This window comes from Phaseolus vulgaris, chromosome 11 (genome assembly GCF_000499845.2).
Source record: "Phaseolus vulgaris cultivar G19833 chromosome 11, P. vulgaris v2.0, whole genome shotgun sequence".
Taxonomy (NCBI): domain Eukaryota; kingdom Viridiplantae; phylum Streptophyta; class Magnoliopsida; order Fabales; family Fabaceae; genus Phaseolus; species Phaseolus vulgaris.
The window spans coordinates 5,180,370-5,252,458 of record NC_023749.2 but is presented as its reverse complement, the minus strand read 5'-3'; the positions used below and the strand labels follow the sequence as shown (position 1 = coordinate 5,252,458).

The 72,089-nt window shown below is 29.2% G+C and overlaps 6 protein-coding genes and 1 long non-coding RNA gene across 13 annotated transcripts; 4 read left to right on the top strand and 3 right to left on the bottom strand.

Moving 5' to 3' along the window:
* Nucleotides 1-4,330: 4,330 nt before the first annotated feature.
* Nucleotides 4,331-8,597, bottom strand: LOC137825626 (uncharacterized). Of its 3 annotated transcripts, XM_068631353.1 has the most exons (4): nucleotides 8,206-8,597; nucleotides 7,551-7,581; nucleotides 7,332-7,440; nucleotides 4,331-7,171 (listed from the first exon to the last, which is right to left on the bottom strand). In XM_068631353.1, the coding sequence occupies exons 3-4, from the start codon at nucleotides 7,420-7,422 to the stop codon at nucleotides 6,855-6,857; spliced, it is 408 nt and encodes a 135-aa protein (XP_068487454.1). In that variant the 5' UTR covers nucleotides 7,423-7,440; nucleotides 7,551-7,581; nucleotides 8,206-8,597; the 3' UTR covers nucleotides 4,331-6,854. The 3 variants fall into 3 exon arrangements, with proteins under 3 accessions (XP_068487454.1, XP_068487463.1, XP_068487448.1); XM_068631362.1 differs by lacking the exon at nucleotides 7,551-7,581 and having other exon boundaries at nucleotides 7,332-7,428; XM_068631347.1 differs by lacking the exon at nucleotides 7,551-7,581 and having other exon boundaries at nucleotides 8,206-8,596.
* A 1,380-nt stretch (nucleotides 8,598-9,977) lies between these two features.
* LOC137833329 (zinc finger protein WIP2-like) lies at nucleotides 9,978-12,544 on the top strand. Its single transcript, XM_068641687.1, has 2 exons — nucleotides 9,978-10,731; nucleotides 11,973-12,544. Exons 1-2 carry the CDS (start codon nucleotides 10,171-10,173, stop codon nucleotides 12,405-12,407), a joined length of 996 nt encoding a protein of 331 aa, XP_068497788.1. The 5' UTR covers nucleotides 9,978-10,170; the 3' UTR covers nucleotides 12,408-12,544.
* A 7,320-nt stretch (nucleotides 12,545-19,864) lies between these two features.
* On the bottom strand, nucleotides 19,865-23,840 carry LOC137831760 (zinc transporter ZTP29-like). Its single transcript, XM_068639570.1, has 12 exons — nucleotides 23,730-23,840; nucleotides 22,870-22,928; nucleotides 22,474-22,566; nucleotides 22,287-22,379; nucleotides 22,072-22,153; nucleotides 21,933-21,988; nucleotides 21,673-21,729; nucleotides 21,515-21,555; nucleotides 21,185-21,252; nucleotides 20,961-21,017; nucleotides 20,755-20,872; nucleotides 19,865-20,252 (listed from the first exon to the last, which is right to left on the bottom strand). Exons 1-12 carry the CDS (start codon nucleotides 23,797-23,799, stop codon nucleotides 20,213-20,215), a joined length of 834 nt encoding a protein of 277 aa, XP_068495671.1. The 5' UTR covers nucleotides 23,800-23,840; the 3' UTR covers nucleotides 19,865-20,212.
* Nucleotides 23,841-30,452: 6,612 nt separating this feature from the next.
* On the top strand, nucleotides 30,453-31,638 carry LOC137827037 (cytochrome c-type biogenesis protein CcmE homolog, mitochondrial). The gene has a single exon (XM_068633238.1). It carries the CDS (start codon nucleotides 30,603-30,605, stop codon nucleotides 31,341-31,343), a length of 741 nt encoding a protein of 246 aa, XP_068489339.1. The 5' UTR covers nucleotides 30,453-30,602; the 3' UTR covers nucleotides 31,344-31,638.
* Nucleotides 31,639-34,153: 2,515 nt separating this feature from the next.
* LOC137826685 (PI-PLC X domain-containing protein At5g67130-like) lies at nucleotides 34,154-38,424 on the bottom strand. Its single transcript, XM_068632760.1, has 9 exons — nucleotides 38,252-38,424; nucleotides 38,003-38,092; nucleotides 37,795-37,917; nucleotides 37,572-37,709; nucleotides 35,548-35,646; nucleotides 35,140-35,443; nucleotides 34,813-35,036; nucleotides 34,611-34,697; nucleotides 34,154-34,440 (listed from the first exon to the last, which is right to left on the bottom strand). Exons 1-9 carry the CDS (start codon nucleotides 38,255-38,257, stop codon nucleotides 34,249-34,251), a joined length of 1,263 nt encoding a protein of 420 aa, XP_068488861.1. The 5' UTR covers nucleotides 38,258-38,424; the 3' UTR covers nucleotides 34,154-34,248.
* A 9,108-nt stretch (nucleotides 38,425-47,532) lies between these two features.
* On the top strand, nucleotides 47,533-51,984 carry LOC137824427 (uncharacterized). Of its 5 annotated transcripts, none has more exons than XR_011083257.1 (7): nucleotides 47,533-47,600; nucleotides 47,741-47,779; nucleotides 48,084-48,146; nucleotides 48,270-48,374; nucleotides 48,853-48,953; nucleotides 49,093-49,149; nucleotides 51,545-51,984. It is a non-coding gene; the product is annotated as an uncharacterized lncRNA (long non-coding RNA). The 5 variants fall into 5 exon arrangements; XR_011083259.1 differs by having other exon boundaries at nucleotides 49,071-49,149; XR_011083254.1 differs by lacking the exon at nucleotides 49,093-49,149.
* Nucleotides 51,985-66,335: 14,351 nt separating this feature from the next.
* LOC137831848 (zinc finger A20 and AN1 domain-containing stress-associated protein 8) lies at nucleotides 66,336-69,152 on the top strand. The gene is made up of 3 exons (XM_068639700.1): nucleotides 66,336-66,601; nucleotides 66,721-66,814; nucleotides 68,244-69,152. Exon 3 carries the CDS (start codon nucleotides 68,258-68,260, stop codon nucleotides 68,780-68,782), a length of 525 nt encoding a protein of 174 aa, XP_068495801.1. The 5' UTR covers nucleotides 66,336-66,601; nucleotides 66,721-66,814; nucleotides 68,244-68,257; the 3' UTR covers nucleotides 68,783-69,152.
* The last annotated feature ends 2,937 nt before the right edge of the window (nucleotides 69,153-72,089 follow it).

The window sequence follows — 72,089 nt, the reverse complement described above, 5'->3', positions numbered from 1 at the left end:
AGTAAGGGTAAGCTAGTGCAAAGAAAATCCATAACATAATTCATGGAAATATAACCAATTTAGACTAATAATTTATAAACATTTCTTTAAATGATTTCATGTAAAATTTCAATACCAATTTCATCATTCATATAGACCACACATGGATCTATTTTCAATCATAATCATTGGATTTCATTTCAATCCCACTTCGTCTTCTAAAAGACTCATTAAGTATGCCCTACCAGAGACTAACACCTGATCCAAAGATTACCAGCGAATCCAATAGAAAGGATCAGGGTAAGTTCAAACATCTAATACCGAGTGTCTACAGTGGGACCCAGTATGTATGAACTCCCTCTCAGCTTCTCACCACCTAATATTCTTAGTCTACATGACTTAGATCATTAGTGAAGCCAGAGGATCTCCGTTAAACATAGGCTTTTCATACTTAACGTACCATCAAACAACAACTCACACATTATCTCAAATGTATGACATCAATTTCATACAATTTACATCATTCGTATATAATACATATCATTCAATCACATAACATTTAAAAATTCATATCATTCCAGAAATTTTTCAACGTCAAAAACAATATTTAACTCTCAAACTATCAAAATATAATATTTATAAAGTTTAAATAATATATAAACAAACACACAATATATAAACAAATAATACCCCTGCAAGAGAAATTCAATATTGGGACCACGTCCCTTCCGCATTCAGATATTCTATCTTAGGATGCTATTAAAAATGAACTTTAGCTTCTCTTACCTTAATTGCTTGCTTTTCAAGCAACTTCTAGAATTTTATTACCCACAGTCTGGATAAGCTTCAAGATTTACGGGCCTAATGCAAGTTATCTAAACAAAACAAAAATTCAGTATATAGTAGAATAAGTTGAGAGGATTAAACTTCTCAACTGACCCCACCAAGATTGGTGACTAAATCTTAAGGAAAAATAGAGAACAAAGAAACTTTAGAACAAAAATGAACTTACTCTGTTTGAAAATCTGATCAGGTAGAAATGTTTCTTAACTCCTCATCTACACCGTGGTATGATCAGATTCTAAAATAGATGAGGTATGGAGTAAGAAATTGAGAGAGAAGGGAGAGGAGAGAAGTTGGTAGGGAGAGAAAGTGATTTGGAAGAAAGAAGAAGAAAATGATTGTGTGGAGTGGGAGGAAACGCTCTTTCTCTTTCTCTTTTTTTTTTACGACTCTTACACTAGGAGTGTTCTTGTAGTTTTTATGAGTTTTTAATCTTGTTTTTGTATGCGGGTTTGAACACCCTAAAGTGATCCTTTTTAATTCAATTAATTATTTGTTGATAAAAAAAAATTACTTAAAATAATATTATAAATTATAGAATTTTTTATAAAATTAGACAAAAGGTTTTAATTAATAAAAAATTAAAAACAATTGAATTGCCCTGTGAAACACAACCCGACTAGAAAAACAAGTATAATAATAATATGAACTGAAAGAAAGTTAAAAAGATATATAGTAAGATTTAAAAACGAGACATGCTTAAATAAGCTTAAACCTGAATTAAAATATAAAAAATATTTGTATATTAATTATTAGAATTAATAATTGTGAAAGTGATAAAATGGAGAAAGAGTGTGACGCATGTGAGGGAATCACGCAGAACATAATTGAGAAGCGAATGATACAAAAACCCGGCGTGCAGGAGAAGTGAGGAAAGAAAAAGGTATCATTATAATTTAAGCGCTTCACACCCCTTTTTCTCTGCAACACAATACTCATTACTAAACTCTAAACATTCACATTACTTCTTCCTAATGGACTTTTTTTTTTAATGCTTCTCTATCTTATATTTGTTAGCTCTACAACTAAAAACAATTTCACTAATTATTGTAATTATTGAGATTAGTGAAATTATTTTACTTTTTGTCTTCTAAGTAAGTCTAATATACACTATAATTGCACTCTTGTGAATCCAATATTTTGTGAAAGAGCCAAACATAAGATAAATATCATAGTTATATAAAAATGAATGATAAAACTCTCAAATTACATTAGTTAACTGATTTGCTAACTAAACCTATGTTAGCACTCATTAACTTAGATGAGAATTGTAAACATTTTCCTTTTCATCGTTTAGAATGAGTATTGTTGTTAGTCAATCACAATTATCATTTCAATATTTACCTAAAAAGGATATTTACAGTTACTTTTAGATAATAATAAAAACTCATAAATTTAGTCTGTTGTTTCCTTTTATTCTCATTTAGAAAAAGACAACAAAACACCTAAAAGGAGGGGAAAATACTGATATATACAGGTATTATAGGGCTCTTTGTTAAATGCGAGACGTTGTTTATATGCAGCTATTATTTTATATAAAGAAAAATAATGAATGTGGTGTTTCATTTAAGTAATGGTACCACATGTTAATTTTGAACTCATATGTGCTAGTTTAAGTGAGGTAGTCATGAGATGTGATGAGGTTTAGTTTTTTTTTCTTTTATTTATTGATGAATAATATTTAAATTTCCAATCTAAAAATTATTAAAAAGTTATATAAAATAAATAATAATAATAATAACTTGATGCAGAACCTAAAATTTGGGTTTCTTGAAATACCATTTGTATAATTTGAATCCTCCAGTATTATGCTAATAATATGTGTTAAAGTGACGTATCAATCACCATATCTGTGTCACTTATCATCATTACCATGCCGTATTAATAAAATTTATTAAAAGATTGATAACAGACAAACTAGACTAAAATACAAATAATAATAATAATAATAATATAAAAGACAAAAATTACATAATCATAGGTACCAAAAGTGAAAATCTTATTTATAATACAATATAAATATATATATATTTAATTATATGTAAATACTTTAGTATGTATACATATAAAAATACAAATTTTATGTAAATTTATATAACACAGATTATTTTTAAGTGGACTAAAAAGACACCCTTCTATTTATTTGCACGCAATCAGTATAATAATTTTATTTTAAAAGAAAATTATAAATTATAAATAAACTAAAATAAGATAAATTAGAGTATATACTTACTTGTGTGAAGTTAATTTATTGCTTTAATCAACTAAAGTTAGAAGAAACATTATTAGACTTCTGACAGGTATATTAGGGCTAATTCAATAATAGTGATAAGGAGGAATGGTGTATTAGGATGAGAATATATTATAAAATTTAGTTATTTTAGAACTTTTATACAAATCTCATACATTTATATAATAAGTTTCACAATTCAGTAATTTTGCATTAACAAAAAAAAAAGTGTAACCAAAAGATAAGTAAATATATTTTCTAATAAATATGTAAGATAATTCTTTAGATCATTTCAATTCCAAGGTTATAATGAGACTATTTAATTTATCTTCTCTGGGTCTCATTTTATCATATATCATTTTTTGTGCGCTCCAATTCTAGAGTGTTGTAAGTTTTTTACTCTAATAATAATTTTCTTTAAACATTTTTGGAGAATAGTTTATTTTAAATCAAAAAATTATTTTTTATTCACATGACCTCAAGTCTTGAGTAAGAAGATCATGAATTTAAATTTTATATAATGTTTACATACTCCAATCAAATAGTCTGATTCAAGTCTAAAATTAATAAAACTAAATATGAAATATGACCATTCAGAAGTCCTAGTCCTTCACATTCTAAAATTTTATCGATAATTTGAATCTTACTGGATGATTAACATCTTCACAATCAAATTAAAAATTTTAAACTAAACTTGTTAGAGATCAAAAATTCTAAAATTTTATTGGACGATAATTTGAATTTTATTGGATGATTAACATCTTCACAATCAAATTAAAAAATTTAAACTAAATTGGTTAAAGATAAAAAACATTTAATAATATATATGAATGCAAATATCATCTTATAATTGATTTTATAAATTTAAGTTAGATTTGTTGATTTTATAAATTTAAGTTAAACTTCAGTTTTTATTATTGATATGGTATAAGACTATTTAAAATTTATCCTAACATTTTTTTTTAAACTTATTAAATCATCGAACACTGAACACTCTATGCAACACTTATCAACATTTACAAATATAGTTTATTCTTTTGAATCTTAAACAACACTTATAATTTTGAAATGTAGCTTATTCCTCTACACCACATTTCTAATATTTGTAAACAAATTATTAATGCATTAAGTCATTAATTTATTTTAAACATTATTATTGTAACTTAAAAATTTAGTAAGCCATATAAATTATTATAAGACTATTTATTGATTTTTTACGAAATAAATACATAAATCTATTAAAGACAATTAAATCAATATTAATAAATTGTTGTAATTGAAGTTAACAACATATATGAAACTTGTAACATTAGAAATATAATTAAATGTGCAATGTATGTATATTTGAAAACGTAATTGTACAACTCAAAATATTAAAAACTATAGTTTAATGCTGCCTAGTAAACTTTAAAAATTAAAAGAAATTACAACTAATATCTAACAAAAATATGTAATCTATTTCTATATTTTGTGAATTCTCTTCTCCAAATGATCTTCAACTCCATCATGCAAAAAGATAGAGACAAAAAATATCAAGTCTCCACGTTGCCCGAGCAATGGCTCGAGTCCGCTCGGATCGACATCGGCTTGGGACCGCTCAAATCGACATCCGCTCGCTCAACATCGAACAGGGCCCGCTCAGATCGACATCAGCTCGGGACCGCTCGGATCGACATTGGCTCGAGACCGCTCGGCTCTATATGAGCCTTAGCCCGCTCAGCTCAAAATCGGCCTTGGCCCGAGCGACTCAACATTGGCCTGGGACCAGACGAATCGATATCGATCTGAGCCTGCTCGGCTCGACATCACCCCGGTCATGCTCCGCTCGACATCAACATGGGCCCACTCCTCTCAATATCAACCTTGACCCGCTCCGCTCGATACTGGCCCGGGCCTGGACGTATCGACATCGACCTAGGCCCGCTCGATTCCATATCAGACCCGAAAGACTCAGCTCGACATGGGCATGGACTGACTCGAGTAGACATTGGCCTGGGCCAACTCGGCTCGATAATAGCCCCAGCCGACTCGAGTCAACTCAATATCAACCACTCAGCTCGAACTGGACCAAACTCGACTAAACTTGGACGCAGACCACTCAACATCCTGAGCTCAAACGACTCAACATCGGTCCGGGACCGCTCGACTCGACATCGGCCCGGGCCCGGACGGCTCGACATTGGCCTGAGTCCGCTTGGATCGATATTGGCCTGGGACTGCTCGAATCAACATCGGACAGGGCCCGCTCAAATCGACATCAGCTCGAGACTGCTTGGATCAACATTGTCCCGGGCCCGCTCGGCTCGACATCATCCCAGGCTTGCTCGGCTCGACAACAGCCTAGACCCGCTTGGCTCGACATCGACCCGAGCCCGCTCGGCTCTTTATTAGCTTTAGCCCGCTCAGTTCGAAATCAGCCTTGGCCCGAACGACTCAACATTGGCTTGGGCCCGGACGAATCGACATCAACCTGGGCCCGCTCCTCTCAATATCAACCTTGGCCCGCTCCGCTCAATATTGGCCCGAGCCTGGACGGCTTGACATCGACCTGGGCGTGCTCGACTCCATATCAGACCCGAAAGACTCAGCTCGGCATGGGCATGGACCGGCTTGAGTAGACATCGACCTGGCCCAACTCGGCTCGATATCCACCCCAACCGACTCGAGTCAACTCAATATTCAGCTCGAACTGGACCTAACCCGACTCAACTTGGACGCAGACCAACTCGACTCAACATCGGCTTGGGCCCGGACCACTCAACATCCTGAGCTCAAACGACTCAACATCGGCCCGGGACCACTCGGTCTGTGACCGTTGAGCTCGACATCAGCCCGGTCCCGGGCGACTCAACATTGGCACGGGCCTGGACGACTCGACATTGGCCTAGGACCGCTCGAATCGACATCAGCCTAGGACCGCTCAACATCAGATAGGGCACGCTCAGATCGACATCGGCTCAGGACCGCCCGAATCGACATTGGCCCAAGATCGCTCGGATTGACATTGGCCCAGACCCGCTTGGCTCGACATTGACCCGATCCCGCTTGGCTCTATATCAGCCTTAGACCCACTTAGCTCGAAATTGGCCTTGGCCCGAACGACTCAACATCGACCTAGGCCCAGACGAATCGACATCGATCCGAGCTTACTCTGCTCAACATCGGCCCAAGCCTGCTCAGCTTGACATCACCCCGGGCATGCTCGGCTCGACATCAACCTAGACTCGCTCCTCTCAATATCAACCTTGGCCCACTCCGCTCGATATTAGCTCGGGCCTGGACGGCTCGACATCGACCTGAGCCTGCTCGACTACATATCGGACCCGAAAGACTCAACTCGACATGGGCATGGACCGACTCGAGTAGACATTGGCCTGGGCCAACTCGGCTCAATATTAGCCCCAACCGACTCAAGTCAACTCAATATCAGCCACTCAGCTCGAATTGGCCCAGGGTTTACTTGGCTCGACTTTGGCGTGAAACAACTTGGTCGACTTTGGCCCATACCAACTCGATTCGACTTGGGCCGGATGACTAGGCTTGACATGGGCTTGGGCCGACTTTGCTCAACCTGAGCCCGGATTGTCTTGGCTCAACTTGGATCGAGCCAAGTCAAAATCCAACCCAAAATGCAATTTGGATAATCCAAAAGTATATCGAATCTATATCTAATCCATATCCAATTAAATGGATTGGATTTAAAATCCAAAAATATGGATTTGGATTTGAGATAAATTCATTTAAATGGATTAAAACTAATATGGATTTGGATAATTATGGATTGGATTTTGTAATTTGGATTTCAATATTTCTTAAAGTATCCTATTGTATAGCCAACGTACCTAGTGTCTGAGTTTTCAATTGTAGAAACATATGTTGCACCATATGCATCCTCTAACTTACTTTTCAATGGCCTAGACGTAAATGACCCAGGTCCAGAAAGGGGGTTATCAGAGCCAAAACTTCTAAAGCTCAGATTCATGCATTCTGATGTATGGAGTTGTAGATGATTTGGAATTTGTACAAAAGGATAGTCATCATCTTGTTTTTTCCCATGATCATCTCTCTGTATATTTAACTGCTCTATGCTTGCTGGCACTGATGAAACATTATCCTCAGCTGAAAGAAGAAACCAATTATTAAGACACATGTATGTGTTTTAAGTAAAATTATGAACAGTATGCAAAGAACCCTAATTTCCATTGCCATTATCACCAAAAAGATGACTGCGAGAATGGTAGAAATTTATTTCCATGTAAACCATAAAAAACAGATGTACCTCCTATGTTATCTTCTGATGTACTTTTAGCAGATATAGAAGCATATTCTTTATTGTCTGCATTCTCAATAGAAACGTTCTTCAACTTCATATTCTCCTAATAGACACACTGCAGCACCACCAGAGACACAATACACAACTCAACAAAAAAACAGAATAGCAAATGACACACAAATGAAAAAAAGTGAGTTGAGACCTTAATCTAAGGACAAAACTTACGTACAGTTCCATTAGAGGGTTTCTTGCAGTTCTACAATCAGAATTGAAGCTTCACTTAAAAAATCTATGTTGACCTTTAAACCAAACTTTTATAATGATAATTACCAAAGTGAAACTCTAATTGATACATCCATCAAATACAAATTGATTTTGAAACTGTAAATTAATTTGGAAAGTCTAATTGATACATGCATCAGATACAAATTGATTTTGAAACTGTAAATTGATTTCGAAACTCTAATTGATATATCCATCAGATACAAATTAATAAAATTAAACATTTATAATTCACAATGGGTAAAACTTAAAGTAAATAAGATCACATTTACCGAAAAAGCATCCATAAGAAACAATTGATTTTGAAACTGTACAAGCTTGAGAAATGAAATTTGGATGCAGAGAACATATTATCAAAACAAAACCAGATTCTGAGTATCAGGGAATAGTTGAAAAACATGTTAAACTTAGTGCAGAAAAGAAAGGGTATGTGTAAAGTGCATCTTGATTATTCCAGCATGTTGAATGGAACAACGCATTCAACAAAACACCTAAACACATCTGAAAATCACCTTTCGATCGTCACCCGTTAAAACCTAAAATTGTTTTCTATCCCATTTTCATTGTGAAAACCCTCAAAATAAGTGTTGGGAGATACCTGAATTTGATGTTCCGCACTCCTTCACCTCCAATCTCGCTAAAACTTTGTTTGCCACAGCTTTCAGCTTCCGACAATGAGACGGTGATGGTAAAATTTAAGGTTGCGAATGGAGTGCTGGAAGGAATCGATTGCAAACCAGGGTGGAGTGTGACCGGGATGGAATGTTAGAGAGTGCGTTCTTGAATTTCGTCGTTTGGGAATCAGGATTCTTGCGCTCTTGATTTTCCTTGTTTCGGTTTTGGGGTTCTCGGGTTCTTGATTTTCTTGGTTTGGGAATCGGGTTTTTGAATTTCCTGGTTTGGGAATTTGAGGGAAAAAAGCTAGTTCCCAAAGCAGCAGGAAATTCAAAAAATTCATTCTAATCCCAAACAATGGGATACTGCAATGACCCCAATACGCTTATAGTTGTTTAATGGGCCGAGCCTTGAAGTCCATAAAATACCCTTGGGCCCTCCCTTGTAATAGTGGATGAAAATAATTTCAAGTATCACCACCATAGTTTATATTCCTCCTTTTAAAATAGTAATATATATTTTTCTAAGATTATTTTATAATTTAAAACTTGATTTGTTAGATTTTAAATATATAAAAAATTTCAGGGTGAAAAAGTAGGTGCTGTAGAAATACCTATATGTCATTTGAGATAGTTGTGCAATTTTAGAAAATATTAAGATATAATGCTATATGTTTTTAATGTTTGATTAGGATTAAAATTGAATTTTCACCAGTAACAGTAACGTGTCATGTCAATCACTGATGTTGTCTTTTGTTGAACAAGTTATCCAAATAAAATTCTAACCCAAACTACAACAACATCTAAAAGTGACTCTTCCCACATAATTTTCTTGTTTATGCATAAAATTCAAACTCAATTGCTTAGTTAAAGGAGTCAAATAACCTATTAAGAGAAGCTAAATATCTTTCACTTGAATAAATTATTTCTTTGAGATTACTATATAATGATACGAAATAAATTCAATCTACCTATAAGTATAGAAAAATGAAAGAAAAAACATTATTGGCCCTCTAATTAATTTTTAATATAGTGATACTAATTTGAAAAATATACAGTAGTAACTTGTTTGAGTGTTGTGAACAAGGAGACAGACATAGTAGATCCAACATTTGCATGCAAGAGTATTGGAGACACAAACAAAACCTGTGTGCTTTGAGGAGCCAAGTCGACCATAGCAAACAAGCCAAAGCACATGCTGCTTCAAATCCATTCATGTTTTTTTTTAAGACATAAAATCACAATTCTAATATGTGAAACAAGATTCCGTGTTCAGTTCAAATTATACAAATGAAGTATAATATTTAGGGTTTAACAGTGGGATTAAGTTAGACATAAATATAATTAGTAAAACAAACAAATTTCTTCCAAAATACTAATTATCAACACTTCTTTCAAATTAGTATGACAAACAAATTTCCTAGAAAATATAATTACCAACACTTTTTTCATTTGGTTAATATGGTTATATCACACACATGGTTCCATTCTCAAACTTATTTAATTATTAACGACAACACAATAACTTTTTATTGCAATTGTCCTTGATAAATTTAAAACCATGACTATTTTCAAGTAGTGTAACAAGAAGACAGTGTGGAAGGAGACTGTGTGGTCACATGGTAGCCAACAATACTTGGACTTCAACTTCTAATTCGAAAATGACAATATAATGTCAGCAAATATAATTATATTTTAAGATTATAAAGTAGAAAATAGTTTTGTATAACTTTATTGGTCTTGCTTTAGCAACATTGAATTAATTTGTTCACATCTTGAGCCCTTCACCTAACTCTTTCATTGTGACTATTTTGCTTGTTAAAATCTAAAACTATCTTCTGCAAATCTCTACCCTCCCTCCACTACCTTCTGTGCACTCAGATGTCTATAATTAATATCCCAACCCTTTCTATAGCTGATCATATACCTTTTTCTTTTCACCCCTCATCATGACAAATTCCTACAGATCCAATGACCTTAACTTTTGGTTGGACCTCAATTCACCATGTCTTCTCTCTTCTCCTTCTGCATCAACTCCTCCCATCAATCCGTCATTCTATTTTCCTTCCAATTATCATACCTACACCACTGTCATATCTTCTACTCAGTTCCAATCCTCTCCTCCTCAAACAGAAGCCCTTCCTTTCCTTCATCTCAGACATCAAGAAGAAGAAGCACAATATCTTCAATCTTCATTCAGTGCCATGGAAGTGGACAAGAAAAAGGAAGACCTAAGTACATCCAAGTGCTTGGATGAAGAGGATGCTGTCACAGTGGCTTTACACTTAGGGCTTCCAAGCACTAGTGCATCTGCTGATTCAGCTTCAAGCCTATACTCAGCAGAGGTTTCAGACAAAGAAGAAAAAATCAGTGATGCTTCGGGGCTACTGTCAGATAGAATTAACAAAGGACAATATTGGATCCCTACTTCTGCTCAGATTCTGATTGGTCCAACACAGTTCGCGTGCCCTCTTTGTTTCAAGACGTTCAACAGATACAACAACATGCAGGTTTGTCACCTTTGGTCATTTTGATGATCAATTCCCTCGATAGAGGAGAATAATAAAATAATCAAGACAGTATAATTAAGGATGAATAGAATTATAGAAAGAAAGAGAATATATTTCCTTTTCCCAGCTTTTTCCTGTCTTTCATACTCTCCTATACCCCTACTTTCACAGATCTCGTTTTCAGAAAGTTGTCCCAAAAGAATGAATTCTTCTTAAATTCTATGTATAGTATGACTTCAAGTTTTCACCTCAAATATTTGTCAAAGGAGGAAAATTTATCCCAGAGTGTGTGCATTATAATTTAGGGTTTTCCAGCTAACTTATTACATTTCTTTTCCTTTTATTTGAGCTCCAAACTACTTGATCTATCACCCTTTCTCTGTTAAGAAGATAAAAATGAGATCTCTCACTTCTTCTGGGAAGATAAGTATCCAAATATATGGTTCATGATATCCCTTTTTGCACTACCAAGTTTTTTTTCTCTCTCTCTCTCTAGCATAAGTGTTTTTTTTACGAATATATAAATTATGGGAGTACTTGTTACCCAACCCTTTTACAATCAAAATAGTTTATCAAGTGTAATTAGTTTGTACCATAAAAAACACACCGACAAGGGAGACATAAATTGAAACGACATCAATTGAGTATCACAAAAATGAATATAAATATAATTAACAGTACAAATATTCTCTTGCTGGGCTCCCGAACTTTTTCTTTAACAGGATGCCCTACACTGGCACCTATTTCTTTAATCACAGAGAGCGTGGTTGATGAACAAGTCTTAGAACTTGTTCAAAAGAAGCAGCTCCTAGTTAGCATGTTTGGGTGTTAAGATTTGTAAAGAGAGAAGAGAGTACAAAATTTTCTTTTTCGATAAATATTTCCAAATTTAATGTTTTCTAAATAAAATAAAATAAATTATAGAAATGAACGTTATAAACTTAGCATGTCATTTATTTATTTTATATAATTGTACAAACCTCCTTTCTCACTGAAAGACCTGGCCGACATATGGTAAAGTAATTCAAATTCAAATTCTAAATTTGTACTCAACTACACGAAACAAATTAAAGACCTAGTTTCAAGTTTTTTTTTCTCAATTGGTCAAAACTGGTATTTTATAGTTTATTTCTGTATGCATGAGTGTGTGTGAATAGTTTCTTTGGTCATAACATATTCTTCATTTCCTTTCAATCTAATTACCATTTACATGATAATAATATTGGTGCAAAAATATTCAGATGCATATGTGGGGGCATGGATCTCAATATAGAAAGGGACCAGAATCTCTAAGGGGAACACAACCAACAGCTATGCTAAGGCTCCCTTGCTATTGCTGTGCTCCAGGATGCAAGAACAACATCGACCATCCGAGAGCAAAACCACTCAAAGACTTTAGAACCCTTCAAACACATTACAAGAGAAAGCATGGGACAAAGCCTTTCGTGTGCAGAAAATGTTGCAAAACATTTGCTGTGAGGGGTGATTGGAGAACTCATGAGAAGAACTGTGGGAAACGCTGGTATTGCTCTTGTGGGTCTGATTTCAAGCACAAAAGATCTCTTAAAGATCATATCAAGGCATTTGGATATGAACACACGGCTCATGGAAATGACTGCATGAACCTTGACCAAGATGATGATCAAGCAGGCTCTGAAATCGAACAAGAAAATTAATGCAACTTTTCCAGTTCGCAGTTTATATGATGTCAATCTATGTAACTATTATTGACGGCTTCTCATAACTCATCACCTTTATTAATTCTCTCATTGCCTCTTGGTATTTCATATCAGATGGTAACAAATGCTCCTGTGGTGTCATTTTTTTTTTGTTTTGGCTTAAATTTCTATCTCTCTGTTAACATAAACGAGAAGTAATTTGTATTACATGATTCAATATCCATCGTCTGCCACCAGGATTGTACGTCATTGATTTACCTTATACCAGACAGAATGTTCATTTAAGACAGGCGTACGAGGAGATTTTTCCAAGTTCCAACATATATGTTCTAATCTAGTCGTTAAATAACCTTAATTATAATTGTAACTTTCAAACTCATCTTCGTGAGAGATAGATAAATGTACACTCAAAAATGGGATAGAAGATAAAAAAAACGACAAATATGAAAAACACATAACACAATAAAAAAGATGATGGAAGAAAAAGTAAGTACATTTATATATTTTCAAAAAAGTTAAGAGAAAACCTCTTCTAAATGATACCTGAAGAGGGAACGAGAGGTAGCATATAAAAATGTAAAACATAACTACTCAGATTAAACATAAAAATATAAGTACAAAAGAGATATAAGGTGTTAGTGAAGTGTTTTATAATGAAATGCCTAGTTACATTCCATTTATTTTTATTTTCTAAACATTGAGGAAAACATTGTTTTTCCCATTAGGGATGGTTGGTATTTTCATTAAATTAATATAAAAAAGGTAAAAAGGAAATGTATAAAAGAAATAAACATCTTTTGTAACAGCACACTAATAACTACCATATCATAAGGCAGTTCATAGATACATTAAGGCACATGTATGATGGGTAGGTACGAAGTTCCAGCAACAAAAGATTAGTGTGAAGTGACAGATATATATTGATGAATTTTATATAATTTATATACCCTTTCCCTTCCACTCGTACAAATTGCTGAGAGACTCCAATCATACTTACAGAACTTCTTATATATATCCACGTTATAAGCTTCATAGTTTTATACCTAAGGGCATGCAACGCTACACGAACAGCTACCTTTTACCCAGTAACATTTTATCTCATGTAACAATATATAAGGTGTTTGATTTATCCAAATAGAAACTCAAAAGAGCTGAAATTAGTGAGATGATAGGGTAATAATATATGTTGGAAGTGAAAATTTAGGTTGGGGAAAGCTTTAGAACCTGTCACGGTTCAGCTTTATGACTCGCATGATGCTGCTATCCCACTTTTGTTGTGTCCTTCATGATGGACAGATCAAATACTATGTTTAGACTGACCCTAATGATTTCTACCAAGGGTTTTTTAATCACGCAGAAGCATTAAAAAAGTGCATTAATGCAATGATAAGATTCGTAGCAGAAGGCACCAAATTCGTATCTAAAATGAAGGTTGGGGAATGCGGTGTAGCTGAAGTCCACAGAGAAAGACAACCAGAGGTGCTTGAGATGTCATTTCAAAGTACCTTACACATGCAGAGTTTGAATCATGGCGTAACTTCACTCTCTTCAGTCCATTCCCCTCAGCCAACAAAATCGGGACTCCACGTTCACTGTCCCCACTTCTTCTGCTTTATCTGTTTATTTATATATATTTTTTGTTTCGGGTAAAGTCTCTTTGAACCTTTCCCCCTGGACTTGAACGTGTTAAATAATGGCAGTGTATGACTGTTAACAGGGTTTCTTTCTAGATGGCCACTATACTTGTAGATTTAACGTAACAGTAAAACAGGTGATGAAAACGATGGCTAATTATGTGATTCTTTGCTTGGTATCAATGGAATCCAGTGTAACGTCAATCTGTCACAACATCCCCAACCTGTCAACAAGAGATGTGATGGAACATTGTAGACTTTAATAACAGGTTTCTTCTTTTTTTCTTTTCTCTTTTCTTCCAACTTTTGTATCAATTTGGATGGATATGCGCATGAATCCACACTCCTCATACCTAATGCTCATAATCACGCGTCTGCGCTTTCACATTTCGATTTCCCTCACTTTTTTTTGCCTATCGGAAATTAGAGACAGACTCAAGAAGTTTAGAAAAAAACTATTTCTTACTTATACATGGTGAAATTATCAACTCAAACCGATTTAGAATATGACACAAAGAGGATCATTAATTGCAAAAACAATACTTACTGAATGAAGTTTGATGCCTAAGATTGTCATTATGGTTGAAGAAGCCTAAACATCTAAATTAGGACAAACTTAAATATTTTTTTTACTAAGAATAAAATATTTACTATATTAAAATTAATAATAAGAATGATTTTGTAATGTTTTCCACGCTTTTAATACGCTGAATTTATTTATCTTTCCATTTAGAACTTTCTATAAAATATTAAAAATAGTATAAAAGAATATAACATTGTTTCTTAATCATTAAAAAACACTTATTAATACAAATATAGCAACGCCTATGGAGCATTAGTTCGCAACACGTGCAAATAAAATATATTTCATATGGGGATATAAGTTGTATTTCTTATTTTTTATGTCTTTGCTGTAAATGAGAATTACTCTCAACATGTAACTTGTAGTGGATTGATATACAATTAATGCTTGAGATTATTTGATAACTCATCTTATATTTAATATTTAGATATTAATGGAAAAATACTATCTCATTAAAAATAATAATTAAATAATAGAAATTATTTTTAAAAATAAATAATAATTATTATTATTATATTAATAAAATATATACTATTATAAAAAAATCTAAAAAAATAGATAATAATTAGTTAATTAGATATCAATTTAAAAACGAGTTTATAAATTTTATTGATAATAAAAATTATCTTATTTTCAAGATATAGTTTAGTTAGTATAGTAATTAATTATTTTTTGTTTTTAAAGTTAATTTTTATTCAATAATTTTTTTAGTATTAAATCAAATCCAAATCAACATATCTAATTATTCTAAGTGATATAAATAGATTTAGGACTATTAGTTGGTTAATTTCATGTTCTTAATACAAAAAATATAATTTGAATATTAATATATTGATTATTAAATTATAGGCTTTAGAAGTTTCATTATTAAGGGATTAATTTGGAGGTAATAGAAATGATCTGTAGCAAATCTAAGGTTTGTATGGGAACAAGATATAGGTAAAATTCAATCCCATTTGTTATCACTGTTATTTCAATCCTACTTTACAAAAAATTAAATCCTACTTTACATTATCTTAATATTTTATTCTGTACTTGTTATTTGAGGCAAATTGAATATTAACAACTGCAACTACTTAATGTTTATAAAGGTTAGTTAAAGGTAAGAGAAATTACATAATATATAGTAATACGTGGAAATTATAACTAAATTTAACTATTAAAATTATTACCAAAATCATGACACTTATTCATATTTAATATATTTATTTTTCTCAAAATGCTAAAAGAATATTATTATTGTCTTTTTATTTTAAATATAGTTTTGTTACACAATGATAAATAAATAAAAATAGAAAAAAGTGTAAAGAAGTGTTGTTTGAGCATTCCCACTTCACTCAAGTAACACATTACAATTGACTCACAAGGAAAAGTTTGCTCAAGATCAAATAAAGCTTTAACGATAAATGACAATTATGAAATAGACAAATGATCACTTTTTAAGTGAAGAGTCAAAAATCAGTTCAAATTATAGTATAAGACGCATGCTTTTAATTTTTCTTATTTTCAATTGATTTTTGAATCTTATTCTATGCATTAAGAGATGCATATAACACAAAGATCTAGAACTAAATTTTCTATGGTATATATAAGACTAGGGAAGGATTATGTAATGTTGTTGAGCAAGGGATTATGAAAAATTAAACTGTGTAGATGTGGTTGTTCTGTTCTGATGGTGGAGTACACAACTCATACCAATATTTTCCTTTTGTTATTTATTATTTGTGGTTTTGTTTTTTGTTTCACTTTCATAGAGCAAAAATTAAGTAGACTATTTGCTTATCTTTGTTAAGGAGAATAAAGGAAGGAAGTCTAGATAGACTGTCTTTTTTGTATAAGGGCATGAGTACCTCTTAAGTATTCATTATTTATATATTTTATTTATTCTTTGTTGACAAAAAAAAAAAAACTTTCTTTACCCAAGTTATAGTTAAGACATGAAGAAAGTTATAGAGTTAAGCAAAAAGATCACTTGAATGATCAATCAACTCAAGTGACATACACATTCTTAATGGAGAAAAAATCGTTAAAGTGACGTGTTGAACTTAACACTAAATTAAAATATATGATTAAAATCAAAACTTTATATTATTTTTAATAATGAAAATCATTGATTCATTTGACAAGACCAAATTAATTTATAAGATCTAAGTTATTTATTATAAATCTTCTATATACTTATAAAATCTTCTACGCTTTAATTGTGGTAGGCAAATTTCATGGAAAAAAACAACATCCTTGAGAAGTTTCCACATAATAACATTTTTACTCATCTCTAAACAAAAGAGAAAATTTTGAGAATTTCCTTTACATCGTGTTGCTGAAACAGGCTAATGATGAAGCCAATATTCTAATAGCGTTATTCCCCATTAATAAGGTCAACTACCAAAGCTCTATGCAGGTGAAGCAATTTGGATACAAGGGTTGGTATTACCAAGAAGCCAAGGAGTAGGTCACACATTCTCTATCTCCATCTTTTCATTTCCTCCTTCTTCTATTTTAAGATATTGTAATCATTAAAAAACATATTATTATTATTGGTGCAGAAAAGAAAAAAAGTTAAAAGATTACGGTTATTTTCACTTTAAAATGATGATTTTTAATCATAATTATATACCCATAGTTTTATCTTCAACACACAAAAACACAACACACAAAGACAACAACTATTTAGTGACATTCTTAAATGTAGATTTACAAGGGCGGTAAATAGCTGTATTTTTATTTAAACAAAAATTAAAACTCTAAACCCTAAATCTTAAATCTAAACATTAAAAAAAATAAAAAATTTAAAACACCATCAACCTTGTGCGTGAATGCAACAATGGGCAGCAGCGACGGAGCAAATACGACACAGTAAAAACCTAAACATCAGGCAATGAAGCCGTAGTGACCTTCATCAATGCAAGAAAACAAATAAATAAGATAAACAAAAAATATATATAAACCAATAATGAAGAAGAAAGAGAGCTCGAAACGAACTTACAAAGACACGAAAAAGATAATAAAAGCTCACAGATGACTAGAGAAAGCGTAAGTGACGCACTTCAGTATTAGAGTAAAAAATGTTTTTAGAATACAACTATTAGGAAAAGCCACATTCTTAAACAAAACTCTTTTATTTAAGAATGCAACTATTAGGTAAAGCGGTGTTCTTAAATAAAGCATTTTATTTAAGAATGTGACTATTTATAATAGTCACATTCTTAAATTAAAGCGCTTTATTTAAGAATGTAACTATTACACATAACCGCATTCTTAAATGAAGTAAATTTCAAAAATATCATCACATTTTGAATGATAGTGTCTAACCGTAAAAATGCATTAAATAAAATATGTTTTTTATATTTTGTCCTAATTTATACTAGCTGAGAGTGTATATATATAAAAGTTAATATTGTAAAACAAATATAACTTAAAAGAAACTTTAAATCAAAATAATATAAGAAATATAAAGAGTAATGAATTATTAAAAATAATTGTATCTTATTAATAAATACATTGGTGAAAGAAGGAAAACATATATAAAAAAGTTATTAAAAAGAGAAAATATTTACTATATAAAAAATACAAATAATTGAGATAATATATCCTTAGGAAACTTAAATGGCTCAATGACGTAGCCTGCTGCTACTGGTGTTTGGATTAAACTTAAACAGATTGATCTTATATGAATTAAATTCGAAAAACAAGTTGCTATATAAGTAGATTTATTTATTTAAGTGTTCAGTTTCAAAACTGGTGTACCTTTCTGATTTTTTAAAGTGATGCATTGGTAAAATGTGTAATTGATAATAATTATATTAATACAAAGAAATTATACTTATTTTTCTAAATTTTAAATTAAATATCATTCACATTTCCTTTAATTTTAAAATAAATATTTATTTTATATTTTTTAAGTGATGATTTGGTTAAATGTGTAATTGCATCTTTGATAATAATCATATTAACAAGGAAAAATTAGACTTATTTTTTTTCTAAATTTATGTTAAATAACATCCACATTTAATTTAATTTTAAAATAATATTATATTTTATGCTTTTAGTACAAATATATTTATATTTTTAAATAAATTTAAATAAACGTTTTTATATTTTTAATAAATGAAACTTATCTTTTGAGAGTTGATTTTCTTGTGTTATCTAAAATATCATATTAACTAGAAGTTAAATAAAAGTTTATAAAAACTAAAATCAAATTTTTTTAAATATAAAGTTAAAAATCATAAAGAAAAAAGTATTATTTTATCAAAAATATAAAAGAGAAGTGTTATTTATTAAAAATAGAAAGCGAATGTTTATTTAATAATTATAAAGAATATAAATGGAAATTAAAAGAATAACTAATTATCTATACCTCTATATATAAAGGGATTTCCCATTATAATCGCATTTTTGTGTACACAATTTTTTTCCGATTCTACCCTTATTTAATATATCTCATTTTATTAATACAATGGAGTATTTTGTCATTTCATATGAATTATTTAAAAAATAAAATTATTTTTAAATTTTTTAAATTAATATTAATGTACAATTTTTATATGACTCTCTCACTCTTCCCTTAGTTTCTTATTTTAAGACAACAAAAAGAGCATATTCTCATACATTTCCACATCAAATCTCACATATAAAATAAAATAACTTTCACTTCTAATCCCTCTCTGCACTTTATTTTTTGTTTTTCAATTTCGACTCATGCAAAATTATTTTTATATGTATATTACATTTCTATCATCGCAAAAATGAAGTAAAAGAGGAAAATGTAGTATAATATCATTAGAGGTAAATGTAACTTCTATGGTTAATTATGCTTTTAATTGTCCAACAAAACTACTAATAAAAAATATCACTGCTTTCCTTATTCTTAGGTTTTTTCTTTTAATATCAATAAAACCTGCTTTGGATTGTAACATGTTTGTCAAACTCCCCTTAGAGTTATAAATGTTGGTCACTGTAAGTAATGTATTTGCCATTTTTATTTTAATCTAGTACCTAATTTCGGGTTTGGATGAAGGAATAGAGATTTTTTTTTCTGCATGACATGAAATAGGAAAGATTTTTCTTTTTTTTTTCCTCTTTCAAACAAACTTGTTGGAAACACCTTATGCATACTACATAGGAATATCTCTCTTAATAAGAATTCGAACTTTGGTGCATAACGTTGTGGATTTTTCTATCATAATCGTTGCAGCTAAATTGAAATGTAGTCAAGAGACAGATTCATGTGAAAGTAGAGGATGCAAAGTGACTTTTTTTCCAACGAAATTGCGTGGTGTGTTGTACAAGTCCAAGAACTAGTAGTAAATAAAGAACACAAATCATGAAATTTAAGATAACAGAAGAACATTAATTGCAAGTTGCTTTTGTTTGTACTTATGTATACAGGGGAACCATGATTGCAGATGAATGGATCTTATCTGCTTCATGTTCAACTGCTATCTTCCTGCTGTACATTAATGTTATTGGAAATTTTCGAGTTTCACCTCTGAAGACATCTTGCAGATGACAGCAGCAAGAAGACAGTGCATAATGGTACTTTGAAATGCATCTCATTCAGAAAAGAAAGAGACTGTTCCCAGCTACATGTCCTCTGGTAAGCTCCTACGTAGAAAATACAAGCTGCACAGCCAGCAATACTATATGCTATCAACTCTTTTTTACATAAAATGTGATAAAATGGTGTGGTACTATAACACTATTATGCAGAACGCTTATAATATGTTAGAACTGTAGATTAGAACCAAAAATACTCTACCTAGTTGTAACTGTTTAACTAGTTCTTTAATGTTGGAGAATCTTCCTAAGTAGGTTGTCCACTAAATCAGAAAAGAGGTGTTGTGAAATTGAAACTCAGATAAAGGTAAGAATTGTTACCAGGTTTTTAACCATCTATGTCAGTCCACACTTACTTTTGTCACCTTAGTGTGCATTAAAAAAGCTACCAAAGTAATAACAAAAACTAAAGAAATTTTTGTACTTTAACGTATACACAGTGAAAACACCAGTTTATAATTTTTCAAAATTTCTTTATCTTTTCACATTAGTCCACATTGCAAGAGTTGTACTATGAAACAATTTACTAAACTAAATGTAGAATGGTTTTGAGATGTTTTTTAAGTACCTTGCAGACATGAAAGCCATCCCACAAAAAACGGCCTTAACAGATTGTTTTTGTCCTGCATACTCAAAAGCCAGTGGTAGCATTTCGTGAAGGGTTAGAAACGCCATAACTCCACCAACTGTCAATCAAAATGAACCATCAGAAAATATACATAACAAAGTGCCCACAATCAAATTGTGACTTTTACAATTTGTATTTGTGCTGACCTGATCCAAGGATACCTTCAAGAATCTCAGGATTTAGACTGGTAGGGAATAAACAGGCTACAGAAAAGGAAGAAAAATCATCTCAATAAGTTCACACATATCCATAACTCGAGAGTGTTAAAAATATATCTATGTGCATGAAAACTACTAAACAACTCTGGAATTGAGAGAGAAAGGGATCCAATTTGCAAGGTTGTATTATCATGGGAAAGCAGATCATTTACCTACAATTATAACACCCAGGGGCTCAGCAAAGCCGGAAAGTGATGCCAATTTGAATGCCTCCCATTTACTACGACACATTCACAATTGAAAAAGGAAAGTTATAACTCAAATTTCCAGTTATTGGTGAAATATAAACATAGCAAACAACATCCTCATAGATCTTATGATCAATAAATTGTTCCAGATGTAATTGTGTAACAAAAGAAAGAATAACATTATGTTAACTTCGCCATATACGCTTCATCCATATGGAACGTCTTAAGCCTCTGTTCTTACAAATCAACAAAAACTGTTACGCTAGAGTATAAAGAATCCACGAAGGTTCTTACCTTTCTGTCGCAAAATAGACAGGAAGTGCAACAGCAACACCCTGTAAAGCACACGACTGTTATAATTGTTTATGTGAAACGCAAATGATACTACAAAAACAAACTATAACATTGAGAGAAAAGGCAAAATAAACTATAATATTGACAAAAGTTCATACCTCTGGGATGTTGTGCAGTGCAATGGCCAGGGCAAGGTTAAGACCAACACGAACTCCCTATTAAAAGAAGTGTGACTCAATCATCAAAATCGAAGTGAAATTAACAAACATATCAGATACTAGTGTACAAGTAAAACTTCACCAATTAACCATGAAAGCCCTGGATTCATATGCATGTCATTGTCGATATCGATATTAATGAATTCCCAACAAAAATTTCAGACATTTTTACCACCTAAATTTTTTTACAGAAGGGTTACCTTCATGGATCCAAGGTACACTGCCATTCCTTCTGGAAAATTATGCAGACTTATACCTGTGTGATAAAATCAAAATGAAAAGTTAGAAATCAAATTTTCTCTACTCTCTATTGGAAAGTGATCATGCAATTAACTATACCTATGGCTGTGATAACACCACTGAGTAAAACTTGACGGCGACGCCTTTTCATAATGTCTTTGTTTCCTTCATTCCCAACTTTCTGTTTTCAAGAGTGTTACACATTATTAGTGTTTTTTTTATCTGTAGAAAATAACTAAGCATCTGCAATGCCATTTTGAAAATGCAGAAAAATAGAGAAAGCAGTGATTAGGCGGGTAAAAGTTCATTCAAACCTTCCTACTCTTCTCATTTGAAATGGGAGGAACAGGTGTTGGCTCTGGTATGAATTTGGCAACAACAGCAAAGAATATGACACCAGCAAAGAACTAGAGAAAAAGAGGTCAAAATTTATGGTGAGAACAAGTTTGAAGGAACATGGTAGATTAATTGAATTGTGATAAAGAGAAGAGCACATCATACCCAAAGGTTGCCCTTAAGGAAGCCAAGTGAGTTCAAGGCATTATGAGTGAGATCAAAGAATGATATACTCAGCATCAAACCAGCAGCAAAACCCTTCATGGAATGAAAAGCTTTTAGTTATGTGCTTAAGCATGCAAATCAAGGAATTGAGTTATAGACTTGATGATGCATTTTATAAATGACAACTTCGAATTTGGTGTTATTTTTCAATCACAATCGAAGTTTCACCTCAGAAATCAGATATTTAGTGCCTATGTTGTCGAGAAGAAATGACAATTTCAACTAAAAAAATAGCACAATATATCTAAATAACTTCATCTATGTTTTATCCTTCAAAGCACATAGAATCTCAAAACAGATAAAACAGAGTCTTCGAGTTGGAACGACAAAAATCACCTGTAACAGTCCAAGCACCTTCAAACTTGGAGCTTTACTAAGGATTACGAAAAGGGCACCTGTTCCATTTCAGAAACGTTAGTCCAGCTTGCTCCATATATAAGAATTTACAATAATAATGAATGTAATTTTGGGCATTTTACGTAAGTGTTTAAACACATAGTGTAACCAACCTAATTTTGTCAACACTGAATCTACAATGCCTAAGTTACAAATATTTTTTCTATATATGAAACATAGATAATGAAACCTAACAAGACAGATGTATATTATCTAAAATATAAGATATGGATATTATATATCAATATCCTATATATGTGTTCTAAGTTTCCTAAATGAAGAGCCATTAAAAATCAGGTGTATAAATGAATGCTTTTATAAATTAAAAACATGATTACATTTTTTGTAAAGATGTATCTGCTATAATATTTAGTATTTTTTTAAATATTTGCTGGAAAAGTCTTAGAAAAATGAAAAGTTCTAGCAATGATAGATTTATATCACATTTCCACACAAATGGTTTCTTTAATAGCAAACACATGTTAATAAGCAATATTTAACTAACACTGAGTGTGTAAAAACGAATACATATAACTTATCTTTTCTATTACATCACCTATCATGTTTCTAATTTGTTTTCTTAATCTTTTCTTTTCTTTTAGAGAAAGATGTGGTTTTGGAATACTTTGGATTAAACATGATAAACTCCTCGTACTTTGCTATATGATGAATTTGAATCACAGATTTTAGAAGAAAACAGGTTAATCTAAATAATTATTTCTAAAGGTCCATGCTTCAAAATGAAAGAAAGAGTAAATGAAACTAAAATTATGAATGGAAGTTGAGAGAAGAGGCAGCACCGATGGAAGTGCTGAAACCACCCACAGATGAGAGTGCAACACCCAGCAGCACTTGAGAATCCATGACCATAATAATAAGGAAGATTGATTGATGGTGAAATCGCAGAAAATATATTTGAAATGGAGGGAGAGAGACCAATATTTATACAATCATGGTAGTTGTTATTATATTATTTTTATTTGGATGAAAGGTGTTGGTGGAGGGAAAGCCCATAAAGTTTGAGTACTCCAATAGTGGAAGAAACTATAACTCAAAATAATTAAGAAAGAGATGAATTGCGTCATTGGTCCAAGAAAAGCACTTTTTCTCTCTCTTCAAAGTATCCAAGCCCTTTCTTCATCCTACATTACACCTCCCACATATCACCTAGCTTGGGTATTGTGTATGTTACTTATTCACAAAAGTTCCATAATAATAAACAAAACTCCTTTCTATTATTGGGATTTCGGTTTTTCTCTCCAATCGGTTCACTTTTTCTTTGACTTTATATGAGACTTAGATGACTGACAAACTTATTTAACTGGGCTTGATCAATTAGATCTTTTGCCTTTTCATTTTGGTCTCTTTTTCATTCTGCTCTCTCCTCATGGGTGAGTATGTACCTGCATGGCACTCCAATGACAAAGTTAAAATCAGTTTTGTATAATTATCAGATAAATTCACTTATCTTACCTCTTGGGTTAAACATTTATTTATAAGACTATCTTATTGAGCTTAGAAGCTGCTTGGGTCTTTTCTTTTTGCACTTAACATTTTTTAAACACACTTATATATTTGGGTCTGTTTTATAAGCTTTGCTAGAGTAACTAATTTAAATTTTATTTTTTTTTAATTTAACTTTTCGGCCTGATCTTTCGGTTGACCTTTCGACACAATCTTTTGCCTATATAATACAAAATAAATTGTAATTTTAATTTAATTTGCTTTCATAACTAAATATTAAAAATATTATAAATTAGAGTGATGAATCTAATAAGCTAGTTTAAAGTGAAAATTGGTTTATTTTTACCTTGTTAATCTCAACATCGAACCTTAAGAATATGATTCAATATGTTTTAATAGTGTAAGTATTCAAATTTTAAATAATGAACTTAATATAAAGATGTATATATAAGACGAAAATTAAGATGAGTAATAACGTATGTGAAAATATATAGGACTGATAAAATAAATAATCCAACATAACAAGTTAAGTAAAAACAGTGTCAACCAATATTAGAAATGAACCTAAAAAAGATAAATTAGTTCTATCCTATATCTCGAGCCATTGGAATTAATCAAACTTAAAATAAAATTATAAATATAAAACAATTAAGGCTCAATTCCCTATCTAGCACCATTTACATCTTTATTTCCCTATCCAGCACCCTTTTGTTTTTATTTCCCTATTTAGCACCCTTTTGTTTTTATTTCCCTATCTAGCACTTTTTTATTTTTTCTTTCCCTATCTAGCACTCTTTTATTTTTTATTTCCCTATCTAGCACCATTTTAAAAATAAATTATTATTTTTTTATAATTTTAATTTTGAATGCATTAAAAAATAAATATTTTTAATGTTTAAAATAATTAGAAATATAATTAATGAATAAATAAATGATTTTTTACAAAATAAAAATAAAAAAGTAATAAATTAAAAATGTTTAGTTTAATTTTTTTTTTAAATGAAGAAAATAAAAAATTAAACTCTACAACAACATAAAAGTTGAATCTATAAACATAAATTAGTATTTATTTTTATTATTATTGATTATGTAATCATGTTAATTTCAAGTAAAAAATACAGGACATATTTATAAAAAAAACCAAAGTCAATTAGTATTAATTAATAGTGGACACATAAATAATATTGAAGTGTTTACCTAAATGCAAAAATCTAAAAAAAACTAATACAAACGTTACACTTAATGCTTAAAAATGAGAAGAAAAAAATGCAAAAATAAATAAGTCTAGAAAATAAAAACAACAACAATAAAATGAAAACAAAAACCATAAATAAATAAATAAAGATTGACAGAAAAAATAATAATAACTAAAAACATAAAAGGTATAAAATAAAGGAAAAACAAAATAAGATAAAGATAAAAGATACTAAATAAGTATATGTTGATCATAAAAAGGAAAATAAATGAGAAATGATCATTCATTTAATATGTTCTTCAATGGTACATTAAATAGTTTGTGCGAAATGAAACATAATTAATGACGAAAAGTAGACGGTCTAGTAATGTTGGGACACGTTCTTTTTGTGTATCTTGATGTTTGACAATATTATTATTTTTTCTGCCATTCTTTATTTATTTCTATTTATGTTTTTATTCATTAATTATATTTCTAATTATTTTAAATACTAAAAATATATTTTTTTAATGCATTCAAAATTAAAATTATAAAAAAAAATTACTGGATTGTGCAATTCTCGTCATTAATTATGTTTCATTTTTTGCACAAACTATTTAATGTACCACTGAAGAAAATATCAAATGAATGATCATCTTTTATTTATTTTTCTTTTTATGATCAACATATACTTATTTAATATCGCCTTATATCTCTTATTTTTATCTTGTTTGAATTTTTTTATATCTTTTATCTTTATCTTATTTTGTTTTGCCTTTATTTTATATCTTTTATGTTTTTAGTTGTTATTTTTTTTTCTGTCATTCTTTATTTATATCTATTTTTTGTTTTTATTTTATTGTTGTTGTTTTTATTTTCTATACTTATTTAGTTTTGCATTTTTTTTGGTCTCATTTTTAAGCATTAAGTGTAGCATTTGCATTAGCTTTTTTTTAGAATTTTGCATTTAGGGTAGACACTTCAATATTATTTATGTGTTCACTATTAATTAATACTAATTGACTTTGGTTTTTTTATAATTATGTCCTGTATTTTTTTACTTGAAATTAACATGATTATATCATCAATAATAATAAAAATAAATGCTAATTTATGTTTATAGATTCAACTTTTATGTTGTTGTATAGTTTAATTTTTTATTTTCTTTATTTTAAAAAAAAATAATTTTAAACTAAACATTTTTAATTTATTACTTTTTTATTTTTATTTTGTAAAAACTCATTTATTTATTCATTAATTATATTTCTAATTATTTTAAACATTAAAAATATTTATTTTTTAATGCATTCAAAATTAAAATTATAAAAAAAAATATTATTTATTTATTTATTTTTAAAATGGTGCTAGATAGGGAAATAAAAAATAAAAGAGTGCTAGATAGAGAAATAAAAACAAAAGGGTGCTAGGGAAATAAAGATGTAAATGGTGCTAGATAGGAAATTGAGCCAACAATTAAATATATATTTTTTGAATTAAAATCACAAATGAAATTAATTTCAAGTTTTAGATACAATGATGTTTAATATATAATTTGTAATATATATATATATATATATATATATAATATATTTTGTTCTTATCGAAATTTTGCATTGATCTGAATTATTAAATCTGAGTTGTTAGTGGTATGGGTTTTGTTATTTGGAGGATTGTAAAAACTTCTTTTATCAGCATACATTGTAACAACCTAATTTTATTGGTTGTGAAAGTTTAAGTAAATTTTTGGCAGATAAATAAATCAAAGACAATATATAGTCATATAATTACATATAAAAAAAATATGAAAGGTCTAATATTTATGAAATATTTATCGCTTTGATGTTATCACAAAAGTCATTAAAATGTAGAATCAAAATGTTAACTCAACGTATCATGAGAAGAAGCCACCAAAAGTTTGATGAGAAGTACTAGTACCAAAATAATAAAGTAAGAATCTCACTAAAAAAAAAGTAAAAAAGAGGTGATAGAAAGAGGAAAACCAAGGGAGAGTTTGAAAAACACAATGAAAAGAAAGAGTAATACTTCTATTCGTAGACGTTCTAAAAGTGAGTTTACAATAATGAATTTAATTTTATTTTATTAATATGATAATTATTTACTGTAATTATTTTTTAGGTGACTCTCCTTTTCTTTCTACAGTTGAGTTTTCAAATATTTACTCTTATTAAATTATATTCTATTTAAAATTATTTTATTTATAAAGGATACAGGTTGGTGTGTTTCTCTCCAGATATTTCAATACTTAGAAAAATTGAAGGAGAAGCACAAATTAATTATTAAAATACCATAAACTAAATTTTAATGATAAAAATGTATGGTTGACATAAATTTAGGTTTTAGAGTAGTTATTTGGGATGAAGTACCCAATATTAACAAATATGTTTTGGAGGCATTAGATAGACAATTAAAGAAGATTCTAGATTATAATGTGCTTCATTTGAGGGAAAAAGTGATGATACTAAGAGAAATTTTTTATCATGTTGTTCAAAAAAGGTATAAAGACATAAATGATCTTTGTATGTATTGTTAAGTCTCTTTTATGGAGTAACACAAAAGTATTGTATTCAAAACAAAACATGTCGTCATTATAATATCACAGTTTTGCATAATATGTCATGGGTCTTGGATATGAGATTGAACCTACAAATCTTGATGTAAAAATATCCCATGACCAATATCATGGGAAAAAAATTGTTCAGTACTAAAATTTATATAACAAACATCACCCCAATTAGAATTTCATAAATGTGATGCATCTTATGTAGTTCACATAGTGAGTCATATTGACTCCAAAATATGAAGATGTTCAAAAATTTAATAACATGATTATCGATATTTTTTTTATATAAACAACATAATTTGTTGTAATTTGATGAGTTTGAAGGAGACATTGTGGGTTCTACATAAACATGTTGGATGTTGAAATCTTGACAGGTCATCATATTGAAAAAAAAAAAAATTCTTACTTGCAATAAACATAAAACAGTATTAGAAAGTATCGATCTCCCTTGTGTGCTTCTTTGGAAACAACCTCTCATGAAACTAAGTCTTGCAATTACAATAAATAAATTCCCAAAGTTAATGTTGTTAATAAATATTTTTTGTCAAAAATATTGTTTATAAAAAAAAATTGTTATCTCAAAATGAGGTATTTTGGTATCATACTTTTTATTTACTTGTGAGATATAAACATTATACATTATATTACAAAACAATTAGTAAATTTCACCATACTTATTTATTATATTAAAAGTAAAGTTTATTTATTATATTAAAAGGAAAGTAAAATGCAGTTTAATGAATATAATATATAGAAAGAAAACATCTAAACATTTGTTTTGTAATTGTCAATATATGCATATTTTTGTTTATTTGTTTAATTATTTTTTAGTCTTTATAAATAAATTATTTTTCTCAAATTTTAAAAAGTTTAATGTCCTTACAAAATTCTTATAAAAAGTTAAATTTGATCCAACTTTTTTAAAAGATCAATATGGTCCCAATTTTACTAAAACTACTCTATGTCCTTGTCCCAATTTTTAAAATATTTTAATATGATAGCAACACATATAATTTAATTTAATGTGCATTTACATGTTGAGGTAATATGTTTTAATAAGGGAAATCTAACCGATGAAATTATATTGAATTGTTTAAAAAAAATTGAAATCATATTAATTTTTTTTTTGTTATTTTATAATTTTTAATAATTAACCTTCTTTTTATATAAGAAACTGAATTTGTAAAACAGTTAAATGATAATAAATCACGCAGTGGTTAAACCAGTTGACAATATATATCCATATATGTACTTTCTAAATTTGTTAATTATTTAATTTTATATAATACATATATTATATTCCATATCAAACTATAATCATTATAATAACAAATTTTATGTAACAAAAATATCTATATTTATAAGATTCTTATTATTTATTTAATTTTTTTTATTATAAACTATGTACTACATAAAAGCTCAAATAATTGGTCTTTCACCTAAAGAGATATTTATTGTTACAAAATCATCAAAATGTAAATTAGTACTCTTTTTAAGATATATAAAAAAATATTTGTTATAAATTGTAATAATATTTTATAAAATTATTTCATATATTAATTAAAAAAATTGTAAGTATTATAAATTTATAATAAAAAAAATCAAAATTTTAAAAGTATCTATAAAATTACGAAAGTGATTTATTAAAATAATAAGGTTTAATTACCTTTTTCGTCCCTATATTTATAGCCAATAGTCAATTTGGTACAATGGTTTTTAAAAAATTCAATTTGGTTCCTAAGTTTTTTAAGATGTATTCAAAATGGTCATTTCGGTTAAATATTATGAACAATTAAGAACTTTGATTTGGACAACACACAAGAAAATTCAGAGCAAGCAGAGGTCAATCTTATATGTAATACATTAGAACATAGAGCACAAGCAGATTTTCTTCACTAATGAATCCATAAGAGCTACCACAGTTTGGTCTTATAATAATTGTTTTTCAAAATACATAGGTTTAGAAACTCTAAATCAGAAATTCGAAATTCCCAATTTGAATAACCTAAACCCTAATCCAGTATTCACCAAAGTAATGTAAGCACAATCCACGTAACTTACACGTGTTTGCCACATAAGTACCACTTAACGCCGGTAATATTTAACAGAAAAACCATTTTGAATACATTTTAAAAAACTTAGAAACCAAATTGAATTTTTTAAAAACCACTGTACCAAATCGACTATTGGTTATAAATATAGAGACGAAAAAGATAATTAAACCAAATAATAATTAAATTAAGTTGGGTGAGTGAGGGACTATTTCCGCTGGTATTATTCTATTTGGTGTTTATTTTCCTCTTTCTTTTCTTTTCTTTTCATGTTCAATAGCACGAGAAACTTCTCGGCTACATCGCATTGTTCAGGTTCAGTTTCAGGTTCAGCCATGGCGGCTTGGTCTAATTCAAAATCCTAAACCCAACAAACATTTTTCTACTCTCTTTCACTTTATCAATGCAAATGGCTTCGTCACTCGCCCTCCGATTCAGATCCCATTTCCTTCGCACTGCCTCACTCCTCCCCTCTTCCCTCCGCCGCCCTCCATTCCAACCCTCGCCGCCCCTCCTATCCGCCCACCGCCTCCTCTCCACGGCGCGCCGCGTGGCGCCACGCCCGCGGAAGTCCGTCGACATCGGCGCGCGCGCCCGGCAACTCCAAACGCGGCGCCTCTGGACCTACGCTCTGACTTTCAGCGGCCTCGCAGGGTTTGTGGTGATCGTGCTCAACAACTTCCAAGACCAATTGGTGTTCTACATCACTCCCACCGACGCGCTTGAAAAGTACGCGACCAATCCCACCAAGGCGCGGTTCCGGTTGGGAGGTTTGGTCCTCGAAGGCAGCGTGGTTTACCCAGCGTCGAAGCCGGAGGTGGAGTTCATCATCACCGATCTCATCACTGACATCGTGGTCCGGTACGAGGGGTCCTTGCCGGATTTGTTCAGGGAAGGGCATTCCGTGGTGGTGGAAGGGATCGTGAAACCGTTCACGGAGGAGATCAAGAAGGAGGTGTCGACGAATAAAGTGTCAGAGAAAGCGAGGAGATTAGAGTGTTATTTTTGTGCTGCGGAGGTTCTGGCTAAGCACGATGAGAAGTACATGCCGAAAGAAGTTGCCGCTGCTATTGAGAAGAATAAGAAGATTATTGAAGAAGCTGCCGCTGCCAGCGTAGCGGCGGAGGCACCCAAGACAACTTAGTTGGATATTCACGGTATTGATCAATTTTTTTTAAAATTACAGATAGTGTTGTCATTTTTTAGGGATGTGGATGGATTATTTAACTACAGGATGAGAATTTTTATAGAGTAATAATTAGGATGGAATACGGATAAAGCAGAGGAATTTTGATTGTTTATTACATGAGGCAATTGTTTCCTGTTGTTGTAATGCATTATTGTGCGATTTGTTTCTTAATAAATGTATAACCCAATGATAATGTAGCTCTTTTTAAACTTTGATCTGAAAATGGTCTAAGTTACTGATGGTTGTATAATTTGGGTAACATGTTTGGTCCGGAATGGGGTTTAAAGTTGTGCCCTTGGATTGATATGGTTTAACACTGGTAATGGATTTGTGCTTTCTAGCCCCTCCTGTTAGAGAGTTGTCTCAGAAGTGCATCTGATTCTGCTAAACTTAAGTTTGTGCAGTGTTTTAGATCATGATGTGAATGGTTGGCAATGGTGTTTAAAATGCAAAATTTCAGAGCATCTACTTACATAAGCCAAGATTGTGGGGATCTTGAACTTAATGTGGTGATTTTAACCTTTTGCAATTTAGAAATTTGAATTCCTTTTGGGGCTCAAGTGCTTAACCTTAGTAAATATGTGTTCTGACATAGTTTGTTTATGGACAGAGGCCTGACTTCAGTTTTGCAGGTCTTAGCATGTAAGAGCTTTTACTTTGTAGGATCCAGGTTGTTTCTGGAGTATATATAGTGTAGAGTAGTACAAGGCATCCTAGTTGGGTAAATAACCTTAAGCTGGAAAAGAGATAAGAGGGAGGGTGTGCAATGTTAAAAGATGTAACCGTGGTTAAGTATTCAATTTTCAAAACATCCATTGATATGTACTGCCTTGTTATTTTAATTTTTCCATCTTGTCCTCTGAATGTCTACAATGATAAAAAGAGAATCAGGGCCCCAAAAGAATAGGTCATGAATGAACGTTGGCAACTGGGAAACCTCATAGCAACGCATTTGGCTTTGAATATTTCTGCAATGGACCATATGCAGTGTATGTATCTAAGAAGCATTGATATTTCACTGATATTTTTCCTATAGCTTTGGATGCTTCTATCGTTTATCTTTCAATCATTTCTAAACTTCCATACAAATACAAAATGGGATGCCTCAACGATTAGATAAATAATGGCACTAACTGTATCTATACTGAGTAATGCTAACTTGCAAACACTGACATCTGTATTTTAATTTAGCATGAGTTTTTTTTGTTAGTAGTATATCAATTTTCATGTAATGTAGAGGTGACTTGTTATGGTGTCTAGTCGTGTCCAGTATCTTTGCTTCCTCGATGTGTTATAGTCTAATGGAGCCACCATCGTACTACAGTCCCTGTTACACCCTTATATTCTCCACTACTTAGGCCTACATCAGTGATCAGTTCATTTCACTCTGCTTCGCAAAATGTGACGAGCAGTCTTTCTTTTCTCCCCTTCCTCTGCTAACAAAAAGTCGGATGGAGGTAAAGTAAAAAGAAACAAAAACGAAGGTTATCTGTGTCCAGTCTTCATTTTTTTCTCCAATTTAGAGGATCATTAGCTTGTGATACCTGTAGAATTAAAGTTTCCAGCTCTCGTGGTAAGTGCCTGCCAGACACTCCAACAAAAGATGAAGATGGATCCTTTGGATGGCAATTTGCATTTCTTTGAATTTGACTTCAATTCCTTTATATATATATTAGGCATTGTGGATCAGTTGAGACGGTCTAGTTTATACCACATGCAGCTCGCTACTCTGCAAGCCTGCATAACTTTTTTAGCTTGTTTTTAGATGTAGCAGTCGCTGTAAAATGCAAGTTGGATGGAATATAAGATTTTTTTTGTTGAAAAAGGTATAATGGAGTTTAAGTTATAGTATGGACAATTTAGGGAACAATAAAAGTCACTTCCTTGCACAAATAATTAAACCCCCAAAAAATGTTCTTCTGAAATTGGCAAAAGCACCAAAATGGTGCAATTTTTTCCTAACATTACCAAAATGACCAGAAATTCTTTTTATTATGAAAATGTACAAGTTGTGTGGTAGAGACACAATTTAAAAAAATAAAAAAATAAATAAAAATAAATAAATATATATATATATATATATATATATATATATATATATATATATATATATATATATAAAGAAGTCGTGTATACATAATATGATTTTTGTGGAATTTATTTTAAGATATGTATGAAATTTACAATTGAGCACGATTTAAACTAAAAGTTTGTTTTTTGTTTTAGAAAAATAGAATAAAATATTAAAAAATTATATTTTATAAATTTTTGTGGGAAAAAGTTTCAAATTATCATAAGCTTGACAAATGATTTTTTTATGGTTTTGGTATTTTTGAGACAATTTTGTATAATTCAAGCTTGCGTTTTAAGTTAAGGGTTTAGGTTTACATTTTGTGTTTTATAGTTTAAGGTTTAGGTAGAGCTTTTACTTAAGTTTAGAGATAGTGTTTAGTTTTGACGTTTTCAGTCAGAGATTATATTTTACTGTATATGGTTTAAGATTTTACCACCATTCTAGGGTTTTAACTAAATATTTTCTTAATTTTATAAAATTTATCAAATTTTAACAATTCAATTAATTATTTTATATAGAAAAAGAAAACAGAACAATTCAATATAGTTAAAGTCCTGTATGAGTATGACACTTTCAGTCGTACATTCATATTAAGACTTCAACTGTACTAAATTTAGGATGTTAATCGTTAAACAACCGAGTCACAAGACAACCATATAAATGTGTCGTGTGATGAAAAATGACTCAGATAGGAATCAAATTGGCCGAACCATTTCAACTCTACGTTTACAACATACAAGCATGCATATCTTCAATGATAAGAAACTACTCAAAACTAATAACATTCTATAACCATGCCAAGAAAGTTATGGTAGCCAAAATCACCACAACCGTTTGCATCAACTTGGTTGTTCTACCAATATAAGCACTGTTTGCATGATTATTATTTTCAGAGTGCTGGTTGTCGGAGGGTGTTTCTCTCGCAGGTGGAGGTGGAGAAATGGGAGGAACATCACAAGTGCCAAACGTAGCGTTTGCCTGCATGTCATTGATACACAGTTAAATACTAGGTTAGTTGAGATCTCTACCTTTAGGGTTTAGGGTTAAGGTTTCCAATAAACATTACTAGACTTTAATACTTTAATCTCTCTACAAACGCAGTACTAAGTAGTATAACTACACGAGTTGAAAGAAAGTCGAAACCAAACCTTGCAATAGGCAATGTTGTCACACCCACAAGTGAGATGGCCGTTTGCTTCATCAACTGCTTCTGGTGCTCCTCCACCATCACTCCTCTTTAAAACATTATTATTATAATCAATAGATTACGAAGGGTTTTTTAGGCTAAGTGGAGAGTAATTAATGATTAGACTTATGAGTTATTTGATAAAATGTTAGACAAGGAAGTACCTGGTAGTAATCAACAGCAATGAAATTTGGCCAACGATTGCCGGATGCATCATGACAAGTCTTCATCATGCCAAGTAGTGGAGCCGAATTGTCAGCACAGGCTTGAGATCGATTAGGAGCAGAATGAAAATAGTTTACCAACACTAACGATCTAGATTTTGTGTTCATTGCAGGTGATTCTGCACGGCTTGGACAAGAACCTGCTTTCATCCCATCATCTCCATCTGTAATTCCCACGCATAACCATGATTAATTAATACTTCTGAGTTAAAGTAGAGAAGTAAAACATGTTTCCAACGAAAATGCAGAGGCATGTAGGGAACTAACATTGATTTTCTACAACGTATTTCCACTGATAAGCAATGCCCTCCGAAGCTTCCTTGGCTGATTTGGAGGTGAAGACCACTAGGCGCTGATTCTTCTGAACCATGTCATCCACAGTTGGCCAATCTTCACCACTCTTGGGCATGCGAGACACTGGGAACATGTACTTGTTCAGCCCCGAAGATTTGAACACATTGGTTAGGCCCTGTGAGGATTTGACGTAGTCCTCAATGAAGATGGTGATGATTTCAGATGGATTTGAATCTAGAAATGACCGCATGTCTTTAAGCACGTTTACGGCAGGTTGCTGCACATTCATATAAACATTTCAATGTTTTCGGCCAAACTTCTATGTCCCACATCATAAATATTATAAATTAAACAAAGCAGGGTCACTTTCCACGCACTTACAAATGCGGTGAGGTTGTAACATGTGCCTTGGGCGGAGTGACATAACCAAACGTCGTTTAGGAAATCATACATATCTAACATAAATCCTCTAACGCCGTTCTGTCGTGGATCCGATAAAAAAAATCAAGAAGCAAAGATATTGTTAATCAAATTATAAAGTATTAATAATCATATGGTAAAACATCAACATTAAACTATTCTAATAATTTATACACATGTATATGTTCTACCACATTTTTATAATGTTAAAGGAACAAAATTAGAGTTGGATTTTACGAATTTCAGATTCACATGTTGTTTTCTTTAATTCATCAAGATCTTTATAATTTAAATGGTCGAATAATTCAAAATGGATTATATTACGTTGTTAATGTGATTAATTCATTCATCACATCAGCAACTAAACTTAAAAGGTACTACTTGTTTGATAAAAAATTGCCTACCCCTCCAAGACTTTTTTTTCTCTCTTTTTCTTTTAAGAAAAAGTCAAAAAGACAAGACAGCTATTGTATGATTGAGTTATTATGCATGTGGCAAGTTACAAAATTATTTCTACACGATTTAATAAAACAATGATCAAGATGTTCGATGTTTAAATTATAATTTATACAACACAACTTCATAATTTGTAGAATACAAGCTGATAACTTCATCCAAGAACTACTAGCGCGTTTAGATTCTCTGCTATACCAATTAAAAAAAAATGCTTATTCACATGTGAAACAAACGCAAACAAAGACAAAAGCAAAAAAGTGATGGAACCCGCCCAATGCATGTCGATATATCTACTAATTGAATAGTTCTTGCAAAAGGCATCAATTCCTTTCAAACCAAATTTTGTTCGTTTAGAAAAAAAAATGTTAATATAACTTTTAGAAATAAGCCTCTTAAAATAATTTAAAACATTTTTTATGAATTGCTTTTTCCAAGAAAAGTGTTAACAATATAATTTGTGTCAACTTTTTGGTGTGTTTTTAATAGAGAAATTAAATATATTTCTTCATTACGATCCTCCAAAATATCTTTAAATAAAATCTTTAAAATATTTAAAATTAATTATACATTTTACTTCTCCATAATAGTATTGTTATTATTATTTTCTGAGCTTTACCACTTAGATTTTTTTTTATGTATCTTCATTTTTAATTTTTTAAACTTTTATAAACCCGTTAAATTTCCAGCATATTAATGATGTATCCCAAAAGAATTAAAAAAAAAAACTAAAACAACGTAATTTTGGCATCAATTTTTACAAAACAAATTTGTTAATGTATGGGTAAAATATGAATAAGAAAACATAAATAATAAAATCCCAAAAGTGATGATAGTCTATTGATAAAATGTAAAATTGAGATAATTATTCATAATTTTTCAATAAATATTTATAGTAACTGAGAAATGGCAATGCAGATTGGTTAAATTAATAAAAATTAAAATTTTAAATAAATTTTTGAATATTTTTTTTATTTAAATATATTAGATAAATGATTTTACGGTATTATTCTCACCATAATAAAAAATAAGATGTGAGTGAAAATTTTAGAATATAAAATAACTGTAGAAAAAAAAAAGGAAAAAAAAATATGAAGGTGCAAAAACAAATTAAGATTTTTTAATTATACAAGTTATACAACTCAGCTCATTTCATCCTATTCTTAACCCAAGTGGATAATAGATTATGCGGGATAAACATAACCAGAACCAGATCAATGGGTTCGAATACACAACCCACCCGCATTTTTTTCTCGGGTCGCGGGCCTAAACTTATGTATAAGCAATTACCCTTTGAGAATTGCGAAACACAAAAAAGATACTCATTGAAAATTGCGAGCATAATCCTTTTCTTGGTTGTCCTACGCCATATTCCAAATTTACTAATTAAACAATAAATTAATACCTGTTAAGTAGAATCTAAGTTTCACTCAATCGCTATTCTCTGCTTTGTTTAATCCATGGCTGACATTACTATTCCCTATTCCATTTCCAGATTATTATGACTAAAATAAATGGAAAGAGAATCTTACTTTGAGTTGTTCAACAACAGTGTCATCTTGGTTCATCGGAGCTAAAATGATGGACCCGGTGGCCGATCTAGCTCCGGCCAGGGCATAAGAATTATGAGTTGTGAGCCATGAATACCGGTTAAACGGTAATCCATTCACCTGAACAGAATCCAAAATCCAAAATCCAAAACCATAAAAACATGATTCGAACTCTGAAAGAGAATAACTGGGAGAAGGATCTAACCTTAGAACTGGGGCTCAAAGGTTGTATCCGCGAACATCTCGGTCGGGTATTTCCGTTCGCGGGACATGTCTGACAGCTGAGTCCCGTCTCGCATTTGTTGTCCGACCCGCAAGTTTCTCCGATCTGCTACCTCGGACTCAGTCACAACAACATAAAAAATAAATCTAGTATAATTGTTTTAGGAATTCAGCATTTATTAGAAAACGACCTTGGAGCCGGACGAACAGGTGAACAGACAGAAAGCGATTAGCACAAGCTGCGGTCGTAAATCACGGATGCGAATGCTGTTGTGTAGCCTCTGCAGAAAATGAACCGTCATATGGTTTTTCGATACACCCAGGGAAGGATTAATGTGGGAAATTGAAAGGATTCAGAAAAAAAAAATGTAGCAATAATGTGAATATTTAATGTGATTATAAATGTAACACAGCGAACTAGGCATAGAACTTTTTGTTACCTTCATTCTGGTCTTGGCGTTTGAAAAAGTTTTTCAGCAGAGAAACTTCTTTTTGCAGAGAAGAGGAAAGTTCTTACATCAATTAAAGGACAGAGAATTGGGTAGAGAAGGTGAGGGCGGAAAACTAAAGAACTGATTAGGTATACTACACTCTATTTCACTATTCTATTATCATTTTTTTTTTATTTTACTGCTTTTTCTTCTGTTTTAAACACTGATAAAAGAATTTTCTTTTCTAAAATTAGGTAAAAAAAACAAGTAAAAAATAAAATAAAATATATTAACAAAATCTGTTAATTTTTAGTTTTTTTTTTCTTTCAATTTTATTCATCAAACAATTATAATTTATTTTGACGTTGCCTTCTCTGACCCAATCTGTAGTAGTTAATAATAATCAATGAGTGAGAGATAAATAATTGAATGAGTAAAACTTTATAAGATAGCTGGTTCAAACATTTTTAATTTATAATATTAAAGTTCAAATATAAAATATTTACAATAAAACTGCTTCAACCTCTCTCCCTTCTATTATACAATTGCTGACTTGTTACATACTCAATAAAAAAAGAAAGATTATTAACAATATTGGTGACATCTTCTATTTTGACGTGATTAAAAAATTATTTTTATTTCAGTCGCATGGTATTTGAATTAGAGAATATAATATAATTAAAATACATTGACAAAAATTTATTGTTTTATCTTCAAGTTATAAATTATTGTGCATTTATGTATGGTACGTTTATTTAATTTTATAATAATTGTTGAACAAATCATACTTAAAAATAAAATTTACTTGACCAATTATGTAAAATTTATACCGCAACCGTAAAAAAAATCAATAACTTCAATTTTAATGATACATTTGCCTGAGATATTAAATATTTTATATTAGTAGGAAGAAGTTAAATCTAATGTAAAAAGATTAAAGTTGTTGTGGGATAGACTTTAAATTTTAAATGATAGTATCCAAGTGTATCTAAATATACATTAATCTTACAAAATTAATTTGTTAAGTGAAGTTTGCAGTCACGTAATTTTATATTATTTCTAGTTAATACGATATTTCCAATATTTTATAAAAATGTATTATAATTAAAATTTATAATAAATAATATATTTATATAATATACACAAGATAACTCTATATAACAAATTGTTTTATATTCATAATATTTTTAAATTAAAATATAAGGTAATTTTTAATTATGTATCATTACTTCAAATAAATGTTGAATTATTTTTTTTCACTTTTTAAATGATTATAGTCTCTCAATTTTATAAAGTTAATAAAACGACATCCCTTGTAAACTCTCTTTTACTTAAAAACGTTAAATTATATCCTTCACTTACAATATTCAACAGTTAATCAATTTAATTATTTTAAACTTTGATCTGAAAATATCAAATTTAATTTAAAATAAAAATATATTAGATTTTAATTTTTATACTATAATGTTACATCGTGTTAAGTTCTTTAAATATTACCAAAATCCTACTAAATTTTCCTTTTTAAAAATAATTTCACGTGTTAAACTGGCCACAAATTCCATAATCTATAAACAAGATCTAACTTAAAATAAAAGGAATTAATATATAGATTAATTTTACTTTATTTAAAATAAACAAATTTATTTGGTTAGGTGAAAATTAACAGGATAGAATTAAAAAAATGAAAAGTGAACGAAGCTTATACAATTATTGTTTTACTAGTTGTACGCACGAGTGAGTCGTGCACATTAAATAACTTAAACAAATAGTAAACATGATTACACGTAAAACAAATAGATATAACTTTCGTTGAATAAGTTAAATACATTTTGTATAGCACTCTCTTGATATTAGGAAACCACTAGGTACAACCCAGAGACCATTAAGCATGTCTCTCGCAATCGGTTACTTGGCCCGCACAGCCAAGGTCCAAGTCAACCTACTAAAGGAATTTCTGAAAGGGGGAAAATGTACGTTTTTCATAATATCAGAGAATTCTCATTGAGCACCATCGCTAACTTAAGCGTCGAAGTGTAATCGCAAGTACTCCACGAACCGGCCGAAACACACAAAGAAGAAGAAAAACTTGAAGAATAGGACAGCTAAGAACAGAGTAATCATTATGTATAGACGTTGCGCAGTCCATAATATTCATACATACATTACTAATTATTTTATAAAACAATATAAATACACTTTATTTTGAGATAGTAAATACCATTAATTAACAGTCAATGATTTGAAAATATCAACGTCAAACATCAAATGCACTCGTTAAGAAAAACCTGATGGATAAGGATTGTGGTTGATGAATAAAATGCATTAAAATTGCGTGGAACATTCCATGAACAAAAAAACAATTGCGTGGAACATAGAAGTTGTTTACATACACAGTTCAAGAACTAAATCACGACACGCATGTATTTTTTTTTATTTTACTATATATATAATATTAGATATTAGATTAGGTGTATAACAATCTGAATTACTACGTAAATAAACAAAAAAATTCAAAAGTGAAACAGCATTCCCTGGAACATTCAGCAAAAGTGAAAGGACACAACGTGTCAATATCAAAACGTTTGTTTATCGACAGATAGAGATATATTACTACTAAATTGGAAGGGATGTCTCTGTATTTGCCACTTCATTTTCTTAATTTAAACGAAAGGTTATGAACTTGTATAATTTCAAACTTTTCTCTCACTTTAATCAACATTCAAAGCTCTGAATTAGCCATGGAATTTCATCATCAAGGTTGGCAATGGAGAATATTTTAACACTCCTAACTGAAGCAAGAATAGTTCAAAGCGTGTTTATCTCATAATGCCACGTTAATGAAGATAACTTTAAGAAAAATGAGAGAATAGTTCAAAACATGCTATGAACTTACAAAAATTCAACATCTTAATAACTTTACAAGAGTAGGTGGTTTCCCCCAATAACCTCTTGTGGCAAACAGCTTGTAATTATTAGAGAATATTTTTATCTTTTATGCAATGTATATTTGTCAATTAGCAAATGTCCTGCGAATTTGTCTTCTCGGCTTAACTACCGTGTATGAAGGCAACTTTTGATAATTAGACCAATGAATTTTCAAATTCTTCAGAAAAAAGGGTTCACAATTTCCACAAAGATAAACTCTCACGTTTCAGAAGGAAAATTCTGAAACGTTTTCACATTTTCTTCTTCAAATAAACAGTGGTATGTTTCATTATAACTATTTTTTTTAATATAATTTTTTTTATTAATATTTTATTTTGATTATTTGATATATTGTAAGTTAAACAGTTAACAAAACAATTTTATAGTTTTTAGTTTAAGAAATTTATTTTATTTATTATCATTTAACGGTTGCTAGATGTAGACCACTTTATTTAGAGAGTGAAGGAATTGGTAATTTCAATAGTTAACAAGTAGTTTTTTTGTTTTTAAATTTTATTTATTTATTGTCACTTAACGGTTGCTAGATGTGGATGAGAGAGTGGAGAAATTGGTATAATATTCTTTTAGACTCATTTTTTTTTTTCAATTTTTATTATACAATTCTTACTACTTTTTAATTTTCAAATTAGTCACGAAACAGATTGATTTTGATTTTTGACTCGTTTGTTTTATAAAGTATGTTTTTGTTTTAAACTTATTTTCTTCTCTATTTTTAAAATTAAATATATTTGTAAATTTATCATATATAACTACTATGTTGGTTATGTTTCCTTCACAATCAGGTGCACTTAGATAATTTATGTATTTTTTTTTATGTATATTCATATTTATTAAAATGTACTAAAAAAATTATATTTTTAATATAAGTATGCAAATAATAACATTATTTATTCAAATTTTAATATTAAACATATATATATATATATATGATAAAAATAACAATTGCGGATACACAGGCGCGAAAGCACATGTGTTCTCGCTATTATATAAATAAAAAAGATTTGGACATTACGTGGTTCTTAAGTTACTTGTTATATGCTTGACATGTTCAAGGTTTTTTGTATTATGTACCTCTCCATCTTTTAAACCTGCCCCTCATGGGATGGTAAAATAGCAAAAATATTTTGCTTCAATTTATAAAATAATATTACTTTTCTTTTTTCCTCCACTTCATCTGCTTCTTCTCCTCCACACCCCATTTATTGTTCTCCTCCACACCCCATTTATTGTGTGTTGCTTTGTGTTTGTGTGAAAGATCTTATAATAATATTATTAACCTATTATGAATCGTTTATGACTTTGTTGTCCCTCTATTATCCTATCGTATCACTTAAAGAGGTTCATTTTTTTTTTATATTTTGCTTTGTTATCAATGTTGGTAGTGTACTTTGGAATGGTTGATTTGAGACGTTTTCAGATTGTATAATTCAAAATGTATTTGAAGGTTTTTAGACATTCTAGATTGTGTATTGAAAAATGTATATATATATATATATATTTTTTTTTAAAAAGTACTCCTAATGGAATCATTTGACATTTGGTAGAAATATAACTAGGACTAGAGGTGAAACATCTCAAATCGAAGCTAGACAAAGATTAATGATCCATAAAAAAGATCAGGAACAAACTGCCACTAAAATTGATGCAAATATGTTGTCATCATCTACACGAGTACGTCATGAGCAATAAGGATTTTTTAGAGAACCTTCTAATATGTCCTTACTTGTGAGTTAAGCTGACCATATGGCTTTAGGACTGTGGGAGGTTCAGGATCGAGGGAAATTGAAATTGGTCTCCCACAAATGTAAGTTAAGTAAATTTTGGATTCCTCACCTCCAATTGAGATTGTGGTGCTTAATATTGAGTTGTTGTCATTGTGTAAGGGTTTAGGGTTTAGGGTTTAGGGTTTAGGGTTTAGGGTTTAGCTATAAGACTATTAATAAGGGTTGCATTTCAACCTTTATGGAAAAGTTGCATCATGACACCAACACTTTTCACCTCTCTGTTGGTGAGATGATCATCATGTCGGATGGCATGTATATGTTGTTGCTTATCCCTATAGTGGAACAATTTTATTCAAATATGATGTTGGATTTGACATCAACATTAACATGTTGGTTTAGCTACTTGGGGTGAGTTTGATAATGTCACGACAGAGTTGAGGTAGTGTCTCAGCACACGTCAAACTGAGTTAGTTACGTAAGGTGTACCAGGAGTGCATCATCCATCATAAACTAGAGTCTACATCTCAGGCTTATTTTCCATGGGAATGAGGGATATGAATTCCACATATCAGGAGGTTCTCCCTCAAGTGTCACATTATGTGACCATACACCATATATATGCACAGTTGGAAATATGTGTGTCAATCAAATGGTTTTACCCATGTTAGGGTGATTTGGACTCCTTATGATGACCATTATCCTAATAGGTTATTTGAGATAATATTCATGTTCTCAAGATACATTTAGCTCAAGATGTGCTCACGTTACCATTTTCCAAAGTGTGTTATATGATAGTTCGTGTACAAGCAGACGATTTGTCTACCTACCCCACAATTTGAAGGTGTAGTGACTATTATTCATGACTAATGGTTCTACTTTGTCGACCACCTTATTATCGATGTGACATTGACTTCACATCCCTCAACATGTGTAGTTAGATACATGCACTATTTTAGATCAGTGTCACACCTGCACATGCTTTATAGGATAGACAAAAATCAACTGTTTGTATTGCCACATTATCAGTTGCATAGTTCAGATGATGACGAAACAGGACCGATGTCACGACATGACCATGCTTGTTCATTGAGTAATTGATCTTGTTTTGTATTTTATTTTATTTTACCATGATTATTTATTTTCATATTTTAGATGTCTAATGTCATCTCAATAAATGCAGGGTATATTAAGGAGGATCACTGCATCATGCAACGCATGATTGATTGTGGACATGTGTAAAAAGGTACTTCATCATAGAACAAAATCCAAAATGCATTTAGTTAGCTTGCAGGTCATATAAGAAGGAGTGGTTTACACCGCATTCATGTGTTGTATGCTGAAGGTGACATAAACCTAATTCTTAAATAATTATTTTTGGATAATTAGGTTTTACATTTTAAATTAAAAAAAATATATTATACGATAACTTTGATGTGAATATTGTTACTATTAAATAATACTAATTTTTGTATGAAAAAATAAAAAATTTGTATTAAGCGCCTTAAAACAATAAAATAAAAATTGAAAATTTCAAGAAATGTATTTTTTTATGATGCGAAATAAAAATTATATTTAGAATATATAATCCAATTTGTTGTACATTCTAAAATACAAATTTCAAAAAAGGGTACAATTGAAATTTTATTTACATTGAAGTAGGTTTAAAAGATGAGATGCAAATGCAACCACTCATGGTAAAATTATAGATGGGCCAAAATTATGTTGTACGAGACTAATTTGAGGCCTAAACTTCCTACACCTGATTATTTTTTAGCTGGATCCAACCAACTTTTGAATTTTTAAAATTGTCTTTCATTCAGTAATTGAAAAATTGAAACTAAAAATATATTTTGAAAAAATTAATCGAAATAGATTTTTGTGTTCTAGAAATAAAGTTATAGAATATATTTGGAAAACCAAAATCCCATTTCAAAAAAGCTAAATACAAAATATTCATTTTTAAACAAGAATTATGAAAAAAAATTCGAAAAATCACAGAAAAAGATTCTGAAATTCAGAAAAGTATTTCAAAAAATTAAAATCTAGAAATACTTTTGAAAAAAACAAATCGAAAATGTATTTTGATCCTAGCTTTATCATTTCACATTAGACATCGGTAGAAATTAAAAAATATCAGGTGCCCATAAACAATTTTCCTAATTTGATTAAGTTTTTTCCTCCATCATAACACCTTATAACTAATATGAAACTATGTTGTAAAATATATAATATTAGATATTTTTAGATTATATAATTTAATTTTTTTTTTAATATATTTTAAATTATATAATCAAAATTACTTTATTTTATATTAGGTAATTTTATTTTGAATCACATAATTTATAGTATTGTTCTATATTATTTAATTTAGATTGTATAATTTTATTTTAAATATTATTTTAAATTATGTATTTTAAAATATTGTTCCAAATCATATAACTTAGAACTATATTTTAAATTAAGAAATTATATTATATTATGAAGTATATAATTTAAACATTCTGAATTACCTAACATCATTTTTTTTTTTGATATATTATGATAAGTACACATTAATTAATTTTTATATTTTGATATTGGACAAGAAAAATGAATAAAGAAGAAATAATCTATTTGATTTCACCGTACATAAATTAATATAATTAATAGAATCTATATCATCATATACAAATAAATAAAGGGGATTCCTTCCTTAACTGCTCTCAAATTTTTTCTTATTTTATCCTTAAATTAATATTTGGTTTTATTTCATTATTTTGGTTATTGCGTCATTTTCTACTTTTAAAAAATATTTGAAATAGATTATCAATTTTGAATGGAAAGATATGATTTATTTTAAAATTATGAGAGAGAAACAAATATTAGGAAACGTGAGTAGTAGCCAAAGTAGTGATAATAATTTTAAAATGTAACATCTTCTTTTTAACTTATTTCATAAATATTTTAACTCCTCACTTTTGAGTTAACCTCCACAATTCCCTTTTAACTGTGAACTCCTTATTTTAAATCCTTTAATAGTGCTCCCCTTTAACTCCTTATTTTAAGTCACTAACACCCAACCTTCTCAAAATAAATTATTACTTGTACTTTTGGATAATAAGAAGACGAAAGAAAGAGAAGTGTTCTTCTATATGTTCCTTCTTTTTGTTAGTATGTTTCCTCCTAACGGAGAGTGACGAAGACGAAGAATGGTTCTGATGACCTTATTGGAAAGAAGGCTTAACATATGCAATTCAGATGTACCATCACTGAGTCAAACACCTAATTGAAAGGGAGACGGGCGCAACTCCGTGACTCGATCATTGGTGCACGCTACTCCTCTCCAATCGGTGCACGCTAGTGTCGCTTACTAATGTCATAACAACTTCCCTTTCTATTTATTTACATCTTTGTCTCCTCTTCCCTTTTTATCTTTTTTTTCCGGTTCGTTCTTATATAACAATGTTCTTCTATAATAATTTATTATTTACGTCTCTCTCTTCTTTTCCTTTTCTATCTTTTTTTTTCTTTTTGTTGGTTCTTCTATAATAATTTATTATTTAGTCTCTCTCTCCTCTTCCCTTTTTATCTTTTTTTGTTCATTCTTTTTAAAAAATACCATTATCTTTGAGTTGATTTGAGTTCTAATGAATCATTCATTTTTTAAATTGTTTTTGTTCAATATTTCTATAATATAAAAATGTGTATATTTAATTGTTGTGTAATAACGGTCAATAGATTTTATTTTTTTTTAAAACAAAAAGAATTTAACAAAATAAAATAAAATATTTAGATACAAGTTTATTATTTGTTTTTTAATTTTTTTTTATTCGGTGTTAGTTTGGGATTTTATAGAAAAAGGATGTTGATTATTAAGGTAGTGTTAAAAAGGGTGTTGATTATTAATATTTTAAAATAAATAATTAATATTATTTTGAAAAATTAATATATTTTGATGTCATAAATAAAAAAAATATTTTATTTGTTCTCACTTAATAGAGAGATTGGTACGTTAATTATTTTTTTTATCACCTAACTGGTAGGAGAGTGGAGTGTTGAGATTCTGAAATTGTGTATGGCTAATTTTCTTCATATTTAATCTCTTTTATTTATCTTATTTTAAATATATTTAATTAAAAATAAATATAAATATAAGTAATAAAAAATCAATACAAATAATAATATATTATTTAATTTGATTAAATTTTATATTTAATTATATAAAAATAAAAACATAAAAAATGTGGATACACTCGAGAGCGCTGTGTCCGCTAGTGATATATAATTTGAATTATGTTAATTTAATATAATAAATTGTAGAAATTATTAGAACAGATAAATGAAAAATAAAATGAGAATAGAGAGAGATATAAGAAAGATGAGGAGAGAGATAAAAAATTTAGGAGAAATTGATAATAAATAATATAATACATTTCTTTAAAGTAACTTTTTTTTTCATTAACAGAGATATTAATTGGAATCAAAACATAAAATTTCTATGAACTCTAATGATTAAAATATTAAGACTTTTAAATGGTTAAATTATGGAAACTGCAATGTTTATTATTATCTTAATTAACATAATTATGTATTTTTGAATTAAAAATTGTATATTTAAAAGAAAATATAAAAAAAACTTTTGATGTGGGCAGAATTTTCTTCCTCCTTCGGCTCTTTCCCCTTTCTTCCCTGACACGAATAAAAGAAAGGTTTCGTTTCGTTTCTCGTTCCGCTTTCTTCTTTTTCCATCCTCATTTCATTATGATCATTCCGTTTATTGTGCACCAAGTTTTTCTCTCTTTCAATTCAATTCAATTGACTTGTTCTAACGCGCTTCTTGATTTTGCAGCTTTCTGTGGTTGTACAACAGAGAAGCCGTTCGCTTAAGGTTTTGACGACGCCGCTTTGCGATTACGACTCTAGTTTGAGAGACTTTATTAGTTTTATGTGAAATGAATTTATAGTCTTTTTTAATAATTTCGTCCTGTGTCCTGTATTTTTGTTTACAAGTTATAATCTCACTGTTTAATTTCAAAAGTTTGATTATAAATTATTGCTGTGATAGTGTTGATCTCATTATTTTCTTTTCGAAGAATAATGCTACTTATATATATGCCTTATCTAATCTATGTTTTTCAAGAAAATCGATGTAGTAATTGTAAATATCAAATTTAAAGAGTTTGATGCTGCAGTTAAAGACCTTTCCGGCTGTGTTGCAAATGGACAGGGATAATAAGTCTGCCTACAAATATTTGGTGGGTCTCGAATCTTAACATTTTAATCCTTATTGATTTTTATGAACCCGTTGTGTTGGTTTTCTCATTTTTCATATGAAAATATATCTTTACTCTTTAGCTGATCAAAATTGTCTTTTAAAGGGTTTACATTAGCTTCAACTTGTGAGTATAAGAAAGCTGAGGAAGCACCTGTGGAATCACTTCAAATTGATAGAAATTTCCTTGAAGCATGGGCACACGACTCGGGTATCTATCAACTTTATTATACTTACTGATAGATTTGAAACATGTGGTTGTTAACTTAGCTGGAAGCTTTATTATGAAAATCCTTATCAGCTGTGTGCATATTACTTTATGGTTTGAATACTGTTTTCATAACTACTTTCATCCGTACCATTTCTGTCTGTCTGTATACTAAGTCGTTCAACTTTCATTTAAGTTTCGATTTCATATCAGTTAAGTAACTTGGTTTTAGTAACTCTGATCTAACTCTGCGAAGTAGCTTACATCTTTGATGCCTTTTTATTTCAAACTATAGGTTTATAGCTGTTCTTTTTATGACTTTGGTTGCTAGCCCTGTTCTGAATGTGTGATGTTGGTAGTTAATTAGGATTTATCAGTCTTTGGTTTATAGTTAATTGTCTATTAAGTATGGAACACAGATTTTGGCCTTTTGTTTTCTGTTATAAGCCAAGCTTCTATTTTAAATAATTTTGACTGCTAGATTTATTCTGAACATGAGGCTTTTGGAAGTTCTGTAAAGATCTACGGTATGCCAACAAAAGCTCAAGAATGTCTAAATCAGATGCTTCAAATTGATGGAAGGTAATTTTGTTAATGAAATATTCAAATGGTATCACTTGTCATTACAATTATTTTAGCTGGTAACTGGTTTATAAAGCTTGAAGTACTTTATGCCTGTTTGCTCTTTATCTGTGGTAGATTACTTGTGTTTTGATGTTAGGTTTGCCAGAGCGTATCATTTGCGTGGCCTTTCATTCTATGCAATGGGACAACATAGGTATCTAGACAACCATAAGTGTGCATGTGTTACATTAAAAAGTTTTCAATTTATTTAACTTTTTTACCATCAGTCTATATAATGTTCCCTTCCAATTCGAGCTGGAGGCTACATATTTATAAGTGATGGTCCAAGTTAAGCCCAACAAACTATAGCTATGAATGATAAGTTACCTTCAATAAACAAATTAAGAGTAATAAGTGGATTTTAAGTCTAACTCAATATTACAAATTTGGCTCATAAAGTGCACTTATGTCTTATGAAATATTCTTATATCCAGTTGTTATGGGATCTCTGACATCCTTTTATCTATAAATTTGTTATTTGTAATAATTTATAATTTATTTACTCTTAGTTTTGTAACTTAGAATTTTGTTGTTGTTTTGATCATATTTTTATTCCTTTTAGGATTTTTCTAACTTTTTGTGATATTTTTTTTTGTATCATGGGCTCAAACAAATGAATTAAATTAAGGAAATTGACAATAACTAGGAAATTTTTGAAGGTGCAATATTTTTTAATAAGTTTGTTACTTGAAATAATTTATAACTTATTTACTCATAATTCTGTAACTAGCAATTTGTATTGTTTTTTCTAATAATTTTGTTACTTTGAAGAATATCCAATTTATTTAGCTTCTTGAGTATTGTTTTTGTATCATGAAGCAAATGAACTAAATCAAGAGAAATTGAAACAGTTAGAAAATATTTGAAGGTACATATCTTTTCTATTTCTGTTTATCTATAAATTTGTTAGTTAACATAATTTATCTTTTATTTACTCGTAATTTTGTAAATTGCAGAATTTGAATTCTTTTTTTATAATTGTACTCTGAAAATTTAAAATGTGTTAAACCTTTTTAGATTTGTTTATTGAAGATTAGAGAGATGAGAACCTCTAAACAAATAAAAAAAAGGATGGTAAGTTCTTTCGGAACATGATTGGAAGGTAGGAGATATCCTTATTTCTTATTTCATCCGTTATTTCGATTGCAAGATTAATGTTCATTGGCCAGATTTGTGTTCTGAAAGCACACATGTTCAGCTGGAGTGATTTCCTTTAAAAACTTATAACAATTTGCAACCAGAAGCTTGAGTTTGAGTATAGAATTTCTAATTTTATAATCTTAACTTAGTTTAGGCTCTGAATATTAGTATGCAAGTTCTGGTTAACCAGACGTGGGAACAAATGCAGCAATAGTAGCTATAACAGTCCCATTATCGGTAAGCTTCCCCATTCCTTTTCTGTTTGCAGCACTAAATTTCTGAAATGTTTTTTTTGGTCTTTTGGATTAGAGATCGCAGGACAATACTTGTGTTGTTTAGATCTACTAATTATCACTATGACATGTTTTACCATCATAATTATCCGCTGATAAATGCTAGTTAATGTAACATCTGAAAATATGGGTCAGATGTAATTTTTTTGGGACTAGCCCAACAAGTTGTTGTTTAAATAGTCAGTGAGCATTATGCAGTTAAACTAAGTTAGCAAATTGTCCATTTGTTTAAAATTTCATGTCTCTTTACAGAGACAAGAAATCGTTTCTGGCCATTGAAGTCATTCTCAATGCTCTGATGTGTATTTCCTATCTTAGTTAACATAACTTTGACCCTTTTCTTTTTCTCTTCTAAAGATTTATTTGGTTCGTTACACATTATCACTTTGAAAGAACACCATCTAAGTCCGGAAGATAAGGAATACATGACGATAGAAAATCAAAACTCAAATGCTCTATAGTTGTCTCAATTTCTTAGTAGATAAGCTCGAGTAATAAATCACACCCTAACCGGTCATTAGGGAAGAAGAATAAGATAATACAACAATAGCAATGCCATCAACAAAAACACTCACATGCAGAATGAGGATAAATGTGAACAGAATCTGGGGAAAAAAAATAAATTGAATACAGCGGATATGCTTCAGTCCTTGCAGTATGAAGAATTAGTGGCATAGAAGGGCAATGAGAGATAGAAGCAGTGAGTAGCAAACAAATGCTCCAGAGTAAGTCACCAAAAATCCAGCTCCAGCGTCCATGGTTGGTGCTGGCGCTGGTGCTTGAGGAAACTCACTGGTTTGTGCCCTCACCCCAGCAGCAAACACAAGCCCCACCAAGAAAGACATGAAGAAGAACATTGTTCTGCTCTTGCTAATGCATGCCATTTTTCTCAGACACAAAAAAATAATACTAACTTTGTAGATAGCTTGAGCTAGAGGGGTGGCGGTAGGGGTAGGTAAAATTGCTTTGGTATCTTGTGGTGTTAGAGAGAAACAAGATCACAAATTTATAGGCTCCATTTGATAAAAGAATTAATATTTAAAGTCAGTGAATGATTAGGTTAATTTGAGTTTATGGCAACGTCTATGTGCTTTGAATCATTTGTGGTTGGTGTAGGTCCCGCGCACACACTAGACAGATCATGTTGTGGTCCCTTCATGCTGCAGCCTTCAAACGGCTATGCCATGCTTTTATGTTTGGTGAAAAATCAAACGGCTATCAGGACAAGTGTCGCCAACATCCAGCGGTGTGCCACTGCCCCCTTTTGTTCTCTTTCCCAATTTCAAATTATGATTAAGGCTGAACAAAAATGATTGTTGGAATCTGCGAAAGAAAAATTAAATAAAATATAAGCAAAAAGACAGATATAATACGATAAACAATTACAATAAAATCAATACAATTAATAGAATATTAGTGTGTAAATATTATTACTCTTAAAAGGTTCTGCATGTCCAGGTAGGGCAAGGCTTTAAAGTTAGCAAGCTGACAGATCTTATCACTGTTTCATTGTATACGAATAATTGCACAATATAAAACTTAGGTTTTCCTTTTAATTTGACTCTTTACTTTCAAACAAAGGAGAAAGAATAAAGACTAAAGACAAATGAACAGACATTTTGCAAATTCTGATATGTTTCGGTGAAAATTTAAGTGGAACATAGAATTACATTTTTTTAATATATTATTTTAGGCATATTATTGATTTTTTTTAATCCTTATTTTTCATTTTTAATAAATTTTTTAGTACTAAAAAGGAGTGTGTCCAAAAGATATATTAGAGAATATTTTTCTAACAAAATTTCAGAAAATGCGTAAAATATGTAAGAAAAAATAATGTTCATAAATACCTCAAATGCATGGAAATTTTAATTTTCATAATAGTTTTATCTAATTGGTGTAAATTTATTCCATGTAAAGATATATTTGTACTCTCCTGTAAACGAAATGATGATCATTGGAAGAAGCTGGGAAAAAAATTTATCTTTCCTTGGATGAGATTTTTCATTTTTAAATAAGATCTCGACATATCAAAGAAATAATTACTTTTAGTTTAATTGATGATGTAAATGTTATTTTATTTATAGTTCATTTAAAACAATATTTTTGTTACTGATAAGTATAACTTGATGTTGTTTGTTTTATAGTTATAAAAAGTTGATATCCATACTTTTCAATAAAAAAAATATAATAACGAAAAAAACATGGTTCAAGTTAATTAATGAAATAAATCGCAACCATATTCAATTATTTAAAATTGATTTCATTAAAAATTTAAAACATATTCTATTCAACATAAAATCAAATGATTAGGCTCTGATTGGCCCAGTGAATATTCTAAAACAGCTGGAAAAATGCTGGAAATGAATGTGCACCTCTCAAGCCAGTCATTCCATTAAGTCATGTTTGGTTTAATCCTCTAAACTCTTTCTATATAACCCATGGAACATCGTTTCCCTTATATTGAGGCCACAAATTTCATCCTCTACCAAAGTCAAGTTCTGGTGTCTATATCAACTACTTTCTGAGTATTTATGGAAATGATGAATACCTCAAGCACAACGATCAAATTGTTGAAACTTCATTCTTGTCTTTCTTCGCCTATTATATGCAGAGTTGCAGCAAATTGCTAAATCAATTAAGCCAGATATTCCCATTGAACATTATTGCATATGTTCCTTTCACTGTGGCTCCAGCTAATTACGCAAACATTCAGAAGGCAAGTTACATTTTGTTCTTTCTGCGACATGTATTTTGTTCATATACATGTTGAAATCTCTTATCAACTAGACATAGGGCTAAAATGACTTATATGGGTTAAATGACTTATATGTTTATGACAAAGTCATATGACACAAATATAATTTTGTCAGAAACATAATTTCACTCTAAAGTGATATTTAGTGGAAGTCATAGATAACACGACTTCTTTAAAAATAAGTCATTTTATATACGTACGACGTGTCGATATTGATAATTTTTGTATAAAATGTTCATTTTAGTAAAATTGAAGAAAAATTATACCAATTAATAAATCTCTCTTAAATTTAAAATATAAATGAAGATAAATCTTATTTTATAATTTTTTAAGTTAAGTTAAATTTTAATTTTAAAAGGTATCAAATTCTATATTAATTATGTTTGTTAATTAATTATATCATCTAATAAATATTTATTTTCAAATTTAAGATACTGATTTTTCAAATGAGTTGTATTAGAGAAAACATAAATCCTGTTTTTATGAATATAATTAAGTGAAAGGAAAAAAATCATATTATATATATATATATATATATATATATATATATATATTATGTTCCTTTAACCTTTATCTTGCGTATAAAAATTGTTAAAACTCGCAATTAAAATAAACAGTCACTTTCTGTTGAAGCTGGTTGATGGTATTACATTCGTGAAAAAAATTACTTTTATACCCAAAAAAAAATAAAACCCATTTATTTGAAAACTTATTATAATAATATAATATAATAATATTTTAAATTAAATATAATTAAAATATTTATTTATTAGATGGTTAAGTCGATATTTTTTTTAATGTATGCAATATTCGTCTTTGTAAAAACTAATGTAATAAAAAAGTACCCCGAAAAATCAGATGAAGAAAAAAGCCTATTTTTCTTTTCTTTTACTCTTCTAATTTATCAACTTTCTTTACGATTACGTTGTTTTATTGACATGCTTTTACACCTTCAACAATTAATTCCATTCATACATATTCTCTCCAACGTTAGTTGAATCTAAGTGTTCTATTTAGTAGTTTAAGAAGCCATTAAAGACAACAACGTAGCAAAAGATCTTCCTGAGCATAATGCTTATCAATAAATTAAGGTCTTATAGTGTTTGCTACCACTTAATTGTTGGGTAGGTTGAAGGATCAAATTCCACAGAAATAAATGTTATGGTTTTATGACTAAATAGTGTGTTTGAATAGGAAATTTCAATTAGAAAATTTATTTTTATAGAATATTTGAAATGTTTTATGTAAAATATATTTTTTGATAAAAAAATGTTAAAAGAAATTAAAATAATATCTCTTATAATAATTTCAAGAATATATCCTATGGAAACATAATTTAAATATAAACTATTTAATTTAATTCAAATAATATAAATTTAAACAAATTTTGTCTCTATTGAGAAGTGAGTTTTTACTCAACTCATTCTCAGAAAAAATATTTGTAAAGTGATTTTTTTCTTTATTTATATGCTATAATTTTTTTTAATTGATGTGAACTTTCCAACACAACTTCCTCAATGTATGAATATTTTATAAGTAGATTTGTAGATGGTCTAATAACAACAACGACATATATTTATTTGGTCAAAAAAGTCCTCTAGTCTAATATAATAAATTATACTATATTAATATATAAATAAGTTTAATTTTAAATTATTCTTAAAAATATATAAAATTTACATTATTCACTTGTATATTATAAATTGATATTATCTGAAATATCAAACTGTTTGTTTTAAATATAAATAGGAAAGCAAACAACATATAAATACATTGTATGAAAAAGTTAAAAAAAACAGTTCACATTTTTTTCAGAAAAATCACATTAACCTCTCTAATTTTGAAGAGTCTAAGAGATAAAATAAGCTTATTGAAAATATCTTACTGATATGAATTTAAATAACTATTATTATTTTTTTATCATGAAAGTATTTTGTTACATATCCATTGCCACGATTCTATTTGTGGGGAAGATATTTTTACTAGCCATCACCTTTTCTCAATCTATGGCCACCTATATAATAAACTTACTGTTATTCCATTTAAATTTATGGATGAGAAAAACCATTTCGTAGACAAAGTTTTTTTTAATATTTATGTTAATATTTCATGCATCCTAATTAAAACTGAGAGTAAATTAAACAAGTTTCTTAGAATTATAACATTCAATTTAAATATAGCACATTTTAAAAAAAGAAATGATAAAATTCCCTAAAATTAATTTCTTATATAGTGTAATAATTAGAATATGTAAGTGATGATAAACAAACGCAAGGTGAAAACGTGATTCTAGGCTAATTTACGGATATCGTACTTCCAAAAACTAATTTAATTTTGTCAAATTCTAAACTTTTAATTATATTATTTTTATTTTAATAAAAATTCTTAAACCTCATTTCATATAAAAATAATTTTTTTTTCTAATTATTATTTGATATACGACTTCAACTTATTGATTTTTTTTTTTTTGGTAAAATTATGATACGGAATATTTTTTGAGTTTAAATTTATTATATTTTATTTAATGAAGCAAGATTTGTTTTATTTTAATTTTTATGATTTTTTTTGTGAAGTCATTAGTATGGTCCGGCTTCACTTTGGGATTTTTTTTATAATTTTTTTATAAACATAAATAAATTATTTAAAATTAATTATTACGTTAATCAATTTTCTTTGACGTGTTAATTATTTTTATTTATTTTATATAATTTATTATTTTTATTTTCACGGAATATGTTAAGTTCAACTTTTAATTTGAAATTAAAGTTAAAATATTTATTTTAAAATTTTCAGAAAAATATTTAACTTCAAAAATTACGTTAAATAAAAACAAATTATAAAATATAATTAAAACTTGGAAAATTTGACAATGAAAATCATGCTTGAAAGCACGTTTTCTACATTTCAAAATAGTGCTTTCAGATAATTCTTATAAAAATTTGAAAATTTATCCATTACAATAAATTACATACAAAATTGCACAAAAAGAGTAAATCAGCTCGTGATTATAGTGGTTAATATGTTTATGAACAAACAAATATAAAAAAAATAAAGATGGTAATAATTTTAAATGTTAAATCTATATTTTTTATTGGTTAACATTGTAATCAATATAGAAAAGAAGTTATGTATTGATTGTATAAGAAATTGAAAACATAATAGTAATCATCTAAACATGTTAATAGATTATAACTAAATATATTTAGATTATTTAAAGAGTAGAAAAAAAAAATTAATCTTATGAAATCTTTGTCGCTAGTTCACTTGTTTAATATTATACAAAGGCACATTGCTTCCTTATTATGTTGTATAATTATCAGAAATGATTCTTGCACTATAAACAACTATAAACATGCATATGCTAACAAAAATTTGAATGTTGTACTTTTACTATTTAGTTATAATATCAATGTTCTATGACTCCTCTCTTTTGTGTAAATTTTTTTCTCTTTTCTATTGATTGATAACTCTTTTCTTCTATCTTTTAAAAATCAAATCGTCATAATAATATAAAAAAGTTAATCTTTTAAACTAATTTTTTTTATTTATTTTAATTTAAAAAATACGGGTTATTTATCTTGTCCACCCCCACCCCTTATTTGGTTCGTCAATATGGTGGGTTAGGCGAGATAGGGCAAAACAAGTTGAAATGAAAACACCAATGCAACTAATGAGTCAAGACCAACTTTATCACCCTTACCTTTCTTGCAAATATAGAAAGTTTGATTATTTTTATCATTCTTACATATTTGGATATCGATTTTCACTTATCATATTTGAAAACATTACATTTTACATTGATTTAAGTGCTCTTGAATGTCCAAAATAAACAATGTAAAATATCTAGATTAATAATAGTGAGGCACTTGGAAGTCAAATTTCAACCCCTTGATATCCTCTAAATGATGAGATATACTAAATGATACAAACATTTGTTGCATGAGTTAACCATTCATACATTGATTACCACGGAACATGAAAATAACATGCTATTTACAATATCATTTACAATATTACTTACACAATTTTCTTAAGAGAGAAGAATATTGTCAAATAAACAACTAGAAAAAAAGGATAAAAAACCAATAAAATTTAGAGGAAAAAGACAAACAAAAATAGAATGAAAATCAAAGAAAATATATTGGAGTAAAATAGAAAATGACCTCCATAGAAGTTTCAAAAGAACTACAACGTAGTAGAAGAGTTAAACGGAAAATAATATATGAAGAACTTAAATATTCTTGATTAAATTTTTTCTAGAATATTCTAAAAGGTTACTCTCAAAATATTCCTTAAATATTTTAAATAATTTTATTAAAAAAAATATTCATTCTATAAGTTTTTAGCATGTTCAAGAGCAATATAATTCAATGTCACCTACTAATTCTATCTAATTTGGAATTTAAATAAGTTAAATGTCACACAAATAACTTGTTGATTACTCTTCACTATTACTACTTTGTCATGAAGTTGTAACTTCTTTAACTCCTTTATGTCATTAATTTTTCGAAAACACATTTCTATAATTCTATAAATATATGTATATCACCTTGTATAAGACACTATTGAGATATATGAAAATGGTTGATTTTGAGTAAAATTAAGTGTTGAGAGTTTGATAATGCAAGCTTAAGTTCTTATCTTGAAATATTTTTTTTAAGTAGTGAAAAACAATATATTTATTCTTTGGGTCTTCAAAGGTGAGATGTTCTTTCTCACTTCTTTCCTTGTCCATTTTACTTTTCTTTTCACCTCTTGTTCCTTGTTTGAGAGTGACAATATGCTTTGATAAGTGTACCAAATTGTCAAATAGTAAATGGACAAAATTCCAACTACTAAATCAATAGAGATTTGCAATAAAATTATTTAATTATAAGGAAATAAATTATAAATTTTAGGATTTGGAAATATAAATTAAGAAAATAATTTAAAAAACGTGAATAAATTTATTAATAAAGATAAGAGTAATTAAGATATAAAAGACATTGGAAGTTGATTCCACTAACCTTTCCCATTTAATTCATCACAGTGCTCATCTAACAATTTTAATTACTCAGTAAATTCAACAATTCATGAATTTAATTTAACCCTAATCCCTTAGTGAATAAATTCTAAATTTCTTAAGGAAGATTTCAATTCATTCGTGAAATCTGTTAAACAATCAACATTAAGATTAATGACTTAAAAATATAGGACTTACCCTCTTTCATAAGGATAAGTATTAATGATATTTTCACCAATATTTTAATTAGAATAAGGTTTTCCACCCACAATTAAAGTTATTAAATCATGATTCGATGGATCATATCAAACAAAGATTAAGAGCAAGGTAAAAATAATAAATTCAATTAATCAATCTTATTGGAAATGAGAGGAAGAATTACACGAGTCAGACATCTACATCAATATCTAACAATAAGATGTTTAATCACTTATGAATTAACACTTACACCAAACACTAAAATACTAATTAAGAGTGATGATTTAATTATGTGTTGTAACTCCTAGGTGTGTTTTATGTGATATCTAACCTAAGTTTATAACATTTTAAGTTGATTTTTTTCTTCTTCTTTGCAACCCACTTTAAAAGTGTTTCTAGGTCAAATATAACATTAAAATTGCATATGCATCCTAATGATCCTGACTTATTGTCTCATGTAACGTGTCTCTCGCTCAAGCACTCCAAGGTTTGATCAAGCAAGCTTCCTTCTCTCAGGCTAGCTTGGACAAGTAGTCCTTGCTCAAGCTAGTTGAAGTTTCGCAGGAGTGAGTGTATTGTATGACATGAGCTTTCTGACTTGTTTTGCTCAAGTAACTCCTTTTCTTGCTTGACTCAAAATTCTTCTCCTTAAAGCTAAAATAAAATAAAACTAAAGGAAAAAGAGTCAAATCGTAATAAAATGAATTAAAACAAAATTAGACCAAAAACTAATAAAAGTATCCTAAAAAAATAATAAAATACCTAAAATAATTTTCAAATTTAAGATAAAGACACACACATATGACACTTATTAGAGAGTTTGGTTGAAACCATCACGAAACTTTTCCATGAACATTCTTGAATTGTATGGTTAAAAAACTTCAAAGAATTGATAAATCATTCAAAATCTAATAAGTTGGACTAATATTACTCAAGTGGTGAATTATCACTAAAACAATTAGTAGTCATTACATACACTGCTTAATTTCGTTCAAACACCATCATGGACACTCAAGTTATGACTTATGACTTAAGTAAAATAAATGTTGAGATAATCTTCTCACCTTTGAGACATTGAATGCTCTAGCGGAGAAGTATTTACTTAAGCATTAAGGTGAAGATGTGCATGGTGTGGTGCATAGTGTTTCAAGAACTTGTTGGATTATACAACAAGCATCATCGCTCAAGTGACAATATGGCGACTCAAGGGTATAGGTGAAGATGTGGAAGATATTTTTTTGAAACTTGTTAAATTTATTACAACTCTTCTCGCTGAAGTAGTAATATTACACTTGAGCAATTTAAAAGGTGGACACTCACTTAAGTGACGTAGGGGCACTCAAGCAAGAAAAATGCCTCATCAATTATCTCTTATAGAGTTGGTGTTGCTCAAGCCATGAAAAATTATTCAAGCAAGAATGTATTTCTTTATTTGAGGAAACAAGGTTTTTTTAGAAGAAATGAGTTTGCTTAAGTGATATGAATTTAATGATATTGTGTTTAATGAAAGAGTTGCATGTGTGATTTGATATGTGTATGATATGCACTTATATGATAAACTTGTTGATGTATATTCTATGGGATATCTATATGATATTATGACCTAGTATGATTGTGTATGTTAATACTTAGTTTGATATTTGACCCTTTTATGAATGTATGAAGAGGGATACTTAGTATTATATTGTGTGGTATTAAACATGAAACTCATTACAAAAAGGATATATCTTAGTTTTAATTATGGCCTAGTTCACATATGAAATCATATGGTGAACAAGTGCATCAAGTTATTACAAAGCACGTACAATGAACCACCATGACATACAAAGTTGAGGATACATCTTTCAATATGTTTCTAATGCGTTAAAGGCCAATATCTACTAGGAAATTGATGAGCATAGTTTTACTCACACTTAATAACTTTAATCATAGATTTTTTAGATTGTAATCATGAATAAATCTATTGTTTTAATGAGGATTCATCTAATTGGGTTTATTTTTGTCTTAACTATTATATGCTAATATTATATTTTTAATCGTAGTAGACGATTTGACTATACAATTTAGTGGTTACATGGAGTAGACGGTCCAACGACCATATGCCAAGACTCCATTGAAGAAAACACCTTAGAAACATAAAGTGTAATGTAGACGAAGGTATAGAAAGACTCTTATGCGAATAATGTAGACTAGACAATCTGATAAAAGCGTCTAATAGACAGTCTAAAGGAAGCGTCTGATACACGATTCGAAGGAAACATCTACCATTGCGTGGGTATGATAAAGTGAAAGTCCAAGTTGTTTCTCTGAATTGAAACGGGAAACAAAATCCAAGTTAAAGAACTAAAGAATAAAATCTACAATACCTCAGCAACATAATGGAAAAACAAACCGTCTATAAAAATATGAAGAAACAAAATGACGATAAAACTGGAAACAAAATCTAAATTTTTTGGAAAGTTGGGAATTAAGAAACTGTGAACAAAATTTGAGACAAAATATATATTTCGAGATCCTTGAATTCGGTTAACTGAATCACTATTGGATTCGTTGGGAGACGACTTGGGGTCATCTGACCACAATTACACTATCATCTCTCTAGTGTTATACAAGTCTACACTAGAATCATATTAATTTGACAGCAGAACGACAGCTATCAAATTTGGCGCAGTTGCCGGGGAATCCAATTTGATTTTGGTTATCAGGTTTTTCTTTTTATCTGCATAATTTTTTTTTATTTTCCTAATTTTATTTTTTGCATATTTAACATGTGTTTTCTTCCTATTAGTTTTTATTTATTTAGTAAAGCAAAAAAAAAAAACGAAAAAAAAATCTAATATTTAAGATATCTCTTATCTTTAGAGGATAAACATATCATGAGTAGATGCTTGAAGACGGGTGAGATAATAATATGTCAATAACCACTTGCTTGTTCTGTTGATAAGATTTTATTGATTTTTATTAACACTTGTTTGATTAAGTTCAACATCTGTGTGAGAATTGAAAGGGTGAAAATATTTAGATAATCAATGATGAATTTACTGTTGAATGAACTTGAGAGTGAACCTATTTTCTTTTCTGTTATGTAATCGTCTAAGTTAATTTTTTGCATAACAATCTCTATCCCCCTATTGTATGTACTGTTATTTCTAACTCTTCTTTCTTGCAAATAACTTTTGAACACTAGTTAAATGAATTTACTATTGAATTCGTTGGGAGATAACTTGAGGTCATATAACCTTATCTATATTATCATCTCTTTGATGTTAGACGGTTTAACACTATGTTAAACAATTTTCACTGAAATCATTTTAATTTACCTGCTAAACAAAAATCATCAGAGATGCTTAATAAGAGTTTTCTTAAAAGGTGTTAAGTTTGACAAATTTCTTTGAAGTTGTTGAGATGAATTTATGAGTGAAGTATGATGTGAATGATATAAATATATTTGATGATATCAAATATCATATTATTTATGTTATTTTAAAATTGTTAACTCATCTTTATGTATATTGTGAGATTGTTATGATCACACTTGACATGAGAGCAAATGATATTATAAATGATGTAGAAAAATCAAATAAATTAGGATTTTTTTTCTTCTAATTATTTATATTCTGATATTGATACTATATAATTTAATATGACATGACATTAGTTTCCACTATTAATATTATGTTGCAATATAAAAATTAATCTAAAATTATATAAAGTTAAATGAATTCAACATTAACCTGTTGTATGAAATGAAGTTGGCTAAGTTTTATAGATGGGGAATTTAAGTCGGTTGTAAATATAATGTGATTGTAAAGTTTACATAATAAGTTGAATGGGGACAAACAAATATGTTTCCATTATATTATTGGTCAACAAAAAAATGAATAACATAAGAGATCCGAATAAAGTGTTTCCTCCTATTCGATGTATGTATGATAAGAAAAAACCAATGAGCAAGTGGCTTCCTTTGTTTTCAAAGCCTATTTTGAAGAATAAAATAAAATAAAACGATACATGTAACTTTTTGTTCTTGAAAATGACGTCCTCCTACCTCATTGATATTTCCGTTTGTGGCCAATCAAAAAACTTCCTACAAACTTATGTGCTTTCTTAACATTCAAAATAGCATTTATACCCATTTATTAGTGCTTAAGTTTTTCAATGTGAAGGCTTAGGAGGGATTACAATTTACAATTTTAATTTTTTTTATCAGCAATCAAAAATTAATAAATAGAACCACTTCGGGAGTAGTCCAATCCTGATACAAATCATGAAATTAAAGCACATCTCCTTTATCACTCCACTCCATCAAAGGGAGGAAATCCAACACCTAACAAAAGAGGCCAAAGCACTAAAAGAAATCAACGCACTAAATCAAGACCAGCAGGTTCACACTTCACACAAACAAAACAAGGATAACCAAAACAAAAAACCTTACCCAACTTCATCAACAACCAACACACCACCCCTCCAAAGCAGTGAGAATTTTAGAAGTTATCCAAAACAAAACTTTCAACTGGATCAAAGTGAAAATTTCATAATGATACATCATATCGTCTTTGAAGATAACTTTATTCCTATGATATCAAATCTGTCCAATCAGAGAGATCCATGAATAAAAACTCTTTCTTCATGAATTTCTTTTATGAAATAATGTGAATGTGCACACTTACGCTATGCATAATGTGCCACATTTCCACCATACATACAAAAAAAATACATCATCATCATTATCTTATTAACAAACACGAGAAAAAAAAAGGATTTCTGGATAAGTTGTTCAAATTTAGTTTAATTTAGCATATGATTTTATTTCACATTTTGTTTTTAATCTGGTCTTCAGAAGATAAATAAATTAATGTAATTATCAAGATAAACATAATCATAATCTAATAAAGTAAATCCAAACCTAATGAAATTGATACGTTCAAAAATCAAACGAATAAGTAAACATCAAGTTAAATATTCATAATAAGTTTTAAAACCAATTGCCCAAATGAATGATTTAAAAAAAACACAACTGCGTGAAAAAGATAAGACAAAAACAACTTGTATAAACGTTGATTGTGGACTAAAAAAGATGTGGACCTTTATAATGAAAAAAATATTAATATTCAACAGACATAAAAAATGTGCAATATAAATTAAAGGTTAGGAATTTTATTTTTTAAAATTGATGAGAAAATCTTTCTTCAAAATATATTGATAAAATTTAAAACACATAAATAATCGGGACATTATCGAAAAATAAATATTTAGAATCGACTAAAAGATGATACTAGTAAAAATTGATGCTAATTAACTAGTAATATTGGATTTGTATTGAACATGTGTACGATTTCATAATCGTTAATGTTAATTCATTAGCGATTGATTATAAGTAATATTGATTAAGTCAACCCTAATTTATTATTAATTTTTAAATTGATTTTTTTTAAAGTAATTTATTGATTTTTTATTTATTTTAAAATTTACTTAATTTAGTGTTGATTGATCCAATTAAATAAAATATATTTTCATATTAATTTAAGTTACATTGGTTTGACCAACATTAATGACAATAATTTTAAGAATAACGTTTATTGGTAAACACTTCCATCTTCAACAAAATAAATTATAAACAAACAAACGAAGAAGATGAGTGTTTATGAAGAAGATGAATGTGGATGAATGAGATGAATGTGAGTGAAGGAGATGAATATGGATGAATGAGATAAATGTGGATAAAGGAGATGAACGTGAATTAAAAAAATAATGTGGAGAGATTTATGAGTGTAAATGAATGAAATAAGTGTAAATATATTTATATAGAAAGTGAGAGAAAAAGATTGAGTGAAAATATTTATCATCTTTAAATCTAGATCTTTAGATTAAAAATAATCTACGATTCCAATTCATTGTCATGAAGGCACATAGATTCATAATATAAATTAAAATAAACTAAAAACAAATAAAATTAGTATCATTAGATCAACACCCTTATTTATTTTAGTTAGTGCCAACTTAAATTAACACTAGTATAGTTCGATACTAACATAAATAATAGTTACTTATTAAAAAACAAGTTAAAAATAGGTAGGGTCGCCAGAGAGTTGACTCAACTTTTGTAGTGTCAAAAATTTAACATATTCTAACCAACGTTTAATCTGACACTAACACAAATATTTATTACTATTATATATATATATATATTTAAAAAAATAATATTTTGCGTCGCATTATAGTCAACTTAACTAACTCTATTAATGTCCAAGGGACTCTATTAATTTCAACTAAATCGATATTAATCTAAATTTAACAAATATTTATTTAGTAAAAAAATTAAAAATATTTTCATGATTTTTAATTTTTTTTTTTAAATTACTCCTTTTGCATCGCGTTCGAGTCAATTTAGGCTACTTTAATACCATCTCAATTAGACTAACATTAATATTTGGAAACTAATTTGATATTTTCTTGTGGTGGAATACAAATAAATTTTATCTTTAATCTATAATACATTACTAGAAAATTATTAAATAAACACAAATTTTAGAGACAAAATTTGGTAGTTAAAATCTTAATAGCAAATTAGATATCATTTTAAAAATTATTATCAATAATAGAAACTAATTTAAATAACAATAATATTTTTTTCTCTAAAATAGTATATAATTTTCTCAATATAACAACTAATTATTTTTGTCTCTAAATTAATTTTTATTTAATAATTTTTTAGTAATGATATTATATAATAAAATATATTAATTTAGTATATTTATTTACATTTTCAGTGAATATTAATATTATAAATGCTAATTTTCAGCTCTCAAATAAGATCCACAAAATTACCATACTTTTAGTTTTTTTCTCTCTCTCATTTTTTAGAAACTAATTACATACTCTATTTTATTTATGTATGATGGTGAGTTATCTTAAAACTCAATGCACCATATTATATTAACAAACATTCAAACTCAATTTGTGTATAGTTCAAAAGAAGATACATAGTACACTAGTGATGTGTTTCTGTTAGTTTTAATAAAAAAAAAGTAATGCTATATTTTTTACAATTTTAAATCCTACTATTATTTTACTAAAAATAATAAATTATTTTAGTGGGGACTAAATAGTTTCATATCGAGTATTCAAATTTATATTTTAGACTCTGTATATATCTTCTAGAGAATAACACTTTGCATTGAAAAAAATATATTTATATAATTCAATTTTTAGTGAAAATAATTTCAATATTAAATGATATCATGGTTTTAATTTGCAAGAAATAATCTTCAATATATAATTTTAGTTTATATTTATGATAACTAATTTATACTACAATACAATATATTTTTAGTTATTATAATTTCTTTTTCAAAAACATTAAAACCTAAGTTAAAACTAAAACATTAAAAATAATAGGCAGAAAAAAAGAAGATATTAAAAAAAATATTTAAGGATATTTTCGTTAAAGAAAATCAACTTAAGATATTTCTATAAAATACTTTCCTTAAAAATTTCAATTAGAAAGGTATTGTACAAAGTACTTGATCTGTTAAAGAGATATTACTGGAAAAAAAATCAGAAGACATTCATCCCAGTCTATTTATGAGTTCAATAATAAAGAAAATATTAAATATATTTAATATCTTTTTGTTTTGGTATTATAAAAATAAATATTCATTGAAAATATTATTATTTTCATAGTTGCAGAGTTGATTAATTAAGGTAATAGTAGTGTATGTCTCCCCCTATTGGAGCGTGGCGTGGCTGTGAGCGTGCTCCCTGAAACACAAGGAGAGGTTAAAATAAAACATAAAATAAAAAAAAATGAAATAAAAATTGGGAAGCTGGCAAAAATGTTAATAGTAAATGAGAAAGGGACAAAATAGGGAATGTCAGAGTAACACGCGCAGCCAATAGTAACTTCCCACGTCGCCTCAATTCTCAGTAAACGGAGTTCGTTGGTACACACAGAGAGAGAAGCAACAAAAGCCCCTTTTAAAAACCAAACACTGACACACACAAACGACGCATATCTCTCTCTCTATCTCTTTCTCTCTCTCTCTCTCTCTCCCTCTCTCTCTCTCCCTTTCTCTTCCTCTCACTCTCTCTCCCTTTCTCTTCCTCTCTCTCTCTCTCTCTTCCTCTCTCTCTCTCTCTCTTTCTCTCCCTCTCTCTCTCTTCCTCCTTCGGCTTTGATTTCTCTCTCCTCATTCACGATCCCAATTCCACTAGGGTTAGGGTTCCATTACCCTTATCTCCTTCTCAAGACTAGTTTTCTTCTTTAAACCGCTGTTCTATTCGATTATTAACCATTCTTTTTCGTTGTTTTTTTTTTTCATTCGGTGAATCCAGGATTCATTTCCGATGCGATTCTGAGCTTGTTAGATCCACGACAAGGTTTCGTTTCCCAGATTCTTTTGTAAAAAATTATTCCTCTGGCCATCAGGTTAGATTAACGTTTATATATTTCTCTTGCAAATTTCACTTCTTCGAGGTGTCGTGTCCATTAGTTCTTGACGATTTCGTTTCTTTTTAATTGTTTTTTTTTTTTTTCATCGTGTGAAAGAATTTGAGTTATAGTTCGGTGGTGGAAATAGTTAGTTGTATTTTGCAGATATGTACAGCGAATGTTCTTTTTCCTCACATCCCATGGCGATGTTTTTGTTGAATTTTCATTCAATTTTTAGAAATTTCAGTGATGAGTGTCAATAGTATGATGTTTGAATTCTGCCTGTATCATATGATTCGTGTGTTAAACTGTTCCGGCTTTGGCTTTTGTTCCTAATTATAGAGGTTTGAATGCTTATGTTTTTTTTTTTTTTTTTGTATTTCTCTGTTTTATGTTTATGAAGTTCTGGTTTAGATGATGTGAGGTTCAATGTTTTCAATATTTTCTTAATTCTTATTTGGTGTTTCGATTTCTTGTTGTGATGGTTAGTTATGAGGTAAAATGTTTTCATGTTGGTCAATAGAATTCGTTTTTTATTTTGGTATCTGTGTGTGTATATACATATATAAATGTGATCACTTTAATTGTGTATTAATTTCTGGGAAGATTGTGGTGTGATGCATCGACTAAGCATGTATAGGACACTAGTTGAACTGATGAATCATCTATGCATGTTTAAAAAAATCTATCTAATAATGCTGAAAACAGGGCTAGCTGCTAAAACGGATCTCTCTACTTCTCACTGCTATGGCATTATAACATGGGCATCGTCAACTATCTTAATCTTTTAACGTGTGAAATGAATTTATGTTGTGAATATATCTGATAGTACGGCTTGATATCTTTTACATTTTATATGGTTTATTTTAATTGAAATGGATATGCATGTTATGTCAATGTGTAATCTCTAATTGGTTAAAATTGAATCAGTGCTGTAACTTTTTCTTTGAGGGCTAGGGATAGGGTGGTTGGGTTATTATAAATTGCTCTTTTTATATGTTTAGGAAGGCATTTTGTGCAAGATTTTGAAAGTTCATTGTCAAATAATGTTTGATAACATTGCTGGCGGGTTTGTGATTTATTTTCAGTTTGTGCTTGAGAAGTTGACAAGGTCATGGGTCTTCACATGATTTTTTGCCATTTTTTATATTGAAACTATGGGATTTGTCTATTTATGCAACCTGGCATATTCATGCTTAAAGAGGAACAATGCAACATCTCTCTGTTATTTCTTGTTTAAGTACATGGATATGCTCAAAAGCTTGTTTCGTCAATATTTTGCATTGGGAAAAGGGTGCTATTTAGCATTACATAAGTTGGATCATAGTTGCGTTATGTGTTTTCTCTGATGTGGTTTTTTTGTTTATAACGAAATTTATGATGACTTAATCTTAGGTGTTCTGTGTTTTGAATATCTATGGTGCAGGAAAGTTGGAAAAGATGGACCATGACAAGACTGGGTGCCAAGCTCCTCCCGAAGGTCCTATACTGTGCATCAACAACTGTGGTTTTTTTGGAAGTGCAGCTACCATGAATATGTGTTCTAAATGCCACAAAGACATGTTACTTAAACAGGAGCAGGCAAAGCTTGCAGCATCGTCCATTGGGAATATTATGAATGGGTCATCTAGCAGCACTGAAAATGAACCTGTTGTTGCTGCTGCTGCTAATGTTGAAATCCCAGTTATTTCAGTAGAGCCAAAAACTTTCTCTGTGCAACCTTTATTTGGTTCAGTTTCAGAGGGGAGTGAGGAGGCAAAGCCGAAGGATGGTCCAAAACGTTGCCTCAGCTGCAATAAGCGAGTTGGTCTGACAGGGTTTAATTGTCGATGTGGCAATCTTTTTTGTGCTGTACATCGCTATTCAGACAAGCATAATTGCCCGTTTGATTACCGCACTGCTGCTCGGGATGCCATAGCTAAAGCAAACCCAGTTGTCAAGGCTGAGAAGCTTGATAAGATCTAAGATTTGAAGTCTAAGTTTCATACCTGAGATGAAGTTATGCACAATTTCATCATGAGATGACCCCGAGTTTCCTTCACATTTTATTGGTGTTCTTATTATATTGTTATATGTGGTATGTGACTTGGAGTTATAGGACATCTCTGCAATTTGAAGGACTCTTTCATGTGATTGGCGAAAATATATATGTCGGCCGCAGTGTTTAAGTTTTTAAAATTTGCTGGTTTGATGAAAGTTGGTGTTGTTAGCTTTGTAATGCTTCTATCCTGTATCAGAATGGTATGTGCAATTTGAAGATGGTATGAAGAGCATTCGTACACATGTGATAGATTGTAATTGTGGTGGGCTTTCTATGAATTTATTTTCGATAAAACTTTGGGCCCCTTTTCATGTGTAAGAATTTTCATAATTTGTTCTACTTGATCACTTATAGTAAGTAAGTACCAAATAAAAGAAAAAATAAATGATCAAGTTGGGTTAATATATGCGAATTTGGCACCGACTGAATCCGAACTCGGAAAGATTAACATTGGGAGTGAAGGAAACCTTGAACTAACTTTGAGTTTTGAATATTTTGTCAAAATGTTTAACAAATTTATCTAGATTAAGAGAAAAATAAAATTGTTCAATCCCACTCAAAGGGTATTCTAACATGCAGTGGTTCCATTAGCTGTCTCTGAGCTTGTAAATTTGTCCTCTATGTTTCCATCCAGACCAACTGATGGTGCAGCTAAATCGTATCATATCCATCTTTCTAAAAAAATATATTGTTAAAAACAAAAGGGGAACTTTGCCCAAATTCGGGAGAGAAATATTGGCAAGATTGGGACCAGTAACTTCGCCTATATCAAAATCCCGTTACCAAAGTTCACGCTGATAAGGGAGAAATTCTCTATCAACCTCCATACTTTCTCTATATTAATTATAAAAAGTAAATTTTAATCTTTTTTTAAATGGGTGCAGACCTCTTATGAGCCCGGTTTTATGGAGTTGAGTTAGGCTTAAAGTCCACTTCGTAATAATTTCATTATTTCGACATTCTCATATACAAAGATAATATTTTTTTTGAATTTTATCTTTTATTTTTCAACTTTTGCTATTTTTTTTTCTAAAAGAATAAAAAAATAAATTAATAAAAATACAACCATCATCCATAAAAATACTACCACAAAATTTCAAACACCAACATTCAAGATCAGCCAACACAAACAATCATCACAATTTAAAAATAAAGAAAAATACACTACATTACACTCTCCATACTTAAAATGGATTTGTTAGAACTTAAAAAAATAAGGAAGTGACGGAATAAAAGGTACGGAGTTGCAGGTACAATTTATCCAAATATTATTATAGTTTAATAATTCTTGAAATTATATATAATCCTTATAAATAAGTTTAGAAATAAATATATATAATAAATAAATGATATAAAAAATATTAAAAATAATAATATTAGAAATTATAATATTGTTATATAAAAATTTGAAATTATCAATATATCCCTATTATCAATTCTTTGTCAAACTATCATTTTCCAAATTATATAGATGAATAGGAGGAGTCTTTTCCAAGTTGCATCAAGACAAAATGGACATTTTACAGCTCATTGAACGACATCAACAAATTTTTGCCTTCATGAAACTCGGTTCAGTTTCACAGTCAATGTATCAAAACATGGCTAGTTAAATGTATCTGTGCAATGTGGGTAAACTTTGCTTTCACAGAGCGCACCACACTCATATACTATACATTTCCCAAGGCCACAACCTAACCAATAATTCAGGGAATTTTGTGTCTTGGTCCGGGGCACTAAGTTGTTTGAAGTAACAAAACCAAGAAAAAGATTTTAGAAGACTTAAGATGAAAATAATTTGAGAATTTTTTCAAAAAAAAATGATAGCACTCAAAATCTTATCATATGCTTAATAGAAGTTCTTAAGGAATAATTTATTTTTATAAGTAATCTAAAATGATTTTATAATGAAATATTATTTGAATATGAATTTTTTCAAAAGTTGAAATTATAAAAATAATTTAATTACTTAAAGTTGTAATATTTTTTATTTCATTTCAAAAAATAATTTAAAATGTTTATTGGTATTTATCAACCAGTATTATTAAGTATTTTTTTCATTATTAATAATATTTTAAAGTTAATATCAAACATCTCTTTTGTTTACGATATTTTTAATTAATGTTGATTGGAATTATTTTATGATTGATTTTGTTAACATAGATAAAGATTATTTATCAATGGAGTTTAATATCGGTTTTTTCATATAACATTTTAGAGCTATTATACAAGCCATAATTTTTTTTATTGATATTAATAATGTATTTTTTATTCATGCGAGTAAAGATTTTTCAATTGATATCGATAAGATTTATTTTTTCAATCATTATTTTTTAAATTATTTTTACATTAATACAGACCAAAATTTCAATCTATACCATTAGTATTATCTTCCGTTCAAATTCATGTAAGATTTTCTAATATTGGTTTGTAAAATTTTCAACCAATCTTATTTTTTAAGTAATGGTAGTTTTAAGGATTTTTTAGATGACGCTGATAAAAAAATTCAACTAAAAAATAACTCCCACCAATGTAAAAGAAAAGAACTTTATGTAAATAGAAATACTTGTAATAACATTAACTAAATCAATTAAGAAAAACTCTTATTAATATTTTCTAAACAAAATCAATTTTCATTGAAAGAAAATCTCAACCAATCGTCAATTACAAAAATCGCATTGATTAATATTTTTTAAATTATTATATATTATTTATTTTAATTATATTTTATATGTGGTGATCGTTAAAATATTTAATAAAAAAATTAACAATTTTTTATTATCTTGTTCCTTAAATAATTTATAATATATATATATATATATTTGTGATCATAAGAATATTTAGTTTTATTTATAACTTTATTGTTAAACATAGCAATATACTATTTAAAGGTATAAGAGATATATGTCCTTTGCCGCCACTATTTGGTATAACATATAATTTATTTATTTTTATCAGCAAGTATAACATATAATATAATATTTAGATATAAGATTCATCAATTACCATTAGGACTTTAAATAATGTTTCTGCTTTAAAATATGTTTACTTTACATTTTTTTCATCAAAATAAGTTGTTTAATTCTTTTTCTAACACATACATATATTTATATATAATGCATTTGATACATACCATCATCGTTCTTTATATAAAATTCTCTCGACACTTTAAATGATTTCAAAAGTCGACCAAGTAAATGTTTTAAGATTTTTTTTCATCTTTATCAACTTAAT

Coding starts and splice junctions, on each gene's coding strand:
- LOC137833329 (XM_068641687.1), top strand. CDS start 10,171: ATGACAAATTCCTACAGATCCAATGACCTTAACTTTTGGTTGGACCTC. Junction 10,732..11,972: donor ACAGATACAACAACATGCAG/GTTTGTCACCTT, acceptor AAAAATATTCAG/ATGCATATGTGGGGGCATGG.
- LOC137831848 (XM_068639700.1), top strand. CDS start 68,258: ATGGACCATGACAAGACTGGGTGCCAAGCTCCTCCCGAAGGTCCTATA.
- LOC137825626 (XM_068631353.1), bottom strand. CDS start 7,422: ATGAAGTTGAAGAACGTTTCTATTGAGAATGCAGACAATAAAGAATAT. Junction 7,172..7,331: donor ATCAGAAGATAACATAGGAG/GTACATCTGTTT, acceptor TTCTTCTTTCAG/CTGAGGATAATGTTTCATCA.
- LOC137831760 (XM_068639570.1), bottom strand. CDS start 23,799: ATGGTCATGGATTCTCAAGTGCTGCTGGGTGTTGCACTCTCATCTGTG. Junction 22,929..23,729: donor TGGTTTCAGCACTTCCATCG/GTGCTGCCTCTT, acceptor GAAATGGAACAG/GTGCCCTTTTCGTAATCCTT. Junction 22,154..22,286: donor CAAATGAGAAGAGTAGGAAG/GTTTGAATGAAC, acceptor TCTTGAAAACAG/AAAGTTGGGAATGAAGGAAA.
- LOC137826685 (XM_068632760.1), bottom strand. Junction 35,444..35,547: donor GTTACAACCTCACCGCATTT/GTAAGTGCGTGG, acceptor ATGAATGTGCAG/CAACCTGCCGTAAACGTGCT. Junction 35,037..35,139: donor ATACGTTGTAGAAAATCAAT/GTTAGTTCCCTA, acceptor TGGGAATTACAG/ATGGAGATGATGGGATGAAA.
- LOC137827037 (XM_068633238.1), top strand. CDS start 30,603: ATGCAAATGGCTTCGTCACTCGCCCTCCGATTCAGATCCCATTTCCTT.